Here is a 71697-nt window from a genome sequence, read left to right on the forward strand (position 1 = left end):
GGAACTAGCTCTTGTAGACCAGGCTGGTCTCGAACTCACAGAGATCCGCCTGCCTCTGCCTCCCAAGTGCTGGGATTAAAGGCGTGCGCCACCACCGCCCGGCTCATTAGTGTGTTTTTCTCAATCTGTAGAAACAAGTTTTGTTTGTTTGTTTTTGTTTTTTTTTTCCAGATAGGGTTTGTCTGTGTAACAGCCCTAACTGTCCTGGAACTCATGCCATAGACCAGGCTGCCTCCCAAGTGCTGGGATTAAGGACCTTCACCGCTATAGAAACTATCTTTACGGAAGATGACACATGTACTTTACAAAGAGTTTCAGTGTAGTGTGTCTTAAACTTTGTTGTGCACACATTTTTGAGTTAATTGTGCACCTAGGATTGACTTAATTATTACCAGGAAAGTTTTCACCAAATTGTGCTGTGCTTACACGTGCCTAAAATAAACTCCTTGGTGTCAGACTCTCAAAGTTTGAACCAGCCACTGGTTACTGAGTTGTGTTAAAGTGTACTATCTTCTTGCCTCCTGTACATCGTTACTCTGCTGGCCATGATGAACACACACACAATGCTAACTTGTATGAGACAAAAGGCAAGTCAAACAAATACATAAGATGCCATCCATATATGTGTAAACAGAAGAGATACACACTAGTGCAATCAGTCAGGGTCCTCTAGACCAACAGTGTATATAATGAACACACACACATAAGTAAAGGGGATTTATAGAATGACTTGCAGGCTTCGGTCCAGCTACTCCAACACTCCAACAACGGCTGGCTGTGAAACGAGTTCATTGGTCAGAAGCAATACTGTGCGGAATACCATGACAGTGGATAAAGCACTCTGTAAGTCCATGCATGGTGGTGTTGCAGTCCATGCATTGCGTGCAGGAAAGGCAAACCCATAACCAAGTAAGTATCTGCTCTAGTACGTGTGATCCCACGGAGTCCACCTGCCACCAGGTCACTAGCTGAACCCCTGGGGAATGGCGCCATACCTGGGGCTTACCGTCGGTCTCTGTCATTGGCAGATCTGGCACTCGGCAGGGTCTGTAGCCAGGTCAGCTTTAGTGAGCGGAAGCTTCCAGCAGAAGGTGTGGCCCAGATTAAAGGCGCGTCTTCACACATCAAGACCTGGGTTAGAAGTGGATCTTCCTACTTCAAATGTAGCAAAAATCCCTCACACGTGTGCCCTCCATTTTTGGATTTTAGTGAATTTCAGATTTATTCACACTGACATCCAAGAATAGCCACCACGGGCATGTCTTACTTTCTTTTTTTTTATTTATTCATTCATTTATTTATTTAATATATTTATAAATAATAAATGTATTTATTATTCCTTATTTCTTAAGGAATCCAGTGTTTTGTAAGTCAGTGACAGCTGAACTGTACCCCAAGGCAGATAGATGCACTTACTCTTCAGGCTCAGGATGTATGTGTGTGTCTGTCTTTCCATCTGTCTGTCTTTAGCTTGACCAGATGGACTTAGGATCCAGAGACAGACACACAAAGCAGAAACTTTAGAATTGGATCCAGTTCTGGCAGTGTCCCTGACAGCCATCGACCTCAGTGCAGTAAGGCACCGCGCTGTGTCCACTGGCTCCCCAAGTGACATGCCGAGCAAACTGGCCTTGCTGGCGTCTTGACCTTCCTGTGACTGTTTTGTCCACCCACTGTTAGTGCTGTGAGTTATACCTCTTCGGTATAATGTATGATTTTCTTTATCCCTGGATGTCATCAAGAACATGGTTAGCCCAAGTCCAAAAAGCTCTGTTGGTGACAGTTTGACAGCTTGTCTCTGAGGAGTGAATGCATAAGAACTTTTCTAGTTGGGTGGTGGTGGCACACGCCTTTAATCCTAGCACTTGGGAGGCAGAGACAGGCAGATCTCTGAATTGGAGGCCAGCCTGGTCTACAGGGGCAGTTTCAGGGTAGCCAGGGCTACACAGAGAAGCCCTGTCTTTAAAAAATAAGTGGAAAAGTTTTTTGTTTTTTTTGGTTTTTTTTTTTGGTTTCTTCGAGACAGGGTTTCTCTGTGGTTTTGGAGCTTGTCCTGGAACTAGCTCTTGTAGACCAGGCTGGTCTCGAACTCACAGAGATCCACCTGCCTCTGCCTCCTGAGTGCTGGGATTAAAGGCGTGCGCCACCACCGCCCGGCTAAGTGGAAAAGTTTTAACTCTTGAATAATATCAGAAGAAACACCAAAGATTGTCCGTTTTGAGAAATAAATCAATTCTACTTTGAGCCTTTTAGGGGTTACCTTCCTTCAAAGTTGAACCTGAACCCCAGGCATTTCTGGACCTCAGTTTTCCTGCTTATTTTGTTCTTACAAAGGCCCTATGAGCTGGACATGGTGGCGCAGGCCTTTAATCTCAGTTCTCTGGGAGCACTGGCAGGATGATCTCTGTGAGTTCCAGGACAGCTAGGGCTACATAGAGACCTACTCCCTGCCCCCATCAAAGGATCAAAGGTTTCTGACTCACACAAGACAGCCTGGTCTACAAAGCAAGGTCCAGAATAGACAGAACTAAACAATGAAACCCTATCTCAAGAGAGAGAGAGACGAAAAAAGAAGGAAAAAGGAATTAACAATCATCAGGGAATTCTAGAGGGGAAGGTTAATGTGCTATGGTACATTTTTAGGTGGTAGTAAAGAGCTAAAAAGTTTATTTTCAGTAAAATTATGAATAGGGCATGGATTGTTTAAATCAGCATACCACTTCTTTTTTCCCCAGCATACACAGAGGCTACTAGGTAACCAGGCAATCTACTTAAACAGTCAGGGAGAAGCTGATGGCTCTTGATCAGATAGCAGGTAGCCAGGTGCTGCAGTTTCTGTGGGCCTAGGTCTGGAGTTTTGCTTTAGGCGGTAGAAACAAAGATGGAACCCAGGCCTCTAATTATCAGTTTCATGGTTTGCTGTTATCAGCCATTCTTATCACAGGTGTCCTGGGGTAAAACCAGAGCAGCAGCTTGGGCAGGTAGTAATTCTGCCTCCTTGGAGATCTGTGAATATCTTAAATGAGATGCTCTATGCCTGGACCCTAAGCACTGACCAAATGCCAGCTGATAAAGATAACTGCAGGAAGGCAGATCTCTGCGCTTACCTAGGAGAGAGGAATGAAGGCCTGGCAGTGGAAAACTGTCTGAACTGGGGAATTAATCCCGAAATATGTAACAGAAAGGGAGTTAGCTACACCAAAATTGTACAGCAAAGGACGGCCACTTTATTCACAAAGCAGTTTTGGTTTAGCCCTTATCAGATCCCTTGTTTCTGATAAGTTGCTCTTGAAAAGATGGCTGAGCAATTACTGTATAATGTTGTGGTTTGAAGCAGTCTTGACTGTTTCTCTCTCCTGGAGAGATGGTTCTAGATCTTGAAGAAGAGAAGAGATTTGAGCATGCCGGTGATAACCCATCAAAATGGAGGCTGTTACAGTTGCTGCGAGCTTGCCTGAGGTTACAGACCATCAGCCATGCCTTGTTTTGCATGCTGGTAATCTCAAATCCCCATGCTTGGGTAGTAAACACTTTAGCTTCCCATTTCCCCAGTCCAGTTTGGGTTTTGGTTTTGTTTTTTGGGGAAAAAAAAGTGCTCACTCTATTCACCTAGCTGGTTATCTGTGAATTCAAGCCTGGGATTAAAAGCCAGCACCAGGGTGTATCTCCCCCCCACACCTCCTCCTTCATCCTTCCTTTTGATGTTTGGCTTTCTATGGACCAACCCTGAGCAATAATTACCTCAGGAAGTAAAAAAAAGAAAGTGTGTTCAGAGTGTCAAAAATTTGACTCAAGGATAAATTGGAGTAAATGTAAGTTTTAAAATTAGCATTATATTTCATGATTTAGAAGTTATTTTTATTCTAGAATATTCTATAATATTTCACATTTGTTTTAATATTCCATTAAAATAAAAATACAGAAATTATAATAAACAAGTATCATATTTTAAAGTCAAGGTTTCAAAGCTTAAAATCAAGTCAGAAATGGTGGCTCCCACCTGATGCTGCAGCACTGACAGGTGGAGGCAGAAGGATTGCCATGACCTACAGAGTGAGTTCTAGGCCAGGCCATCTCAACAACATAAGATCAGAATAACTTTGGTTAACATCTATGCATCTAGTCATCCAATCACTTATTTATTTTAAATTCTTTTTGTCTTGTGTGCGTATGTGTGCCCGAGTGTATGCACGTGTAGTTTCTTTGTCTATGGGACGATGCCCACCATCGTGTTGGTTAGCTCTTTGTGATTAGCTGAAGCTGAATTTTGTTTTCATCTGACATAGGAATGTACCAGAAACGGCTCAAGTTGAGTTTCACCTGTGTGCGGAGGTGATGCAAGTGTGTGGCTGTGTCTACCTTTACAGCTGATTTGCTAAAGAACTTTTAAGATCAGTATTCTTTATATAAAAACAAATTTTTTATTGATTCTTTGGAAATTTCATATCATGCACCCTAATCCCACTTACCTCCTCATCCCTCCATAGCCTTCCCCCACCCGACAACATTCCCTCAGAACCCCTCCAGACGAATTAAAAACAAAACAACACAAACAGAAAGCCTACCTGGCTCCTCCTCTTTCCAACACATCTTCATTCATCCCAGTGGGTGCTTTGGTGTGTCAGGCAGCATATACCCTTTTGTCCAGTCAGCCCCACCCACAAAATATTCATTGCCTCTGGCACACCCTCATCACTGGACCCTCACTGGAACTCCTCGTGGATATCCTGCTGTTGCCCCAAGTCATGAAGATTCCACAGGACCAGTCCCTTCACGCCATAGATAGGGTCTTAGGGTGGGTCTGGATGATAGCTGAGCAGGTTGGCCTGGGCCACTGGGACCGCCCACCTCAGGCAAAGAGCATGACCAGCTCTCCTAGGCCTACGCTATCCAGGTCAGCACATGGTGAGGGGTGGGGCAGGGCCAGCTCTCCTGCTGCAGTGTCCAGGGAGAGGCAGGTCAGCTCTTCTGCAGGGTCAGTGAGGGGCAGCGCCAGCTCAACCTGGCCCTTGGATTTTGACACGCATGGTTCCTATAACCCGCTGTGGGAACAAGGGCCATGGACAGCATCACAGACACCCCAGCTGCCCCAGTAACACGGACCCAGACATGGCCCTTGTAACATGGGCCCAGATGTTGCCATGGCCCCTGTGGCAGCACAGGCCCTTGGACACCAACATGGTCTCAGGTGGCTGTCCAGACCCTAGACATCCATACAACCCTTCGTGGTAACAGGAGTCACGGATACCAACTCAACCCCGAGTGCTGTCATTAAAGGTATATGCTGTTGAGCCGGGCTGTGGTGGCGCACACCTTTAATCCCAGCACTTGGGAGGCAGAGGCAGGTGGATCTCTGTGAGTTCAAGACCAGCCTGGTCTACAAGAGCTAGTTCCAGGACAGGCTCCAAAACCACAGAGAAACCCTGTCTCGAAAAACCAAAAAAAAAAAATCCACTTTTATTTTTACATTTATTTATGGTATGTGGGAAGGGGGTGGGTCACATGACCATGGAGGTCAGTGGACAATTATGTCAGAGTCATTTCTCCCCTTCCGCCATGTGGGTCTCAAGGAATCAAACTCAGGTTGCCGGTCTCGGCAGCAAGTACTCCACCCACTGAGCCATCCCGATGCCTCTAGCATCCCTTGATGGGGGGGTATCAATCAACACCTCCCTCACCACGAGGCTCAGATGAGTGAAGTGAGTGGTTCTCTGTGCAGGCAGGCACTTCATGCATGGGAGGGCATCCCGTGCTCATTAACCGTTAGGTCATCTCCGCTGCCCTGACCAGGGACGACCCATTTCTAATGCCTCTGAATGGAATGACTGAGCTATCCATATCTCCTCACTCCAGCTCTCTTTGCTGTCCTTATGGGCCAGTCCTACAATTTTTGTTGCCCACAGCCAATCCGTTTTGTTTATTAAATATCCGGTTCCTTGTGTCTTTAAGTGGAACACTGAAGATGGTTCTTGAAGTAGTGGAGAGCGAGCTTGAACTGGACCTGCGCGTTGGTGTTGGCCCGGTATGTGCTGTAAGACTTCTCCATGGCCGCCATCTCTGGATCCTTGTCCGGTGACCGTGACTGATGCTGTACAGTCACCTCTGGGCACGAGCCCACCAACAGGCTCCCCAGCCCATCAATGAAGAACTCTGCCAAGAGAGGAGGACCGGGAGACAAAGGGAGCTGCAGTCAGCCAGCCAGGCTTTCCCATCCACACTTGAGGAGGACACCCGGTTCCTAACCATAGGGAAGCTGGGCACCGTGTGGAGCCACACACTCGGCTCCTGGGAGTCCCGGGGTTGAAAGAAGAAACAGATAACCTGGTTTCTCAATTAGGAGTGTGGGCAGAGGTACCACTGGGTTCCATTAAATGGTCCTGTGGGCTCTGGAGTGGAAGGGGGGAAGGAAGGGTGCAGTCACCAGGTGCAGTTTTAGGTGACAAAGACTTTCTGAGAGAAGAATGGGAGGCAGGGTCGGGAAAAGTAAAGGACAGCCTTGGGGGAAAGGAAGTGGTGTGTCTCAAATGGGCAGAGGCAGCCTAGAGGAGACCCTGAGAGGTGAGGGAGGCAAGAGACCATGAGTTCCATAGTCTGGGGCGAAAGGGGAAGGAGATCCCTGGGGTAGCGAGAAGGGCTTTCCCAGGAGAACCCTGCTCTACTCCCTGCATCACCCCTTCCAAGCCTCCCACCTGAGTGAGCCACTCGTTGCAGACGGGGATCAAAACCAACTCTTCGGAGTTGTTCCGTGTGAGCCAAGAAGAAGTTTACAACGCCGCTGGTCACCACGCATTTGGGGAAGCCATCTAGAGCATGGAAATCCCCCTGCCTCTGGTGAAGACAGTCCCCATTCTCACTCTGCTCCAACAACAGCCTGAATTGGAACGCGTTTCCCTGCACGCTGCCGCCCACCTAGTCAACAAACAGATACCGGGGTCTGAGCAGGGTCAGGAAGCGTCCTTCTAGGAAGGACTCCCTCCAATAGAATAGAAGGTGTACTCTATGGATCTCACCTCCAAAGGACCTTCAGTGGCTCTGCCATGTGACCACAGCTCTTCTCACACTGCTGCTGGGTCCTTTGGATCATTGAATCCCCATCTCCACACGCAGGCATGCACACACACACACACACACACACACACACACACACACGCTTTGTAGCTGAGGCTGGCTGTCAACTCCCATCATCCTGCTTCCACCTCCCAAGAGGATCACAGGCATGCGCCATCACACACAGCTAATATTTTTATTTAGGGTTTATTGTTGTTGTCTTTGAGATAGGGTCTTACTCTGTAGATGAGGCTGGTCTCGAACTCACAGAGATCCTCCTACCTCTGCCTCCCCAGTGTTGGGATTAAAGGTGTGCACTACCATGCCCAATTGTATTTTTTTTATTTATTTATTATGTATACAATATTCTGTCTGTGTATATGCCTGAAGGCCAGAAGAGGGCGCTAGACCTCTTTACAGATGGTTGTGAGCCACCATGTGGTTGCTGGGAATTCAACTCAGGACCTTTGGAAGAGCAGGCAATGCGCCCAACCACTGAGCCATCTCTCCAGCCCCACCCAATTGTATTTTTATATTTAAAACAAGTGTTGTGGGGGGTGGAGAGAGCTTGGGGATTAAGAGCACTTGTCTTGCAGAGGACCTGAGTTCAGTTCCTATCCAGCACCCAAATGGCCACTCCCATCCATCTGTAACTCCAGTTCCAGGGGGTCCAACACCCTCTTCTGGCCTCTGTGGGTACCAGGCACGCTTATGGTGCACAGATATAGATGCAGGCAAAACGACTCTACACATAAAATAAAAATAAATAAATCTAAAAAAAAATTAAAATGTGACTGAACAAGAAGACCGTTCTCTTAAACCTCATTCAGTCCAAGAAAGGAATCAGAAATTATGCATGAACGTGTGCTTTGACAAACAGAACAGTCATGAGGGTCTTTTCTGGGGGGTACAAAATTTGCTGAGAGAAAGCCACCGAGTAGTTGCCCTTATATTTCTAGTTGTGAGCCTAGCCTTTAAGGGCTGAGCCATCCCCCAGGTCGAGCAGTCTCTCTGGAGCCTAGCTGTGAACCCCTCTCCTGCCTCATCCCTTCAGACACCGACATTTCTATCCTTCCTCCAACCCTCCTCATTACTGCTTTACGGGGATCTTACCACATCCAGTTCAGTTTTCTCCAGGACATCCACCAGTACCTCAATCTTGGTCTTGCTGTCGAAGAGAAAGTCGTCATCCACCCAGAGGACATATTTAGTGGTCACCTGTGAGATGGCCAGGTTCCTACCAGCAAACCAGCCCTGCAGGTGGCATGGGTTTGGATCAGCAGTTGTCACCTGGGGGTGGGACTTCCTGAATTCCTGCCAGCCAGGCTTGCCTCCCACCATGGGGGAAGCTGGAATCTGTGGGGATTCATAGTTCAGACAAGGCTGACACCTGCTGTGTCAGAGGGGTGCCTCGGAGAAAGAGCCCGGACAGTGACTTCCTGGATTCAGAGACTGAGACAGAGTGGAGGGGTTCCTCTTTGGTCCAGAGGCCTCTGGGAATATAAACTGGAGCCCTTTTCACCTCAGTTCCCTTCTACCTCCTGGGAGATGTTGGTACAGGGAGCATCTGCTATCAGTAATATCCTTCCCTTTTCTATCCTTGGGGGAAGATGGGAGGGAAAAGAGGAGGAGAGTAAGCAGGCAAGGTGAGGGGGAGAGCCTAGCTTGATCTCAGTCACAGGGAACAAAAGTCTGCTGTTACCCCTCAACACCACAATCAGATGTCAGCTCCTGTAAGTCACTCATAAGAACCCTGTCGATTTCACACCAAATCGGCACGAAGACGGAATAAACTAACAGTTCATTAATGTGGAAAATGAGATTGCTCCAGTTTCCCTCTGCACCTGAACAGCAGAAGCCCAGACCCCTCTTACCACAGGACTCTGCTCCCTAGAGAAGACCATGGAAGCAGGTGAATCTGGGGTCCTCCTGTTCTGGGAGCTAGGTCCAGCCAGTGTGAGGGGAACATACCTTCCCGAAGGGCATGGAGTAATACTCCATGTAGTCATCTTGAATTTTCAGGGGCTCCTTGCTGTCATCAGCCACAATCACAGTTAAGTCCGGGTAATATTTCCGGATACTCTGCAGCAGGGTCTTAAGCTTGTGGGGACGGAGGAAAGTCTTGGTGGCAATGGTCACCAGGTTCCTGAGCTTCCTCTCTGGAGAAAAATTTAAAAGTGGATGCTGGAATCTGACGCTGGATTTGCTCTGTTCAGATGAATTTTGTTTTGTTTTGTTTTGTTTTCTGCTGGGCCAGGGATTGAAGCCAGGGTCTCACGCATGCTAAGCGAGCATTCAACTACTGAGCTACCCTCCAGTCATCTGATGGCTTCGTTTCTCCTCCAACTGGTCAGAGTTGGGGACCTCAGGCATTCTGTACACGGGGCGTGCTTAATTAGAATTTGTCAGCTGCACTGGGAAATAAAGATGTTATAATATATAATGGTGATCTTTCTTTAGACCACCAGCTCCCAAATAATGACACGGAGACTTTTTATTAATTATGAAAGCTTGGCCTTAGCTTAGGCTTGTTCCCAACTAGCTAGTATAACTTAAATTAGCCTGTTCCTTTTCATCTGCATTCTGCCACATGGCTTGTTACGTCTCCTCAGGCCTGTACATCCAACTTCCCCTGCAAACAGCTGGTGAATCCCCCGCCACTCAGATTCTTACCCCAAGTTCCTTTCCCTAGAAGTCCTGCCTATCCCCTCGTGCCTAGCTGTCTGCCATTCAGCTCTTTATCAAACCAATCAGAAGGTGTCTATGCAGGTGAGGTAAAAGAGCGCCAAATAGGCCAGGCGGTGGTGGCGCACACCTTTAATTCCAGCACTCGGAGGCAGAGACAGGCAGATCTCTGTGAGTTCCAGGACAGGCTCCAAAGCTGCAGAGATACTAATGACTAGGAATTCCGACTCGCACCTGCAATCCCAGGATTCAGAGGCAGAGACTGGAGGACGGCGAGGTCCACACCAGCCTCGACTATGTAACAATACCCAATCTCACAAAACAAAGAGCAAAATCACTAAAAGAATGAATGTTTACAGATTCAACATTAAAAAAAAAAATCACTCAGGGCTGGAATGATGGTTTGGTGGACAAAGCACCTGTTGTACAAACATGAGTTTGTGAGTTCAGATCCCCAGAGTCCATGTAAAGTTAGGCTTAAGGTGGTTTGAATGTAATGGCCCCCATATGCTTATAAGGAGTGGCACTATTGAGGGGTGTGGCTTTGCTGGAGAACGTGTGTCGCTGTGGGGTGGGCTTTAAGATCTCATGTATGCTCAAGCCACGCCTAGTATCTCAGTTCACTTCCTGTTGCCTCCACAAGATGCATAACTCTCAGCTGCCTTCTCCAGCACCATGACTGCCTGCATGCCACCATGTCCCACCATGAGGTTAATGGACTGAACCTCTGAACTGTAAGCCAGCCAATTAAATGTTTTCTTTTATAAGAGTTGTTGTGGTCATGGTATCTCTACACAGCAATAGAAACCCTAAGACAATGACGGTAATAACCCAGAACGAGACAGCAAGCAGGCAGGCGTGCAGACAGCAAGCAGGCAGGCGTGGCACTCTAGAGTCGCCGAGAGCTTACATCTCATTCACAAGTGGAAGCAGAAAAAGCAAGACTGGGTCTGGTGTGGACTTTTGAAGCCTCAAGGCCGACCCTCGGGGACACACCCCTCCTAATCCTTTCTAAACAGTACCACCAACTGGGGACCAAGCATTCAAATACATGACTCTATGGGAGCCCTTGTCATTCCAAGCACCACACCCTCTGAACTTCACCCAGCCTGATGCAATCCTAGATCCCCAATGACAAGAGCCTTACCTGGTCCAGGGTCATACAACTTGGGTACAATCGGTTGGTTGATGGTCACTGGAAACCTGGCCACTGAGGACTTGGACTCCAAACTCACTGGAAGGAAAAGAGAGGTAAGAGCCTAGGCAGTGTGAAATCTGACAAGATTCTGCCGCCCTGAGGAAGCCAAGGAGGCCAGCAGCTGCAGGGGAGTCCTGGTTGGGAGGAGACTGAGGACCCATGCAGCAGGCTGGGCATCTTGGCTCCTGCCTGTGCGTTCCTGGGACAGCCTGCTGTAAGGACATGCTGCTGGAACAGGCTGGAGACTCAAGGATCTGGATTAAGTTTGACTCTGCCATGGCCTATCTGAAATAAGTTCCTCCCTCAGCTTCTCCGGTGACCAAAAAGGACAGTTACACCCACTGCCCCGAAAGGTACAGAGGCATTTTCTGAAGGGAAATGCTTTAAAATCCGGAGGTGGAGAGAATGCGCCCTGCGGCTATGGGGACTAACCTGGGACATCTAATCCTCCTGATCCCACCTCCCAAGTGCTGGGGTTTTAGGCATGGCACCCCCATGCCTGATTTTATATGGTGCTGGGGATCGAACCCAGGGCTCTGTGCATGCTGGGCAGGTCCTCTACCAACTAAGAGAAACTGTTACTTGTTCATATTGCATTTCCCCCTACTACTGTGCTATGTCCGCTACTAAAAAACTAAAACCTTTTAGCTGACGCAAATAGAAACAGAGGTTGGCTTGCAGGTGGCAAGATTTGTTCTCTTGGGAGTTCTGTAATGGCGGGATGTGGAGAGCGACAGGAAGCTGGGCACATTCTCTCTTTCTGTGAGTGCTCAGGACCAGATATCCATGCACACGCTGGTTGGGCTGGTCCCTCCTCGACAGAAGCTGAGGCAGCTTCAGAAGCTGCAGAGAGGTCACCAAAATGGGGCTGGAGAGATGGCTCAGAAGAGCACTGGCTGCTCTTCCAGAGGTCCTGAGTTCAATTCCTAGCAGGCAACTATGATGAGCTCTGCTGCCCTCTTCTGGTGTGCAAGCATGCATGCAGGCACATGTTGTATAAATAATATAAATAAATAAGTAAACAAATGCTCAGCAGGTAAAGTTGCTTGTGCCAAATCTGGTGACCTGGGCTTGCTCCCTAGGACTCTGGAAGGAGAGACCCAGCTCCTACAAGGTGTCCTCTGACTTTCTCTGACTTCCATATGGCCTCTATGGTGTGTCCATGCCCCCAATAAACAACTGAATGGAATTTAAATAAATAAATATAGAAGCTGCAGAGAATGACTAACAGAACTAGATAAGGCTAGCCAGGCATAGGGTCCTGGCATTATGCAGGCTGAGGTAGAGGAATTGATTATTTGAGACTAGCCCGGGATACGCAACAAGATCCTGCCTCATAGACAGATAAAATCAAAAATAAGCTTAGTGTGGTGGTACACACAGGGAAAGACGGTCTGGAGTTCAAGCCCAACCAGCCATAACCACATAAGAGCGTTTGGGATATCCTGGGCTACCTGAGAGCCTGTCTCAACAACAGCAGGACTAGGGCCGCAACGCAGTTGGTAGAGAACTTGTGTGCCGCACAGGCGGCCCTGGCTTCGACCCCCAGCATCACATGAACCTTATTTGGAGGTACATGCCTATCATCCCAGCATGCAGACGTTCAGAGTCTGATGTTAGCCTGAGATCTCTGAGACCATGTGTCAAACAAGACAAAACTCCATCAACAATAGAAAGAATCGGATGGTGCTAAGGTTTGGTTCACAGCATAGGTATAGGCCACTGTGGTGACACTGTGGGGAGCTGGGGTCTGATGGGAAGTCCCTGTGGCCTACTTCCCATCGCTTCTGTTCCTGTTCGCTTCCTAGCTGTGAGCCGAGAGACTCTTCTCTGCCTCACCCCTGGCTAAAGGGCTCGCCAGGGACGGAAGCCTCCAGACCTGGGGCCAGGGAACCCTTTCCTCGGCTGTGTTACCTCAGGTATCGGCTACGGCGACAGAAGGCTGGCCTGGCATCTGCCCTGTGTGAGATGAGCAGTGTCAGGGACGACTCTCAAGTCCCTCCATGGGGTCAGTGGCAACAGGGGGCACCACTGGGTGCTGTAAATAGGAAGGGGAGCGTCTAGGCTTGGAATGAGGTGCACAGGGAGAATATCTGCTGTCGGAAGACGGGCTCTCACCCATGTCCACCTTGCGGAGCTGGTACACCGTGCTGGTGTACGTCACATGCTGAAGGATGAATTTCAGGAGTGTCCGGTCACCGGTGGAAATGCTCAGCTGCTTCTGGCCTCTGCCCTGCACCACACTGTTTGGGACGTCAGCAAGGGTGTTTAGCGTCCCCAGAGAAGCTCTCAGGGTGACCTGGGGGTGGCATTAAGAGTGCTCATATTATTTTTTTTTTTTTTTTTTTTTTTTTTTTGGTTTTTCGAGACAGGGTTTCTCTGTGGCTTTGGAGCCTGTCCTGGAACTAGCTCTGTAGACCAGGCTGGTCTTGAACTCACAGAGATCCACCTGCCTCTGCCTCCCGAGTGCTGGGATTAAAGGCGTGCGCCACCATCGCCCGGCTTGAGTGCTCATATTATTGTGATTATAATAATCACAGCTGTTGGTTACCTCTATCCATCTCTTCGTCCTGTCCAGTGAAACTTTATACCCATCAGACTCTAACTCCTTAGTCTCAACCCTGAAGTGCCATGGATGGAGAAAAATCCATTCACAGGAAAGACAAGTACCCAGGACGGCCAGCAGGGGGCGAGCACCCAGAGTGAAGAAACCCATAGGGAATAGCACAGGACGCGGCTGGCTGGACAGTAGACGCTTCAGCTAAGGCCCTCTTCTTCACCCCTAACACCTAGAGACTCATGGACTTAAAGGACTCATGCCTGCAAACACCTTTATCTTTGGGTTTATGGAACACTGCTCTTCAAGAGTCTTCTTCTAGGTTATTTCTTCCTCCTCCTCCTCCTCCTCCTCCTCCTCCTCCTCCTCCTCCTCCTCCTCCTCACTCTGAGGTCTCAATATGCTGCCCGGTAGCTCCAAAGATCACTCTGCCTCCTGCCACTACCTCCCTAGCAGCTGGAACTACAGACGGGGGCCACTTTGCCACGCTCCCCTGCTGCTGTTACTGATTTCTGTTTGTCAGTCACTCTTCCTCCCCCTCCGTCTGACATCCAATAGTTTTCCAGGACTTGGTTCTGAGTCCTTTTCTCTTATTGCAGCACAGTTCCCTGCCCGAGGATTTTATCCATCATCAAACAGAAACCATCAATTTTCAAGTGGTTTCAAAATGTTTACCTCAGCACAGTTTGGTGGCATGGGTCTTCAGTCCCAAGCTCTGATGTCTGTGAGCGAATTCCAGGACAGTCAGAGTGAGGTAATGACAGACCGTGTCAAAAAAAAAAAAAAAAAAAAAAAAGCCAGGGGGTGGTGGTGCACGCCTTTAATCCCAGCACTCGGGAGGCAGAGGCAGGTGGATCTCTGGGAGTTCGAGGCCAGCCTGGTCTACACAAAAGCTAGTTCCAGGACAGGAACCAAAAAGCTACAGAGAAACCCTGTCTTGAAAATCCAAAACATCTGTAACTGACTCATCCTGCTGCCTTCTCCATTAGCCCTGTGTGGTGGTTTGAATAGGACCGGCTCAAAGGCTCATATGTTTGAACACTTGGTCCTCAGTTGGAACTGTTTGGGTCAGATTGGGAGGTATGTCACAGAATCTGACTTTGAGACTTCAAATGTCTCCTTCCATCCTCAGTGTGCTCTCTGCCTCTTGCTTTCGGTCTGAGATGAGGCTCTCATCCATTCCTGCCACCATGTTTTCTCCTCCATCACGGACTCTAACCCTCTGGAGCCGTGATCCCAATTAAAAGCTTTTAAAGCCGGGCAGTGGTGGTACACACCTTAAATCCCAGGGCTTGGGAGGCATAGGCAGGTAGCTCTCTGGTTCTGAGGCCAGCCTGGTCTACAGAGTGAGTTCCAAGATAGTCAGAGATACACAGAGAAACCCTGTCTCAAAACAAACAAACAAAAAGCTTCTGTAAGTTGCTTTGGTCGTGGTGTTTTATAACAGCAACAGAAAAGAAACTAAGACAGAAATTGGTACCAGGTTCATGGGATATTGCTGTGACAGACCTGACCATATTTTTGGACCAATGTGGGAGATTTGGGGACATCAGACTAGGAAAATGGTTAAGCGCTATAAGCAGAGTTAATGAGCCATTCTAGTAGGATCTTGAAAGACAGCAATGCTGGCAGCTATGTGGACTATGAATGCCCAGCGCAAAGGTTTCAGAGCGGAACAATATCAGCAACCGGGTTAGACATCGCCCTTGTGATAATTTGGTAAAATCTGCTTTCTCTTTCATCCTAAGAACTTGCCTGAAGCTAAGTCTATATGTCATGGACTAATTTCTTCTGCAGGGGAAATTTCAAGACAGCCTATTGTTGACTCTGCCATGTGGTTCTTAGTAACCACTGTTGAGCAGGCCTACAGTGAAGATGAGCAAGAGGGGCAAAAAGAAATACAGAGTGTGCAGTTTACAGAGAAAAAGAGCAAGGCAGCAAGCAGCGTCCTTCCATGGCTTCTGCTTCCCCAGTTCCTGCTTCCGGTCCCTGCCCTGACTGTGATGGTGCACTGTGATGTGGAACCATAAGCTCAAACAAGGCCTTTTCTCCCCAAGATGCTTTTGGTTGTGGTATTTGGCACAGCAATACAAACCCTAACCAAGACACCCTGCTGGGAAGGCTCGCATGCAGCTCAAACTTAGTATATTAAAAACTAAACCACTGGACTGGAGAGATGGGCCGGCTGTACAATCATGGAGACCAGAATATGGGGTCCAGCGCCCATATAACAAGACGGGCATTCTGCAAAAAGCCTGTAAGTCCAACTCTGAGAGATCAGACAGCTTTTCTGGCCTCTGTGCCTATGTGCACGTGTGCATGCACACTCACACACAAAATACAAGTTAGGTTCAATTCTTGGCACAAAACAAACAAGCAAACAAATAAGACCTGGCTAAATTGTTCCGTTACTAATAGAAACTGCTGTTGTAATCCCATCACCCCCTCTCACCCTGGTGTAGAAGGCACTAGCTTCCAATCCAGCTCTCAGGTGCCCAAAGAGTGGCTTGTTTGTTTTTCGAGACAGGGTTTCTCTGTGTAGCCTTGGCTGTCCTAGAACTCCAAGTGCTGGGATTAAAGGTGTGGGCTAACACACACACATACACACACACATGCACCCATGCACGCGCATGTTAAGAGCTGCCATTCCTGCTGTGCTACACTCCTTTCACCTGCAGCCCGCCTGGGAGCAAGTCCTGCCCATTATTAGCTCCACCTGAAGATGAAGGGGGGGCAGCAGGCTTCTCTCCATGCCCACAACTCCTTTCTCTGATTGCCTGCAAAAGCCAAGTATCTAGGTAGGAAACCCACTGGGTTATGTCACTCCTACTGAAAACTCCAGCCAATCAACAGATAATTCTCTAAGAAGCAAGTCAGTAGGCCACTGAAGCTAAGCATGAAGCCACGCCCACACCATAACCAGGCAAGAAGCACGTAATGGGAGTGGCTAGGGCGTGGCTCAGGGGCGGAGCATTTGCCCTGCGCCTGTAAGGGCCCAGATTCCATCCCTAGTGCACTCGTGAAGAATCAATCAGTGATGAGAAAAATGACAGGGATAGGATGGGAGGGCATGTGCGGGGGACAGAGGAGGCCTCTGGGGACACAGAGCAGCTCATTCACACACACACACACACACACACACACACACACACACACCCTCCATTCAGTCTGTGGGGTTGGAGGATGCAGATCTCACGGCTGAGCTGAGAAGGCACAGTGGGTAAGAATACTCCTTACATAAGTATCAGAACTCTGAGTGCCCAGCTTCCACATAGAAAAGTCAGGCAACCCCAGTAACAGAAGATGGGTAACGAGACAGGAGGGTCGTAGGGACGTGCTGGCTGTCAGCCTAGCGAAAAAACAGTGAGCTCCCCCGAGTCTCAAGGGAATAGGGTGGACAGCCCTAGTGGAGGACAATGTGCTTCTCTGGCCTCCATACGTTTCCCTGTGTACGTACGTCTGCACACACACTCCAAGCCTCATTTCCCAGGGCCCGTTTGCAGGTTCTGCGCCTGCATCTGTCACCCATCAGACATCCCGTCCCAAGACCTCAACCCACAGCTACACTGAGGGGAGGGAAGCAGGGCACCCCGCAATTTGTTGCCAGAGGTCACACAGGCAGCAGCTGGGAATGTGGCAGCGGCTTCCTTCTCCTAAAACAAAAACAAGCACGGTGGTGGTTCTGAGCTTTGTGTAACTTTGGAAGCCCTCCCCGCAGCCACTCCAGTGACTGCAACGCCCCTGCGCAATGACCCCATGTCCCACTTTGTATTTGTGTGGTTACGCGACAGGGGCTGGCTGAAGGCTGAGATCGGTCATCGTTGTGAGACAGTGCCAAAATTGCTGGGATGGGAATCTTACCTCATAGACCGGGGCTTCTGGCCCTTCATACTGGAGGCCTAAAAGACACAGGAGAGACAAGAAAAAAAAATCTGTGAGGATACTGACAGAGGACACTCACAGAGGACTCTGACACTCCCTCGTACACCTCTCTACCTCCGACCCCGGCACATCTAGAGAGCCCACCTAGTCATTTTCTATCCGACAGTTGGCCTACACAGTTCCCATTCCCAGGGCTATGCAATGGCTACATGGTCCCAAACCCACACGGGTCTACGGCTTCCAGTGCCCGTCCTCAGCTTTGGGTTCTGTGGACTTTCAAACAGCCCCTTCCAAACGGCCCTGCTAGCGAAGGGGAAGCAACAATGGAGACAATGAATGACCCTTGGGTGGATCTGGGAATAGTCGTCCTCTCAGAGACAGAAGCACAACAACTTGCCAGGAGGTGGGAGAGAAGATGTGATGGCTAAAGTTCATTACCAACCTGACAGAATCTCGAATCGCGTGGGAGAAGGGCATCTGGGCATGTGTGTGAGGTCAGGAGCAGACCCGCCCACTGTGGGAGGCACCATTCCCTAGGCAGGGGATTATGGATTGTGGGAATGGATAAACCCAACACTAAGTGCATGCGTCTGATGTCCTCTTCTACTGACAGCTAGCTGCTTCAAGCTCCTGATGCCTTGATTTTTCCCACCGTCTGTAAACTGGAACTATTATGTAAGATAAACTTTTCCCCACTGACTTGTTATTGTCGGGGTGTTTTATCAAAGCAACAGGGAAATAAACTAAGACTAGGGAGTTAGTGTAACTGGGTATAAGATTTCAGTGTGTGTAGAGTATGTATTGCAGGTAGGGTAAGAAGGAAGTATGTCAGCAGAATTAACAAAAAATTTGCTTTGACAGTATTTGAATAAACAGTATTTCTTTAATAGAGATGCATGAATTAAACACATTAGTGAGGGGGCTGGAGAGATGGCTCAGAGGTTAAGAGCACTGGCTGCTCTTCCAGAGGTCCTGAGTTCAATTCCTAGCAACCACATGGTGGCTCACAACCATCTGTAATGAGATCTGGTGCCTGCCTCTGGCGTGCGGGCATACATCGAGGCAGATTATTGTGTACATAATAAATAAATCTTTTAAAAAAACCACATTAGTGATTAATTTGGAGTCACTAACAATGTATTGGTGTCCCATTAGGGAAAGAAATAAAAACACTGCCTCTTGGAGTCATTTAACCAAGAGCAAGTGCAGGCTGGACGTCTCTGTTTCATGTTCCCTGTGTCCTCTTCCATCCTCTGTCCGTCCCTGTGCGTGCGTCTGTCCCTGTGTCTGTCTCTGTCCCTAACAGAGGGCTTCACTCTGCCGTTATTGAATAGCACAGAGGGAATCACATGGGGAAAGAATGACGGACACTTTACAGACATCTTTAACAGAGTTTTGTAAGGGGTCGAGTCACTGGCTCCAGCTGATGCCAACTGACCCGGACAACAAGCCGCACTACAAACATTGTTGACCAACCAAAAGCCATAGATGGGTATTCGCTGTAGAAGATTGCTTCCAATCTGTATTTGATGCTTTCAGCAAATGATACATACATGCGTGAGGAGGTGTCGGCAGTCAATGACTAGAGAAGGGGAGTTTCCTCAGTGGTGTAGCTGCTAGTAAGCTGCTGGCCCCACACTCATGCAAGCAAGCCTAATAAAACTCATTGGGTCATATGTACTTAATTTTAATTTTTTAATTAGATTTTTTTTAATTTTATATGTGTAAGTGTATTTTGTTTACATGTGTGTATAGGAAGGATTTTTGTCTGTTTGTTTTGGTGTTGTTTTTTTGAGACAAGGTTTCTCTGTGTAGCTCTGGCTGTCCTGGATCTTGCTCTGTAGACCAGGCTGACCTGAAACTCACGGAGATCCACCTGCCTCTGCCGCCCGGGTGCTGGGACTAAAGGCGTGGGCCACCACTATCCAGTTTGTCAGGATATTTTATCTGAGTAACAGGAAAAACAAATGAACAAACGAACAAACAACGAAACGACACCCTCCAGGGTTTCCAAACTCTCTGGGGCGTCACTTACTCCTTGAAACTACCAAGTGGATTAGGGCATTTAATATTATTTCATTAAATGTAAAAAAGACAGCAAACAGGCTGGAGAGATGGCTCAGCAGTTAAGAGCACTTGCGACACAATCAAAGGACTCGAGTGCAGGTCCCAGCTGAATATTAATTCTACACACACCTGTTATCCTAGATCTGAGTGGCGCAGAGACAGGAGGATTGCTGGGACTTGCTGACTTCCAGCCTAGCAGAGAATTATGAACTACAGAAAACCTGCCTCAAGAGGAAACGGCAGAAGTAACAGGGGTACCTGACATGGTCTTCTGGCCTCCATACACATCTACATGTATTCACATATGTGTATACTCACACAGACACACATAGATGCATAAATAACAGATATTTTAAAACAACACTACATGTACTGGCTTTTTGGGAACCTGTTCTCTTTGGGTGGATACCTTGATCAGCCTAGATATAATGTATAATGTACCTTACTCACTCTGAGGATTGGATGGGGTGGGGTGGGAGGGCATGTGGAGGGAATAGGAGGAGCGGAGGGAGTGGGAACTTGAATTGGTATGTATAATGAGAAAAAGATTGTTTTCTTTTAAAAAATAAATAAAAATAAATTTAAAAAAAAATCTCAAAAATAAAAATAAAATAGATATTATTATTATTAATTATTATTATTATTTTGGTTTTTCGAGACAGGGTTTCTCTGTAGCTTTGGAGCCTGTCCTGGAACTAGCTCTTGTAGACCAGGCTGGCCTCGAACTCAGAGATCTGCCTGCCTCTGTCTCCTGAATGCTGGGATTAAAGGCGTGCGCCACCACCACCCAGCTAGATGTTATTTTTTAAAATAAACAAGTTACCCAAAATGTAAAATCATTTTTAGATGGCTACTCAAAAACACTACCAGGGTTAAGTGTCTAACTCGCTGGTGCTGTGCTTGTCTGAAGCTTGGGCTCGGTCAACAGTGCTCTCCCGCCAGGCATGCTTTATTAGTTAGCTCACAGGATGTAATTAAGTGTGACTTCAGCTTGGAAGGAAGGTTGGTAAGAGCAGAAGTCAGTGGAAGAGGTTTTGCTTGGTCCAGCCTCGGCTCGGGTCAGGTCCTGAGGTGGGAAAGGGGCGTCAGCGCAAGGAAAACTGACCACCACATGGGTTACACCCAATAGCTCAGGTCATCTTTATTTATACTCAAACAGAATGTTTCTTAGCAGGGTTACTTGAACAGTTTTATTATTGGCTTCTATTTTTGACTTTAAGAAATGCATCCTAGGACTGGAGAGATGGCTTGGTGGTTAAGAGCACTGACTGCTGTTCCAGAGGACCTGGGTTCAATTCCCAGCGCCCACATGGTGGCTCATAAGTGACTGTAAAATCCAGTTCCAGGGTGATCTGATACCTTCACACCACTGCACATAAAATAAATACATCATAAAAAAATCTTTAAAAAAAAAAAAGAAATACATCACAATTAAGGAATACACTGTGATCATTATGAAAGCCCCCATTGTTCCCCTTTATGCTAACCCAAATACGTCTTTCCACCCCTGCACAACCTTATTCTAGACGTAGAGTTCAGTATTTTTGCTGGCTTGGCTAAACCTCGAGCCGGACACAGCCTGCTCTCGCAGCACTTGCGATGACAAACTTACAGAGTAATAGACATGGGCACAATGCTTTAAGGACAATATTCAAAGCCAAACAGTCCTTTCATGTCTGCAAAATACGTTTTTATACAGTTCCCTTTTCTACAAGAGGATCCCATGTCTCAATCTCTCTGTCAAAGGCAGACTCCAACAAAGCTTTTCCCGTCTCACTAGACCACACTTCTTCCACCAATACAAGTTCCTGTGTATGGTAAAGATGGGTCGTTCCATCCCAGATTGCACTGCATTTTCCCATTGGAATATACTAAATCGTATGGTTGATTCTACATGCTTGGTGTCCAGGGAACTTCCTCTCGACAGCTGGCACTATGTGTATGTCTGCGGTCTTTTCCCTATTCTGTGTGCATGCCCTACTCTCCCTTCCAGAACTGTGAGACCTGGTCAGTGTTCCAAGTATTGCTTTCTCGTATGTACCTCACTATCGCCATTGAGTCAGGAAAGTTCCAGGATTGGGAGTTGTAGTTAGTGATTCCAGAGAAAAGATTTAAGAAGTATCAATTCCCTGCTGGATCTTAAGAAAAAATAATTGAAAAGGAACAGAATTTCCAGGGGAACTACAGTGGCTGCACGTGTGACTGGCAGAACAAAACTAAAAACCACCCAAAGATCACCAACATAATGAGAGAAAAGAGCCTGCAGATTCCTACGCTGCCCCCTGGACTACTGGTCCTTGCCATGTGAGAGTCCGGTCCCACGAGTGCCTTGCCCTGGGGAAACCCGCTGGACAGATCCAAGACTAGACTGCACAGCTCCCAACGTTTAGCTGCCACTGGGCCAGGGAGGCTGCTTCTCGCTCCTCTTGTTCTGTCTGGAAGGCTGGACCACGGATTTGAGTCCTGCATGCCTTCTGTCCTGGGCACTCACTCTCATCTCACCTGTTAGCGGTGTGACTTTGAATAATTCAGGTCTTGCTCATGGAGACTTGCTGGATCCCAGGTGCCCCTGTCACCCAGCTAAACAAGGTCTTTCCCATGGCTCATGGTGGGGGCTGTTTGCCTCTAGATGCCAAGAGAGCCCATAGCCGGGGAGGAATCCACGAGATGGCCCAGCGTCCACCCACCACTTCTGTGGGGGAAATGCACGGATTGCCTGCGGTCTCCCGGCATCTCTGTACTTGGCTTTGAAACATCGAGTGATGCTGAAGCAGAGGGATGCGTAAAGACCCCGTGAAGGGCTGCTCTTGTTTCTGCTTTGTCTTTATTGCTTTATTTACATTTAATTTTGGGTGTTTGGTACTGGGATGTGGGGTTAAAACAGTCTCAATGTGTATCTGAGGCTGGCCTCAAATTTCTGGTCCTCCTGCCTCAGGTTCCTGACTTTTGTCACCACACTGAGCTTGGAAAGAAATTTGTTATTTTATTTTACCTTTTTAAATTTTTTAGCTTGTGCATAGGGAGTGGGGGGGCATGCACGCCATGGCTCACACAGGAGGAAAAGAAGAGCCCAAGGAAGCAGCTTTCTACCATGTAGATCCTAAGTACAGACCTCAGGTGGCAACCCTGGCACAAGCACCTTTACCTGCCGAGTCTGCCCTGGAAGGGATCTGAACAGACAAAACTCTTTTCAGAACACCCTCCCTGGAGATGGGTTCATCAAGACGCTCTTGATACTAGAGAACCTTTGAAAGCCAATTATCCCCTAAGATGCCCCCAAGACCCACAAGATTCCAACTTCTATATTATCTTAGAGCCACAGGGAAAATCCACAGCTACAATCCCAGGTTGTGGAACCAGGGAGTCTCACACAGAATGAAGTCCCACCAAGCCTCCTGCATTGTGCCAAGCGCACAAGGGCACACCTTTTGCTGTCTGCAGCCTCTCGGGAGGCAGATGTACCCACCTGGGATGAGAACTGTGTGCAGGGGCATCACCTCCACTCCATGCACTGGGTATCCAAAGGGGAGATTGGGTGGCGCCAGCAGAGGAGGTGGGCGGGGCAGCCCTTTTCTTCAGGAGACAGCAAGCACGAGAGTCAGTGTGCGGCAAAACACATCTTAAAAATTACCATCATAATCAACAGGATCAAGTGAAATCATCACCCGCACATACACACACATGATTCAAAGTAATAAAAAGTAAATCCTGATGAAAGAACAGCTTCATCCCTGACAGGCCGGTTCTATCTGGCTGCTTCCTGAGGTGGAATATATCTATGCCTGAAACAAGTACCACAGATAATGCAAGCAGGGACCAAGGTTCACGTTCAGCATGACGGCCCAGTAGCCCTGCATAAGAAGCCTTTCTCCAAAACCTCTAGTTACTTTTAAAGGGGCTGTCATAAGCAACGCCATCTTGTTGGTCTGAGACAGGTCTGCCATGAAGCCTAGGCTGGCCTTCGGCTAACAGTCCTCCTGCTTCAGCTTCCCACACTCTAGGATGACAATTAAGTACCGACCATGCCAGCATATACAAAATGCCTCCACTAAAAGCCTGCCAGAACTCACTTTAATGCCCTCTTCACCCAGCAATCCTGGTACCAATGCCCTGTGACTGCAAAGGAGGGACTGGAGCTGTGACTCGCTGGCAGAACATCTGCCAGCACCTGCAAGGATCTGGGTCTGATGCCCAGCACCACAGGGAAAGAACTGGGGGTGGGGCATGGAGGGCCTGCCTAGCTAACAGGAGTCCCTAGGTTCAGTCCCCAGTACTGTCAAAAGTCAAAAAGTGACACATTTTGCACAGAGCTGGCAGACAGTATACTCCCAGCATATCGAGTCACTGTCTATGCCTGGGCACCTAGTGCCACCACCATGACTGAGCAAGGTGGAGCAAGCTCTGTTCCTTTTTCTCTGTTGGTTTTATTGAAATGTTTTATGCACACAAACCCCTCCAAATCTTCCTTGGAGGACTTCACCTTCTATTGCCTTCCTCTCTTTATTCCCAACAGTTCCTCCCAGGGGCCCATCAAGAGGGCAAGGTCCAAATTTTGTTTCTTAGGGTCCCTCACTCCCTCAAGCACTCGGGATGGGTGTTTGTTCTCCCCAGTGACCGGAGGGACCCCACAGCCTGCATCACCTCCTCTGAAAGTGTTCAAATTCCGCCTGTCTCCTGGCATTCACAGCTGGGAGGTCGTTCTGGTTATAGGCACCCTGAAAATTGTATTTTCTTTTCAGCTGGCCGGAATCACAGTCACACTGATTTTTGGGGAAGAGCCTAAAACAAGCAAAAGAAGTGTATACATGGATGGCTGATGGGAGGGAGGGACCTTAGCCCTAATCCTGCATGACACTCACCCTGAAAATCTCTTCCCACACTGCTCTCCTAACTGGGTTTACACCCTGGAACCACCCAGCAGTGACCCCTTGCAGAGACAGATTGAAGGAGGTCAGAGGGAGGATGAGGAGGATTGAAGGGCCCCCCTGCCCTTTCTTTCTTCTTTTCCTTCTCCCTTTTAAGACAAGATCTTGTCTATTTGGCACAGACTGGCCTTGAACCCATGGCAAACCTCCTGCCTCAGTCTCCTGAGTGCACCACGGCCCTCTCTTGAATCACCCCCTCCACCTAGCTTCTCTCAACCCAAGAACCACAGGCTTCAGTTGGCAGTAAGTCCCACCAGGGCAGACACCAAGAGGCAGCATCTTCCCCGTGAGATTGCATGGTTTCTGGACGTCGTGGAGGACATAGCCCAGATCCCACAGACCATGCCTGGTCTCTGAGAGGCAATCAGCGCTGTTCAGAACTGCCCCTGAGACCTAGGGCTCCACGGAAACGCTGGGAAGAGACATCGAGGGAGACAACTAAAGAGGCCAGGGCACCCAGAGTCTCACCAGATGCCATCGTAGGTAAAGAGGTTCCTCAGGTGCTTCTCAGGTAGAAGCTTCAGCACCTGGCCACCCGGCGCAGGCTTCGGGATCTGTGGCTCGAATGTGCTGAACACTGCTTGCAGGGGCACACTTCGGAACATAAACAGAACAACGGCAAGTCCCAGGATCATGAGCAATAGCTTGAGGAGCCACAGAGTTCTGGAGCTGGCAAGACACACACTGAACACACAGAAAAAGCAAAATACATTTTAAAATGTTTGGTTTTAAGGAGCTGGGAAGATAGGTTAGTCAGTGAAGCCACACACGGGGACCTGAGTTCAGTCTCCGGGACCCACGTCACAAGCGGGGGACGGCCTGGTAGACAGCTTGGCAGGTAAGATGGCTGCTGAGGACTTGATTCCCAGAACCCACAGGGGAAGGACCGGAGCAGCTCCGCTGACATCCACACCAGAGTCGCAGCATTTGCTCATACACATTCACACGCACACTCAATAATATGAATGTTAATTCGTTTTATTTTGTTTGCTTTGTTTGAGACAGGATCTCACCATATAGCCCTGACTGGCCTGGAGTTCATTGTGTAGATCATTCTGGCCTTGAATACGTAGATGTCTGCCTGCGTCTGCTTCTCACGCTGGGACTAAAGGGGGGTGCCACCATTCTTGGATTAATAATTAATTTTTTTTGTTTTGTTTTGTTTTTCGAGACAGGGTTTCTCTGTGGTTTTGGAGCCTGTCCTGGAACTAGCTCTTGTAGACCAGGCTGGTCTCGAACTCACAGAGATCCGCCTGCCTCTGCCTCCCAAGTGCTGGGATTAAAGGTGTGCGCCACCACCGCCCGGCTAATAATTAATTTTTAAAAGTTGGGTATGTTGGTACATGCTTGTAACTCCAACATAATCTGGAAAACAATGGGGGATCTTGGGGGCTAACAGGCAAACCAGTCTAGCTTAATGGTGAGCTCTTCAAGAAGCTGAGAAGTGGCTGGGTGGTGGTGGCGCAAGCCTTTAATCCCAGCACTCGGGAGACAGAGGCAGGCAGATCTGTGAGTTCGAGGCCAGCCTGCTCTACAAAATGAGTTCCGGGACAGCCATGTGAAAAGTGTTTCTAAGGAAAACTCAGAATCAGAGGAGGAGGAAGCGACAACAGAAGGACCCGGGAAAATTCCAAATTCAGGGACGAGCAAAATAATCTCAAGGGGGTGGGGGGAGGCACAGAAGCTCACATCAGCCTCATGTGTGTCCAGGTGATTAACTGATTTGCATAACCATCGGAAGTGGGCTCACTCGGCCTCGAGGTTTCAGAAGTTCAGTCAGTCATGCAAAGGGGGCCCAAGGAGGCTCCTCAAGTCGCACGCAGCAAAACAGGAAGTTGGGAAGGGGGGAAGCCAGAACTCTGGTTTTCTCATTTTTTACTTTCTGTTGCCCCAAGCCCTAGGGACAGTACCACCTACATCAGAGTAGATCTTGTTTGTGTTGTGACCCTCTTCCAAGGGAGAAGGGAACCCTCCGGCCTAATCCTTCCTGGAAATACCTCCACAAACTAACTCATTTAGGGTTTTTGTTTGGTTGGGTTTTGGTTTTGTGTGTGTGTGTAGTTTTTCAAGACAGGGTTTCTCTGTGTAGCCCTGGCTGTTCAGGAACTCAGGCTACAGATAGGTTGGCCTTGAATTCAGAGATCGTGCCCTGCCTCCCAGAGTGCTGGGAGGGCTGGGATTAAGGATGTGCCTGGCTCAGGTAGGATTTTATTGCCACAAATAGACGCCGTGACCACAGAAACTCTTAAGAAAGAAAACATTTCGCTGGGCGGTGGTGGCGCACACCTCTAATCCCAGCACTCAGGAGGCAGAGGCAGGTGGACCTCTGTGAGTTCGAGGCCAGCCTGGTCTACAAGAGCTAGTTCCAGGACAGACTCCAAAGCTATAGAGAAACCCTGTCTCGAAAAACAGAAACAAAAGCATTTCATTTGTAAAAGGGCCCCTACCCCTACGTATTCACAGCTTAAACTTCCTTGTGCACCTGGAATTGGACCGTCTGCTGCCTGGAAACCTTTTCCCAAATCAGACTGTTTTCAGGATGCTGCCAATGAATCGCCTGCCAGTAGACTCCCGAAGTCTGACCTAGGCTGACAAGTCAATCTGCGCGGGGGGGGGGGTTTCATTCTCATCTCTGAGGTTTGCTTCCCCGTCTGACACCTGTAGAGACCCTTCCTTATAAGACTTCCATTTTGTTTTGGTCAGTGTTGTGTTGGTGTGAAGCGACACCATGACCAGGGTAACCCTTATCACCACGGCAGGAAGCATGGCGGCATGCAGGCAGGTACTGGAGTTGTAGCTGACAACCTGATTCACTGCCTGGGATATTCTGCCATTGGCATGGGCTTTTGAAAGCTCAACGGCCACCCCCAGTGACACACTTCCTCCAGCAAGGGCACACCTCCTAATCTTTTGAAATAGTGCCACTCTCTGGTGACCAAGTATTCAAATATATGAGCCTATGGGGGCATTCTTTTTTTGTTTGTTAGTTTTGAGACAGGGTCTCTCTATGTAGCACTGGCCATCCCAGAACTCTCTCTGTAGAACCAGGTTAACCTTGAACTCACAGAGATCTGCCTCCCTCTGCCTCCCAGGTGCTGGGAGTAAAGGTGTGCACCACCACCGCTCTGCTAAATTTTTTATTTTTATTTTATCTTCTATGTATGTGTATTTTGCCTGCATGTATGTCTGTGTACCACATGCATTATCTTACGCCCATAGAGGCCAGGAGAAGGTGAGTAGAGTTACATACAGTTGTGAATCAGTCTCTCTGAGTAACAGCGCTCACTGGCTGCCCTGGAATTCTCTTTGCAGAACAGGCTGTCCTGTAACTCACAGAGATCCGCCTGCCTCTGCCTCCCTAGTGCTGGGATTAAGGTGTGCGACACCACACCCAGCTCTTCATCGATTTCTTAGCCTCTTTATTTCACATGGGGAGATACATCAGTGTGCATGTGCCGTGGAACATATGTGGATGTCAGGAGACAACTCTGGGGAGTGGCTTCTCTTTTTCTACCATGCGGGACTCAGGGATTGAACTCAGTTTGTCTCTCTTAAGTAGCAAGAACCTTCACATGTTGAGCTGTCTTCATGGCCCACAGACTTTCCTTTAAAAATAAAGAGGCCAAGCCGGGCAGTGGTGGCGCACGCCTTTAATCCCAGCACTTGGGAGGCAGAGGCAGGCGGATCTCTGTGAGTTCGAGACCAGCCTGGTCTACAAGAGCTAGTTCCAGGACAGGCTCCAAAACCACAGAGAAACCCTGTCTCGAAAAACCAAAACCAAAAAAAAAAAAAAAAAAAAAAAAAAAAAAAAATGAAGAGGCCAACCTCAAACTTACTGTCTAGCCAGAGATGATCTTCCTTTCCTCATCCTTCTACCCCCACCCCCGCACTCAAATGCTGGAATTATGGGTGTACAATGCTGCTTTAAACTGAAATTCTGGGAAATGCACTTTGGTAATGCTATGGATTGATCCCACGGCCTTGTGTATGTCTGGCGAGCACCCTACCACTGAGTTACACTTTCAGCCCCAAGTTCTTAGACTTCTGGTTCCCCAAAACATCTTACAGTATAATCATTGGCAGAGGCTGTTCTAGTAGAAGATTATTAATAAAGATTTAATTTTTACTGGGTGAGTGCAAAGGTTTTGTCCTTCTGAGACAGACCAGCCTATGTGCATTCATGGAGGATGGTTGAAATATTAATGAGCTGCTCTTCTGGTGGGACTGTATCTAAAAAACATCCAAGAAAGGTCCAGAATGTAACTTATAAAGTCCATGCCAAAATAAGGCCCCGGGACGGCCATGTGTGTGTGTGGGGGGGTGACATTGTGTCCCTCCGCTTCCTATGCCACTGACACAGTTGGCTTTTGAAATGAGCAGAAAAACTGGCAACGGCTGAAGCCTGAGCCCTGCTTCCTCTTGTTCCTACACAGGGAGGTAATTTATCATTATTACTGTTGTTATGTTTTCCAACTTTGTTTACATTTTTCCTTTGACAAGTTCATGCGCGTATAAGGAACATTTTGGTTATTCTAGTTCCACTCCCAGCTGTCATGTCCGTGTCAACCTGTGTCTGTACACACCACAGAAATCAGCATGATTTGCCTTTTGCTTTAGAAACCCATCTTTAAGACTTATTTAATTGTGTGTGTGTATATATATATGTGTATGTGTGTATGAGTGTCTGTGAATGTGGGTGCCCACAGAGTCCGGATGAGGGTGCTGGAATCCCCTGGAGCTGGAGTTACAGGCAGTTGTGAACCACCCACCATGGGTACTTGGAACTGGACTTGTTTTCTGCCAAAGCAGCACAGCCTTTTAATCGCTGAACCAGCTCTCCAGCCCCTAACAGGATTTTTGTGCCCTTTGTCACCAACGTCCTCTCCTGAGTCATGACTGTACAGAAACACCTGTAGTGGCAGAGATGAAATGATGAAATGTATATCAGAACTTTAAAAAATACCTGCAAATAAATAAATAAATAAAAATTAAAAAAAAAAAAAGAAAAACATATAGTCATCCTCCTGGATATTAACCTTCATCAGGCGATGAAAGGAGAGAGAGACAGAGACCCACATCGGAGCACCGGACTGAAATCCCAATGTCCAAATCAGGAGCAGAAGGAGAGAGAGCATGAGCAAGGAACTCAGGACCATGAGGGGTGTACCCACATACTGAGACAATAGGGATGATCTATCGGGAACTCACCAAGGCCAGCTGGACTGGGTCTGAAAAAGCATGGGATAAAACCGAACTCGCTGAACATAGCGGACAATGAGGACTACTGAGAAGTCAAGAACAATGGCACTGGGTTTTGATCCTACTGCACGTACTGGCTTTGTGGGAGCCTAGGCAGTTTGGATGCTCACCTCACTAGACCTGGAAGGAGGTGGGAGGTCCTCGGACTTCCCACAGGGCAGGGAACCCTGCTCTTCGGGCTGACGAGGGGGGGGGGACTTAGTTAGGGGAGGGGGAGGGAAATGGGAGGCAGTGGAGGGGAGGAGGCAGAAATCTTTAATTAATTAATTAATTAATTAATTAATTAATTAAAAAATAAAGGGGCTAGAGAGATGGCTCAGCGGTTAAGAGCATTGCCTGCTCTTCCAAAGGTCCTGAGTTCAATTCCCACAACCACATGGTGGCTCACAGCCATCTGTAATGGGGTCTGGTGCCCTCTTCTGGCCTGCAGGCATACACACAGACAGAATATTGTATACATAATAAATAAATCAATATTTTAAAAAAAATAAAAAATACCTTCACAGAGAAAGACATTTCTGAAGTGAAGTGTCTTGGTTAGGGTTACTACTCCTATGATAAAACCAAAAGCAAGTTGAGGAGGGAAGGGTTTATGTTCATAGTCCCATATCTCTGTCCATCTTCAAAGAAAGTCAGGATAGGAATGCAAACAGAACAGGAACCTGGAGGCAGGATCTGATGCAGAGGCCATGGAGAGGTATTGCTTACTGGCTTGGTCCACAAGGCTTGCTCAGCCTGCTTTCTTATAGAACCCAGAACTACTGGCCCAGGGATGGCCCAACCCACAATAGACTCGGCCCACTAACATCATCATTAATTATGTAAACGCCTTACAGGTTTTCCTACAGCCTGATTATTTATTTATTTACAAATGTTGTTTGTTTTTTGAGACAGGGTTTCTCTGAGTAGCCCTGGCTGTCCTGGAACTCACTCTGTAGACCAAGCTGGCCTCCAAGTTGGAGATCCTCCTGCTTCTGCTTCCTGAGTGCTGGGCTAGACCACACAGTGCACACCGTCATATCACTGATGGTGGTTTAAAAAGTGGACCCTCCCCTCTTCCACTCACACATAAAATCTAAGACAACGGGGAAAATAGCAAACAATAGTAATAATTAAAGCGACTCTCCCAGGAAGCAGTCTGAGGTAACCTGAGAAACTTTATCATTCTCCGTCCAGGTGTGATGGCGAATTTAATCCCAGCGCTCCCAAAGCAGAGGGAGAAAGATCTCTGAGTTTCTGGCCAGCAGAGCAGAATTAGTGAGACACACACACACGCCTCAAAAATTAAAAAAAAGAGGGGGGGGGAAGAAAGGGGAAAAGAAAGAGAAAGAAAGTCACTACTTCTTTTCTGTCTTGAGACAATGCTTTCCTATATAGCCCTAGCTGGCCTGGAACGCTCTATGTGTATCATGGCTAGCTCAGATTCACAGAGAATGGCCTGCTTTTATCTCCCAGAGTGCCAGTATAAAAGGTGTCTGTCCGTACTCCACTTGGAGTGCCTGCCTGTAAAACTGGTTCCACCGTCAAGGACACTGTCAGGACACTCTTCCTCTGGACATATTCTGGAACAGAGGTTCTTTGGCTGGCAGTGTTACTGTTGATAGTTCTAAGTAGAAGGGGCCCAAGGAGGGTCACAGGCCCATCTGCTGGGAGGACAGCCATTAGGTCCTGCTCTCGCTCAGCGGCAAGTGTGATCCTGGAAGATTCTAGAGCATATAGGATAGCTGGCTGAATGGAAATGGGGCTCCATGGGGCTCCACAGTGTGGCTCCCATCTGGGCATCATCTACAATAGGGTGCAACCTTGTACTGATGCAGTTGCGATCCCCCGTGCACCTCAAGTAACCCCTCATTCCTGCTCTGTCTGTAAGTGCCCCACACTCATTGGTCTGTCTGGTTGGGCTTTGGAGGCATCACACTTCCATCTGTCATTGGTGTATATAGGTGTGCTACGTGGGGTGAAGAGACATTTGCTCACAAAGTCCCAGAAGGAAACACGTATGCACAACCACAAAACCACCAAGAGTCTGACACAGAAAATGACAGCCACTCCAGCATTAAAATGGAAACGTGGGTAGTGCACGTGACAGCCCGAATGGCTGCGGAAGACATGGGGTCCAAAAGGAGTGATGATTTCTGCCGCAGTGTTGGGGGTTGGACAAGCATTGGCAGGCTTGGGGGCCAATGAAGATGAACCCTTCTCTCATAATCAGCTTTGGCTCCACCTCCTGTTTCTCTGGCAACCCTAGAATAGGAAGATTCAGATTCAGCTTTGCCCCTCCTTAGGATTTTTTGTTTGTTTGTTTTTTGTTTTGTTTTTCGAGACAGGGTTTCTTTGTAGCTTTGGAGTCTGTCCTAGAACTAGCTCTTGTAGACCAGGCTGGCCTCGAACTCACAGAGGTCCACCTGCCTCTGCCTCCCGAGTGCTGGGATTAAAGGTGTGTGCCACCACTGCCTGGCTCCTCTTTAGGATTTAAACAGCCAAATTAAAGGGGTTGGGTATCAAGGCTCCACTGAGCCCCATTAACTTACTTTCTCCCAGTCAAAAGAATGAAACCTGAATTCTATCTTGGGCCGTGGCTGGAGATCTGGTATTCTGATCTACCCCAAAGATCAGAACATTGGGCACCATTGTTCCTTTCCCTAATTGTTAATACCACCAGGCCTGTCAACCACCTGGCTAGGAGACTCCCCTGATGGAGGAAGGTCATTGGTTAAAAAATAAAGAAACTGCTTGGCCCTCATAGGTTAGAACACAGGTGGGTGGAGTAAACAGAACAGAATGCTGGGAGGAAGAGGAAGTGAGCTCAGACTTGATAGCTCTCCTCTCTGGGGCAGATGCGATGGAGCTCCGACCCAGGATGGATGTAGGCTAGAATCTTCCCGGTAAGCGCACCTTGGGGTGCTACACACATTATTAGAAATGGGCTAGTCCAGGTGCGAGAGTTAGCCGAGAAGAGACTAGATATAATGGGCCAAGCAGTGTTTAAAAGAATACAGTTTGTGTGTTGTTATTTCGGGGCATAAGCTAGCCAGGCAACCAGGAGCTGGGGCAGCAGGTACACAGCCTGCAGCTCCCTACTACACTCCCCTCCTCCCAAAAGTTGATTCCCTTAAAGATGCGTTAAGGAAATGTCCAGAAGTTCTTCCGCCAATGCCTGGACTTCCTCTAAACATCCCTCCACCCCACAGCAGCTGTTCACCAACCTCTACTGCTGAACATGCCTGTTCTCCTGGATCCTACATCCCAAAACACAAGCTTCTCTCTTTCTGCCCACTGTTCTTCTCCTGGAAGCTGCTAAGATCTATAGCTTTCCTGCTCTGTTGACTTTCTCTCAAACGCTAATAAAACAGCCTTTCGTTTCCTTCTGAGTCGATTTTAAAATGCATTTATCAGAAAGACCAAGAACCCAAAAAAGTTCCCTGGTTTCAGCAGATGCTTAAGAACAGATAGGCTAGACGGTGGGTAGCACATGCCTTTAATCCCAGCACTGGGAGGCAGAGGCAGGTGGATCTCTGTGAGCTGGAGGCCATCCTGGTCTAGAGAGCGAGTTCTAGGACAGCCAGGACTACACAGAGAAACCCTGTCTTGAAAAGCAAACAAGCAAACAAAAGAACACAGATTGGGTGGGAGGAGCTGGTTCAGAGGTCAAGAGCTCAGACTGCTCTTGCAGAGGACCTGAATTTATATCCCTGCATCAATCGCCTGTAACTCCAGCTCCAAAAGATCTAGTGTCTCCTCTGGGCTCCACTTGTCAGGAGCCATTTTCCCAGAAAGTATAGTAGGGACTACTGTCCTAAGGATGTTTGTGGAGAGCCCCACACCCCAACTGTACTGAGAACTGTTTGTTGGCAGAGTCCACCCCACACCCAACTATCTTCAGAGCTATCTGTTAGCGGAACCTGCCCCGCATTCCAACTATCTAGAGAACTGTTTGTGGTTGGAATCACAAAAGGAACGATTCTGCTTGCATAGAGAACACGAGGTGTGTCGACTCGTGACCGACTCGTGACCAAGTGTCAACCATTGCTGCAAGATCCCTTCCTGCCCTTGCCATGCCCCTGCCCCCATCCCAAGTCAAATTCCTCATTCAAGGGCTATATAAGCCACAACCATTTCGCTAATAAAGAGAATTTTGCTTGGCCTCGTTCTTCTTTCCCGCCCATGTCTTTTTCAGATAGCGCCTCTTCGGGACCCTGGAATAACTGACCCGCTGGGCGGGTTTACATCCACTGGTGCCTGCACTCACATGCACACACAGATACATACAGACACACACACACACACAGATACATACAGACACACACATACACACACACACACAGAGACACACAGATACATACAGACACACATACACACACACACAGAGACATACAGACACACATACACAGATACATACAGACACACACACACACAGATACATACAGACACACACATACACACACACACAGAGACACACAGATACATACAGACACACATACACACACACACAGAGACACACAGATACATACAGACACACATACACACACACACACAGAGACACACAGATACATACAGACATGCACAGAAAGAGACACACATACACAGACACACACACACACACACACACACTGTGGGAGACTTACTGCTCCCTAGATCAGTTTCACCCACTCTGTTGCACTTGGCTTCTGCTGTTCTGATCTGTCAAATACTAACTCTGCAAGGAGTTATTGTTCCATTGTTCCTGTGTTCTGAACATTCTGTGTTTTCTGCATGATATAGTTATGGACTTTCCACCTGTCCCTTAGACCATGGTTAGGTTGCTGAGTAAGTTGTTTAGTTACCCATGTACACAAGAAGAACTTCCTCCTTTCTCTTACCCTCTATTTACCTGGATTATTCCCTTGAATAAACAAGACTTGGTCAGAATCCTGCCTTGTCTCCATCTCTTGTGTGTCTTGTCCCATCCCATTCTCACTCCCCCTCTAGGGTCTCCGTTGACTTACCTGCAGGCCGGGGCAACACACAAATTTTAAAATAAATTTTAAAAATTAAAAAAAAAGAACCTAACGGCTGTTAAGATGACCTCATGGTTGGAGGGTTGGAGCACCTGTCCTCATGGTTGGAGGGTTGGAGCACGTGTCCTCATGGTTGGAGGGTTGGAGCACGTGTCCTCATGGTTGGAGGGTTGGAGCACGTGTCCTCATGGTTGGAGGGTTGGAGCACCTGTCCTCATGGTTGGAGGGTTGGAGCACCTGTTCTCATGGCTGGAGCACCTGTCCTCATGGTTGGAGCACCTGTCCTCATGGTTGGAGGGTTGGAGCACCTGTTCTCATGGCTGGAGCACCTGTTCTCATGGTTGGAACACCTGTTCTCATGGTTGGAGGGTTGGAGCACCTGTTCTCATGGCTGGAGCACCTGTCCTCATGGTTAGAGGGTTGGAGCACCTGTCCTCATGGTTGGAGGGTTGGAGCACCTGTTCTCATGGTTGGAGGGTGGAGCACCTGTCCTCATGGTTGGAGGGTTGGAGGACCTGTCCTCATGGTTGGAGGGATGGAGCACCTGTCCTCATGGATGGAGCACCTGTTCTCATGGTTGAAGCACCTGTTCTCATGGTTGAAGGGTTGGAGCACCTGTTCTCATGGTTGGAGGGTTGGAGCACCTGTTCTCATAGAGGACCCATGTTAATTTCCCAGTACCTATCTGATGGCCCAGAACTGTCTATAACTACATTTCCAGGGGAGTCTTCTGGCCTCCACTGCCACCAGGTGTACATGGGGCACACATACATGCATGCAGGAGGCATGTATACACATAAGCATAAAGTAATCTTTAAGAAAACAGACAACACAGCTGAAGTTCAAGGCCAGGTACAGATGCCTAAGACAGCGAACGCACCCATCCAGGCTGTGTTGTCTTCCCTACTGACAGAACTCAGGGGCAAACTGACCCATACGGGAGCTCCCTGCTCCGTGAAGCTGAACCTCACTGCCCTAAGCCGGAAGGCGGTGCTGCACAGGAGGAAAGGCCAATTTCCACCTGGACCAAAGGTCAGAGAGTTTGGAACTTTCCACTAATTCCTTCAAGATTATTGTCAACAAGTGTGGCTAATGGCCAGCCTTTGTGCTCCAGGAACAGAGCTGTTCCTATCTCAGACAAAAATGTAAGGATCCAACTAAGTTTCAGGTCCCTTTATGAAAATGAGTTAGGGTTCCACCCAGGGAGTGGTTTCCATACAGAGTGACTCGTTTTGTTCTAGCAACAGAGTGTTTAACCATGAATGAAGCCAGTGACCTTCAATTGGTCTGTTCATGGTAATGTAGTCTTTTGTCTTACTCCTACGGTTTGGGGTCAGGGGTATTTTAAGCAGTTGGAAATTAAACGCGGGAGAATATTCAGTACTCACTGGAACTCCCTCCCAATACTATCCTATGTTTCTCAGTTTTATTATTTTCACTTGTGTCTTAATATTCTTTACTATATAAATCCCCATGCCCTTACCCTGGAAAAGGGTATTTTTGTCAAGGCTAGTCCCCAACAGGAGGAAAAGAAGCCCTCAAAGAATGAGAACTTACAATGTGGGATTAGATGCAGCATAGAATAAACTGTAAAAACAAACAAACAAGCCCCCATTTTCACTGTGTGCTTAAATCTGTGTTAGGATGTTTCCCTAATAAGTTCCATCTCTACTTTGAAAACAAATTCTATGGGGTCCCAAGTAGGAATGTTTGCTCTGCAAGCCGGACGACTTGTGTTCAACCCTGTAACCCACGTAAAAAGTCACGTGTCACAGCTCACATCTCTAACTCCAGGGCTTTTAAAGCAAGATGGGAAGTGGAGACAGGGGATTCAGTAGAAGGTACATGGGTCAACTTGTAACGGTCTGTGCTGTCCCTTTAAGAGACAAGACAAGCCCACTCCCTCCCCCACTGAGGCAAGCTAATCAGCTTCCAGTGGTATCCCTTTCTCTTTCTCTCTCTCTCTCTCTCTCTCTCTCTCTCTCTCTCTCTCTCTCTCTCTCAGAGGCAGTTTCTGTCTCTCCCTTCTCCCCACGTCACCCATTCCCCCTTCTGTTTCTCTCTGTGTGTTCTTCCCCCTTCTCCTCTTCCCTTCTATAACCCACTAAATAAATATCCAACTTCACTCTCATGGCATGCCTATCACCTGCCACACGGCTTCCTGCCTGGGATCTGGCTGCCTTCGTGGCCTGCCATGGTCTCGGGACCCGCTGCCCACTACCTGCCACCACTCAGGGACCTGCAGCGTTTTACTAAACCATTACACAACTGACCTGGAGTATTCTGTGCAGCAACAGAAACAAGAGATGCTCGCCTCAAAAAACCAGGTGGAAAGCTGTCCCGAGATGGTGTGTGCATCCCTGGAGCTTGCAGGTCTGTGTACACATGCACACACACTCAAACACACAACTAATAGATAAAAAAAATTACATCCTGGACTAGAGAGATGGCTCAGTGGTTAAGAGCACTGCCTACTGTTCCAGACAGAGGTCCTGAGTTCAATTCCCAGCAACTACATGGTGGCTCACAACCATCTGTAGTAAGATCTGGTGTCCTCTTCTGGCCTGCAGAACACTGTATACATAATGAATAAATAAATCTTTTTTAAAAATTTGTCTTGTAGGGGGAAAAATCTTTAAAAAAAATTATGTCATATGGAGAAGGGTGCGTTTACCTGGAGCTCAAGGGAGTCTGGTTAGTAGACTCAGGTGGGCTTTCAAGTCACCAGTGCTCCTAACGCCAGAGGTCAGCACTGGGTCATGTCTCACACTAGTTCACAGACAACATGTGAGTGTGGAAGTGAAAGAAGCCTATTGCACAGCAAGGGAAAGAGACAGAAACAGACGTGAGAGGATCCTGACCTGCATGCAAAGGATCTGGGACTTGGGTCAGGAACAGAGCTGCTTGGGATGAAGATTCCCAAGACTTAGTTGCCCTTGTCCAGTTCTTTGGGGCTCAGAAGAGGGTTTTATTTATTTTTTTTTAAATATTTATTTATTTATTATGTGTACAGCATTCCTTCCATGTGTGACCGCAAGCCAGAAGGGGGCTCCAGGTCTCATTATAAATGGCTGTGAGCCACCATGTGGTTGCTGGGAATTGAACTCAGGACCTCTGGAAGAGCAGTCAGTGCTCTTAACCACTGAGCCATCTCTCCAGCCCCAGAAGAGGGTTTTAAAGGCAGGAACAGACAGACAGTCATCAAGGTCAGCAGTCTGCTTATGGTTTTTCCAGGAACCAGGATGGTTTTTTTAGTAACCAGGATGTGGTTATCAAGTGGTTGCATCAAAGACAAGCTAACTCCTCAGCTCACTGTGGTAACGGGTCTTCAATGTAGCTCCTGCTGGTCTGCGCCTCGAGTTAGCCACAGTTTTGTGTAGTCCTTTCTCACTTTGGCTTTTCTGATCAGCAAACACGCACATAACCTTTGTAATTTCTGCAATTAGGTAGTAAAAGTCACAGTAGTTTTGGTCTTGGTGGCAGTCTCGGATGATTTGCTCTGAGGAGGAAGTCCTTAGATCTCAAACCTGAGACTGAGGTGCCTGCTTAACATATCAAAGCAGACGCTGGAATCCAGGTCTCCCAGCATCCCTTAGTCCCTACCTGTTGCATGGCCCTCCAGGAGGGCATACTCCACTTCCTACCATAAATTTCTACAGTCCAGGGACTGGGATGCCTTTCCCTATGTAATCCAACCATTTTGGTTACTCTTTCCCTTCTGGTCTCTTGGTCTGGCTCCTTTCTTCCCTCCCCTCCTCTCTCCGCTCTGCTATGCTATGGAATAATCCTTCCGTATACAGTGTCAATATATATATATATCGCTGTGATTGGTTTAATAAACAAGTTGACTGGCCAATAGCTGAACAGGATAAAGTTAAGCGGGAAAGTCAAACTGAGAACAAGTTGGACATACAAAATGGGATAGAGGTAAAAGCCACAAGCCTCGGGGCAGCACATAGATTAATAGTAATGAGTTAAGTTGTAAGAGCTAGTTAATAACAAGCCTGAGCCATTGGCCGAGCATCTATCATTTATATTAAGTCTCCGAGTCAGTTATTTGGGAAGCAGTGGTTGGGACAGGAAAACTCCACTTACAAATGGCACCCACCATCTGCCATAGATCCACATAAGACCTGAAGAGGCTTTTAAAAAGGTTCTAAATACATAAAAACGGAGTTAAACTCAGCTTCCTAGTCTCATGTCTCTCATGCTGGCCATGGTACAGAGACACATCTCCTGGCAGCTGCCAATACACCATGAGCTAAGCTGCATAGTGGGTTGCTGCAGTCTCTCACATAAGCAGCAGTACAGAGAGGCATCCCCCAGATGCTGCCTTCAGGCTTAAGCTACCAATGCAAGCTTTGACAGCATGCTACATGACAAGTTTTGAGTTTTTGCTCATACAGACAGAAAAGGTTACAGATATGTGTGAATATATGTTGCTATGGTTGGTTTAATAAACAAGCTGACTGGCCAATAGTTGAACAGGATAAAGTTAAGTGGGAAAGGCAAACTGGGGATGATGGGATGAGGAAGGGCAGAGTTAGAGGAGTTGCCAGCCAGGCAGAGGACAAGTTGAGCACACAAAATGGGATAGAGGTAAAAAGCCACAAGCCTCAGGGCATCACATAGATAAATAGAAATGGGTTAAGCTGTAAGAGCTAGTTAGTAACAAGCCTGAGCTATTGGCAGTGTTTTTATAATTTATATTAAGTCTCTGAGTCAGTTATTTGGGAGCAGGTGGCTGGGACAGGAAAACCACCTACACCCCTTCCCTCACATGGCTTACTTAGTCTGGTCATGGTCACTCTGGATTCTCCCAAATGTCTCTGCCTCTGGCCATGCTCTCCCTTTTATCTGCAATTAACTTCACTCTTCCATATGGGGAGCTGGCAGAGTCCCACCCAAAGAGGATCTACAACCTCTAGCCAAAGGGCACAGGAATCAGCTAGGAAGTGGATACTGGAGCCTTACTCAAGCCTTAGACTAATTACAGTGAATGTTTTCATTAAAATGTGTTTAAACCGAGTGTGTCAGGGCATACCTGTAATCCCAGAACTCAAGAGGCCGAGGAAGGAGAGTTTGAGGCTAGCCAAGGATAGGAAGCAAATTCCGGGCCAGCCTAGGCTACATAGAAAAATAAATAAATGTTCTGAGAACATCTAGGTTTATGATTGATTGGTTGATTGATTATATTGATTGTGACACTGGAATTCAACCCGCCCCCCAGCTCTGACAAGTTTGGTGAATTTGTTAAGTATCTTTAAATGGTCTTGGCTTTAGTTCACAATTTGTCAAACAACAGTTTATACCCCAAATAAACAACAGCTTTTGGGGGTTTGTCGTTGCTGCTTTGTATGTTCTGTCATTTTTTGTTTGAGACAGGGTCCCCTATGTTGCTGACTGTCCTAAAACACGCTATGTAGCCCAGGCTAACCTGAGACTCACAGAGATCTTCTTGTCTCTGCCTTCTGAGTGTTGGGATTAAAGAAGCATGCTACCACGCCTGGCTTGGTGTGTGTATGTGCACGCGTGTGCTTATGGGTGTGTGTATGCACAGGCGCAGTGGCATGATGGGGTGGGGCATACACACCAGGCAAATGCATAGATCAGAGGACAGCTTTATGCAGTTGGTTCTCTCTCTACACCTTTCTGCCGTTCCTGAGGTCAAACCTAGGTCTGCCAGGCTTACAGTGCAAGCGCCTTAGGCCACAGAGCCGTCCCTCAGGTCCTTTTATTGCATTTAATTTGGGGAATTTTTTTTTTTTTTTTTTTTTTTTTTTTTTGGTTTTTCAAGACAGGGTTTCTCTGTGGCTTTGGAGCCTGTCCTGGAACTAGCTCTGTAGACCAGGCTGGTCTCGAACTCACAGAGATCCGCCGGCCTCTGCCTCCCGAGTGCTGGGATTAAAGGCGTGCGCCACCATCGCCCGGCTATTTGGGGAATTTTAAATTTTCGCACAAAGAGGCTTTTATTCCAGAAAGGTATGATTTTCTGTGCCGTTGCTTACTGCTGTATTTTAATGACATTCAGGAGCTTCGGGTGAGCACTATAACTTTGAAAACTTCCCTTGATGTGGAATTTCATCTGAAGAACTCACAGCTGGGTAAATGGGTCCCAGCACCTACCTGGGATGTTCAGTGTTAGGTCTCAGGCTGTCTATCTATCCAGAGATGAGCTCAGCCTGGACTATAGGATTCTGGTTATTAGGTAAAAGCCAGCGTTGCTCAGGAACTTGTGAAACCTCTTCCCTGGTGTGACTACTTCCCTACAAGCAGATGTGAAACAGCAATGATTTCTGAAGATGAAACCTAAGGTTTTAACCGATGCTTAAGACTGAAAATACCATGAGGCAGAAGGACCAGGCCAGCCTGGGCTACAAAGCGAGTTTGAACTCCCAGAGTTACATAAACCGTGTCTCAAAGAACAAACTAAAGGTGCTACTGCCGCACACCTTTAACCCTAGGAAGACACAGACAGATCTCAGAGTTCAAGGCCAGCCTGGTCTACAGAAGGAGTTCCAGGACAGCCAGGGCTGCACAGAGAAACCCTGTCTCGAAAAAGCAAAAATAGCAAAGACAAACAAACAAAAACTTAAAATGTCAAAACAGAGCCAACTGCCAAGTATAATATGGTGTGTGTGTTTCTTGGGTTTTGGGTTTGGGCTTTGTTTTAGGTGTGGGGTGAAGCTCAATCGTAGAGCATACACTGAATATTCCAAAAGGGCTGGGGGCCAATACCCAGCACCACCCAAAACTTCCTGGGAAGTGTAATATTAAGTCTGAATTAAACATCTTAGCTCACCAAGTCCCCCCACCCTTAGTACTATAAAGCATGAACTCAGGCCCTTGTGCAAACTGGACACGGACTCTACCACTGAGCTACATCCCTGGCCTTCGTTAATCCTTTACTGCATACACATCTCACACACTCTGAAAATCTTCAGAATGTCTAACCCTTGGGCTGCTCTAAAATGAAAAAAAAAAAAAAAAAAAAAAAAAAAAAACTAGTAAGAAGGCACATCTGGTAAAACCTGGTGACCTGAGTTTAACCCCAGAACCCATGTAAAAAGCTGAATGCAGCCAGGGTAGTGGAGGAAGTGCATGCCTTTAATCCCAGCACTCGGGTGACAGAGGCAGGCAAATCTCTGAGTTTGATTGAGGCCAGCCTGGTCTACAGAGTGATGAGTTCCAGGACAGCCAGGGACGCACAGAGAAACCCTGTCTTGATAAACAAATAATAATCAGCCAGCATAAACTAGCCACAGTGGTACATGCTTTCAATCCTAGTACTACAGAGGTGGGAGGATCCAGCAGTCAGGTCATCTTTCGCTACACAGTGAGTTCAAAGCCTACCTGGGTTACATGAAACTGTAACTGAGAATTAGAAAGGAAGGAAGGCAGCAAAGTGGGGGAGAAGGAGCTGGCAGGATGGCTAAGCAGGTCCACGTTTAAAGGTGCTTGCTACCGTGATGACATGAATTTGACCCCACTCAACCAACAAGGTAGAAGAAAGATGCCCCCTTTGTGCATGCCCTGCAGACAAAAGGCATCCTCAGAAATGCATAAGTTCGAGACCAGTCTGGTCTACAAGAGCGAGTCCCAGGACAGGTTCCAAAGCTACAGAGAAACCCTGTCTTGAAAAACAAAAACAAAAAAGAAAGAGAGAGAAGTTGGGACTTTTGTTTTCCAGGACCTAGTAGGACACCCAGCACATAGTAGGAACCATGCAACGTCTGGATAAGTTTTAAGTTGTTTTTTTTTTTTAAGTAAGTGTGCGTGTGTGTGCATGTGCGATTGTGTAGGTTTCATACCTTTTAGAGCTAAAGTCACAAATGCTTAGTGTAGGGTAAAAGGGCCAGTCAAAGAAACCCACCCTGGCCCTGAAACCAGACCCAGTGAAAGAAACCCACCCTGGCTCTGAAATCCAAGCCAGTGAAAGAAATATTTTAGCCCTGAACCCAGAACCAAAGAAGCACAGCCTGACCCTGCCTGAAACCATGCCAAAGAAACACATGTTGACCATAGAAGTGGAAGAAATATGCCCTGGCCCCGAAATTAGGGTCAAACGGTTTAAAAGGGCCAGTGAAAGAAACATACTTTGGCTCTGTGAGTTCGAGACCAGCCTGGTCTACAAGAGCTAGTTCCAGGACAGGCTCCAAAACCACAGAGAAACCCTGTCTCGAAAAACCAAAAAAAAAAAAGAAAGAAAAAAAAAAAAAAGAAACATACTTTGGCCCTAAAACCAGAGCCAAATCTGCCTCTGATCAACTAAGCAGAAAACCAACCAGTCCCTGAGCAGGGAGACAAACCAACGCCTGAGCAGAAAACCAACCTATCCCTGAGCGTGAGATCTAGCCAATCTGAGCTTACGAGACTAAAATATGACCAATTCCCACCCTCAAAACCTTTTCCCTGGAAAAACTCCGCCCCTGAGAAGCCCTATATAAGCCCTGCACCTGTTCCACTGGCTGCTGCCTTCCCCACCCTGGCAGAGGCAGCCACCCTCCTGGATTCTTCCCTCCCAATAAGCCTCTTGAATGAGGATTAGGTGAGACCTTCTTACTTCGCTGGGGGGCCAGAGCAGAACTGTAAAAACTTCGCTGACGGAACCCTCCCCTGCCAGAGCAGAGCTGTTACATTGGGAAGCCTCTCCCTGGAGCAGGGCAGTGAGTTTCTACGCGGTATTCCTTGGCTCCAGACTGCCAGAATACTTTCCCATCCAAGCTGCAAGGCTTACCCTTAGGGCCTGCTAGACATTAGTGCTGGGAATCAACACAGGGCCTCCCTCCAAGAGCATTGTGTGTTTTTAACACTGAATCAACTCTCCAGCTTCCGACAACTGTCAAATGAATAAATGTCCCAAATACTCAAAAATCCATTGGATTGAGCTAAACTCCAGTCAGCTCCTGCCAGCATGGCCCTTGGGCAGCTTTCTCCCTCGTTTCCCCAGTTGTAAAGTGGAGATGTCGGTAGTTCACTCTTCCCAGACCTTGTTAGGAACACTGCTGGGAGATTGGAGGACACAGTTGATGTGCCCCAAATGTATGCTGCATAGGGAGAACAGTGACGCACCACGTTGGTCTCCTTTATCCTCCCCTGGGCATCAGGCTTTTCTGTCCACTTACAGAGAAATATAACCCTGGAGCCCACTCCTAAATGCTCCTTAGGGTATAGAATGAACTGGACTTTTAACCCCCTTTGGAGACAGGGTCTCATGTAGCCCAGGATGGCCTCAAACGCATAATGTAGCAAAAAAGAAAAATGCCCGTGAGCTGCTGGAATTGCTACAGACGGGCATAATCACACTGGCTTTGGAAATGAATGCAAAAGTTAACACACATTCAGTGTGGTTTATGGGACAGTAATCACTCCCTGAGTTGGTAGGTGTGTTGAGGGGAACTATCCCATTTTCAGAGGCTAGAAGAGATGCTGTTTTCCCCAGGACCACGCTGGCCAGCATCAAGCAGTAGAAACAGAGAAACAGCAAACAGCATGGATTAATATTGTAGAGCTAAGAGGCAAAATTCTAGCTTTTCATAAGTGAAAGAAAAACGAAGTTTGCCAAAATGTGCCAACCTCAAATCCACTGGCATGGTTCCTGTTGACTGATCATGTGGAAGGAGCCTCGGCATCTCTCTCTGCTTCTCCCCTCAGGCAGGAAGTTAGGGAGAATGTTGAAGGACCCTGGAATTCCTGAAGTCCTTAGTTAGCAGTGTGCAAGGATACACGAAAGCTCTGCCTTCCTCCCCTCACTCCCTGCATCCTTTGTGGAACAAGTGTGTGCTTTAAAAAGAATGGCTCAGAGGTTAAGAGCACTGGCTGCTTTTTCAGAGATCCTGAGTTCAATTCCCAGCAACCACACGGTGGCTCACAAACAACAGTAATGAGATCTGGTGCCCTCTTAGGACAGAACACATAATAATTTACATAATAATAAATAAATCTTAAAAAGAAAGAAAGAAAGAAAGAAAAAGAAAGAAAGAAAGAAAGAAAGAAAGAAAGAAAGAAAGAAAGAAAGAAAGAAAGGGGCTGGAGAGATGGCTCAGAGGTTAAGAGCACTGGTTGCTCTTCCAGAGATCCTGAGTTCAATTCCCAGCAACCACATGGTGGCTCACAACCATCTGTAATGAGGTGGGCATACAACGGAGGCAGAATGTTGTGTACATAATAAATAAATCTTAAAAAAAAAATAAAGCAAAAGAAATGATCCCGAGTACTGGAGCATAGCAGGCAAGCACCATACCACTGCACAGACCCTCCATCTAGCCTCTGCCTTTCAAGTAATTGGGATTGCGCCCACGGCTTCTGGAGTGTCAGGCAAGCACTCCGTCAACTGAGCTACATCTCCCTTAACTGACTTTGTGTTTGGAAAAAAAAATACAGAGAAAATAGCCTTTGGGGTGTGTGTGAGAAAACAACGCACAACATTCAGTTCTAAGTCACATTTGTTGTTGTTTTCTTTTTCTTGAGACGGGGTTTCTCTGCGCATTCCTGGCTGTCCTGAAACTCATTCTGGAAATCAGTCTAAGCTCGAATTTACAAACACCCGCTTCCTTCTATCTCCCAAGTGCTGGAATTAAAAGCCTGCGCTACCACCACCAGGACACAACCTAATCCTGCTATGTACACGTCGTCCAAGTACATTTTTCCCCGCCTTCACTATTAAGTCAACCTTTCAGCCTCTTTGGCGGCCTGCGCTGCAGTGGTGCAGACTCTTTAAGGTACAGCTCAACACCTCATTCCAGACCCAACGTTCTGAAACCGTTGGGTCTGCGAGGCGGCTATGGAACTTTCTGTACAGGACTCGGGGACCAAGGCTCCCGAGCTTGACTTTATAAACGTTCATCCTACCGCTGGATCCCGGAACTCAATCAGGTAGGCACCTAGTCGCTGCTTAGCGCTTCAGGGCTTCTAGATGTGCGGCTGGCACCCCCAAGGCACGACCCCACGCTCAGACGTGCCCGCGGCGTGTTCTTGCGGAACAACCTCCAGGTCAGATTTTCCCACGGGAAAACTGGTTCAGCGTTTGCGCGGGAGCAGCCGCCGAGACAGGGGGCTGGTGGGGGGAGGGGGGTCTCCATCCGAGGGTGCACGCGCACGGCTCGAGGGATGCTGCCGCCCACGCGAGGACTCCCAGGGCTCCACCCGCACCTGTTCCTCCCCAGCCTTGCGCGCCCGTGTTCCTCGGGCCGGGGACACTCACCAGCTGGAAGTCATCGCCGATTTCTCCGGCCACCTCTCTGCCGACTGCCCAGGGCGGGTCCCGACCGAAGCTGGAGGAAAAAGCTGCGGGACCGTACCCGCCCACATCCCACAGTCCCCGCCCAGGTGCTAGACCTTGTCTTGTGTCCCAGCTGCTCTCCAATAGTTTTGTCATTACTTGTATTGGTCCATTGTGACTATGAGGCGACTGGGTCTCATGCTCCGGGAACTAGATGGTCCTTGCAGCGACCACCACCCCAGCCTTTCCTAGTAGAAGAGTTGCGAGCTCAGTTCTTTATAAACTACCATTATCTCCCAAGGACAGTTCTGAGGCTTGCTGTGGATGAAGAAATTGAGGCAAGGTGAGGGTAACCAAACTGTAAGCAGAGTAACCCGACCTCAACTCACTTTGGGTGTATTTTATGTCCCTTAGGTTCAGGGCTAAAAATGCAAGCAAGCCACCTCTGCTTACCCCCAAGCCAGACCACTACAACTCCTTGGTGGGCATGTCTTTCTTCGGGAAATTGCGTGGATTCAGCATTTCCCCCAAACTCCAGGGGACAGACTAGAGCTAGGTGAAGTTGGGCAAAGTCCCAGTGTTTTTCCCCCTATCAGAAGCTCCAGGGTATCCTCCCCGCTGCGGGGCGAATCCTTGCACTGCTTGGTTAACCTGCGTGCGAGGTGCTGGAGAGTTCCAACGCGCTTCCCCCTCCCCCGCGTTTCTCCCTAAATTAGTCCTCTTTCGTTGCCTCCTCAGCTCATCAAGCATTTCTGTCCACCCTACGGAGAAAGTCTCGTAGCCCACTCCTAGATCTCCTGGTCACCTCTGCCCCTACCTGCCTTTCCACAGTTCAAATTTCAGCCCGCCCTAATTCGGCCTTTGCCCTACATCCACCTTTCCCCGCAACACTCAACCGCAAATTGTCCTAAGACCCAGGAAAGTAAGGAAAGCAAAGTGGCAGCGGTAGTCCAGTTCCTCGTGCAAGGACCTATCCGATCACATGATGCCTTTGTGCTTGGTTGTTTTTTTTTTTTAAGTGAATTTCTCACGAAATTGTTCCGCATTTGCATTTGTGAAACCCTTTTCGAAGACGTTGGGGGTGGTTTTCCTTGGGCCTTCTCTAATGGGATTGTACTGTTTTCGCTCTGACCCAGCCAAATTGCATGCCTACGAATAGTTTAGCTGAGACAGGATAGACAGGATCGCATGGGCCCTCTGTGAACGGGCGGTATGCATTTCATACCGTGCCGCATCGCAAAAAGGAAGTAAGGTTAAAAGCAATACAGTACTAAGTATGCAAAACTTGAGGAAACCTGGTCAGTCGTCCTCGTCAACTTAGACCACAAAAGCCGGAACTGCCAAATACGGGCTGCCCATGCACGCTTCTGTATTGCTAGTGCATGAATTTCATTCAAATTTCAAGTAAGCAAAACCAGGTGCCCACGGTGGAGTACACCCTCGCACTTGGATGGTAGAGGCAGGAGAACCAGAATTCAAGCTCTTAGTTACTGGTCAAAATACAGCCTACAGAATGGGGGCAGTTTTTGCCAGCGGTACACCTGACAGGATTACTGTAGAATATACAAATAACTCAAAAAACGAACAAAAATTTTTTTTTCTTCATTTCAAGTCCACCGTAGGTTTTAGGTTTTTTTTGTTTGTTTGCTTGTTTGTTTGTTTTGGTTTGGTTTTTGCTTGTTTATTTCCCTCTTTTCATGGTGAGTACTTATTTCTGGGTATTGACAGGTGTCAGGTCAGGACAAATGACTCTCTGCAGTGCCTATTAGCACGCCAAAGTGCGTGCTGGTCCCCAGGCTTCCTCCGTTTCACAACTACCTGTGGTTCTTCTCAGCTTTTCTCACCCCACCCCCTGTCCTAAACTTCTCCAGTCATGGATTCCGTCCCTCACTTTCTCAATCCCTTATAACCCTGCCATTTTGGCTCTACACGCACTTAGCTCTTGGTTTCTCTTTTGTCTTTCTCTCTTAGTCCCCTCTCTTGCTCCTTTTCTCTCGGTTGCCCCCACCCACCCACAAGTCCAGTCTGCCGGCTACGTTTAACTTACTAATCTGTCGTGCGCTCTGGACTCTTCCAAGTGCCTCTGGCTGTACTCTCCCTCGAAGCTACAATAAAAATCTTCCTCTCAACCATACCTTGGAATGGTCTCGTCCTCACTTTATATATCTGATGCTGAAACCTCCCGGTGGGACATAAATAAAGCCCTTGTCAAGAGGCCCCTGCCTCTTAGCTGAACCTGCTGCTGATTCGTCTCTCCAAAGGTATATATGTGGATCATTTGTTTCTGCTGGCTTCTGTCATCCTCCATATTTGACTCCAAATTCTAGAGTTTGCCTCTTCAGCGGCTTCTTGCCTTGACCTGCTATGCTTCTCCATGGTGATGCCAGGCTCTGGGAGCCTGCTACAACCTTCTGGAACCCGGGATGTGGACAGGTACCGTCACTGCCTCCACCAGCTCTCTCCTCATCTCCTGGGTGAGTGTCAGCCTCCAGCTGCCTGCTTTGTCTCTCTGTGGGCTTGTTGGCTGCAGGAGCCTGCAATCTCATGAAAGCCACACAGGTGTGTTAGGGTTGGTCCTTTCCCCTCCAGGTTCTGCACTGTGTAGAAAAGGACACCTCTCCTCTGTGATTTGGGACATTTCTCTCTGACAAGTTTCTCAACCTGCTTGAGGATTGAAATTCTTTTTTTTTTTTTTTTTTTTTTTTTTTTTGGTTTTTCGAGACAGGGTTTCTCTGTGGTTTTGGAGCCTGTCCTGGAACTAGCTCTCATAGACCAGGCTGGTCTCGAACTCACAGAGATCCGCCTGCCTCTGCCTCCCAAGTGCTGGGATTAAAGGCGTGCGCCACCACTGCCCGGCGAGGATTGAAATTCTTGTCACCAGGACATTTGCCCTTTGTAAGGCCCCGGGGTCTACCCCTGCTCCTGGGGTTCATCTTGAGGACAGTTTCTGGTCAGCCAGCTAAAACATTCTGTTTGTTCCTGTGCTCCCTCTGCCCTGCCTGGTGATTAGCTGTAGGGCATCCTTTACTCCATCTTGGGTGTGGCAATTTCCCACCTGCCTGGGGGGAATTCCTTGTGCAGCAGCTAGGCATATAAGGATTTCCCCAAGGTTGAATAAACGGCATTCGGCTGATCTCCTTTTGAATGACCCAGGTCTCTTGTGTGTTCTTTCAATCTCCAGGCCCTTGCCCTGCTCGCTCAAGGTACAGTGGCGTGAACTGTACCAAGAGGGTAACACAGAATCTGGTGTTACAACCCTTCTCTCTCCATACCACCCCCACACCACCCCAAGACCTGTTGTACTTCCCACAGGTTCTCAGCTCCTCCTTGGAGCTAACTCCCCTCCTTCTAGGAGCTGCCAGCTCTGTCTCTTCCTTGCGCCCTCCTGGACCTCTTCGGTATTGGAATCCTCCCTCTGGTGAAATTCCTGCTTGTGACCCTTGTCCCCACTCTCTCTCAGCTCTCTTCTGGAGTTGGAGCCTTCCCTCTGGATGAGTTCTGTGTGCAAACCTTTTTCTTTTCATTCCCGGACTCAGCGATTACAATAAAGACATGATGTCTTCACCACAGATGGTTTGACTCCATACAGACCCAGGGCCACAAAATGACACACCCAATTTTCAGATTCTTAGACTAACAGCTTCTGCCACTGCACAAGTAAATGATCCACAAAGTCTCTTATTTCTTAGCTTTTTTTCTTTCCACTTTTTATTTATTTATTTATTTTGGCTTTTCAAGACAGAATTTTTCTGTAAAGTCTAGGCTATCCTGGAACTCACTCTGTTGATACAGCTAGCCTCAAACTCACAGAGATTCGACTGCCTCTCCCTCCCAAGTGCTGGGATTAAAGAAAGGCATGGGTCATCACCACCTGGCTACTTTCCACTTTTATCTCTTTTTTATTTCTTTCTATCTTTTATTTCTTTTGTCTCTGCTCTCATAAAGAAATTCCTTAAGACTATTGTGTAAACTCTTTATCTCAGGCTTTGTAAATTTCCTTGATAAGATTTAAAAATCTGTAAATATGTGTAACAAAAGTTAGTTTAAAAGTTGTAACAAACAGTTGGTGGTGTACAGTTTTAGTCCCAGCACTCAGGGGGCAGAGGCAGGCAGATCTCTGAGTTTGAGACCAGCCTGGTCTACAGAGCAAGTTCCAGAACAGTCAGGACTACAAAGAGGAACCCTGCCTCAAAAAAGAAAGAAAGAAGAAAGAAAGAAAGAAAGAAAGAAAGAAAGAAAGAAAGAAAGAAAGAAAGAAAGAAAGAAAGAAAGAAAGAAAGGAAGGAAAGAGAAAGAAAGAAAGAAAGAAAGAAAGAAAGAAAGAAAGAAAGAAAGAAGAAAGAGAAAGTTAACAAAAGGTTGATACTTGAAAAATCTCTATCTAAGATAGTCTAAATTTACTACTGCATCTGCAGCTTGGATTCAACCCCATTTCAGGGAACAGCTGTTTTTAAATAGCAGTCATGTGGCTTGCCTCTGTCCTGGCTGATGGCCACATCAGAGTGGAAGCAGCCTCAGGGCTGGCAGCCACTTTTACTAACATGAAAAGAGTGCAGGCCAGGTAATTCACCACCATCTTGATACCAACTAAGGCAGCACTCATAACACTCTGTAGTCCCGCTGAGCCCTCTGCTTATCATTGTGCCTCCTTTCTAGGCTAAGGAGGCCACAACAGGTCTCCGAGATGTTTTGGATTAGGATGGATTTTGCATGATGATTTTTGTCCTAAGAGTAAAACTTTTAGATAAAGAACAACATGTTTGACGAATAAGGTATTTTTGATAAATAGCGTTTATAAATTCCCAAGATTATAAGATTATTTAGATTAACAAAAGCTGACTGTCTTAGTCATTGTTCTATTGTTGTGAAGAGACACCATGGCAACTCTTATAAAGAAAAATATTTCATTGGGGCTGGCTTACAGGTTCAGAGGTTTAGTCCATTATTAGGATGGTGAATACCAGGGCAACATGCAGGCAGATAAGGTGCAGGACAGGTAGCTGAGAATTCCATATCTGGATCCACAGGCAGCAGGAGAGAGAGAGCCACTGGGCCTGGCTTGGGCTTCCAAAACCTCAAAGCCCACCTACAGTGACAACTTCCTCCAACAAGGCCATACCTCCTAACAGTGCCACTCCCTTTAGGGCCGTTTTCTTTCAAACCACCACCACCAAGTTGCTTTGGTCACAGCAGTCATCATAGCGATAGTAACCCTAACTAGGACAGGAGGGTAATACATATGTGATATGGAAGTGGAAGGGGTAATAGAAATACTGGAGTGGAAAGGTTTAAGTGGGGATGGGAGCTGGGGAGATGGGAGAGAGGAAGGGGTACAGTGGAGAGTCAACTAAAACTAAGTTGTTGAAGGGGAAGTCGTTAGTTACTTCCCGGCTGCTTAGCCCCAAAATAATCACACAGAAACTGTATTAATTAAATCACAGCTTGGCCCATTAGCTCTAGCTTCTTATTGGCTAACTCTTACATATTAATTTAACCCATTTCTATTAATCTGTGTATTGCCACGAGGCTGTGGCTTACCGGGAAAAGTTCTGGCATCTATCTCTGGCGGGGCAACATGGCTTCTCTCCAACTCTGCCTCCTTTCTCCCAGCATTCAGTTTAATCATCCCACATAGCTCCATTCCCCTATAGCTCTGCTATAGGCCCAAAGCAGTTCCTTTATTAACCAGTGATATTCACAACATACAGAGGGGAATCCCACATTACAAAGTATTATGGAAATGCCATCAGGAAACAGACTATTTCGTAAGCTAATTAAAATAGAAAAAAAAATTAAACAAACAAGAATTTTCAAAGTGATCTACAACCTTGGTTCCTGTGAATTCCAAGCTCCTCAGCCAGCAAAATGCCAGAGAGGTCTCAAGTAACATATAATTTTTCTACTGCAAATGGGAAGATGGGTGTTACGTGGATTTTGACAAGACCAACGAGTAAAGTAGCACTGACCGTGAAGGAGTAGAAAGTAAAGAAGTACTGGAACTTTCTCGGGAGTGGATACGCCCTCTTCCATCCCTTTGAGTCAGGCTGGAAAAGACTGAGTCTGAGGACTGGAGAAATGGCTCAGAGTGAAGTAGCACTTGCTGTTCCTGGTGAGGGCCAGAGTTTGGGCCCACATGGTGGCTCACAACCCGTTACTCCAGTTGCAGGAGATCTGGTGCCCTTTTATGATGACTGCAGGTACTCGATATGCACCTAATACATAGGTATACAGGCATGCTACACATACACACATATGTTATATATGTATAAAATTAGTATATCTATATTTATTCAGAACCTGTAACTGGTTATATGGCTGTAACCAAGCTGCCAGGTATGAGGATATTTTACAAGAAACTTGTGTCCTCTGCTTTGGCTATCAGAGTGTTGAAACAATAGACCCAAGACATTGGGATTCGCTCAGCAACCTTAAGCTGTGAGAAGAGGAGTCACTTGATCTCTTTGTCCCTCTCCTCAAGGTGACCACATTGAGTAAATCGCCTTCAGCTTTTCACTATGAGTTTTGCTCTTTGAACTGGCTTATTGAGGATGTGCCACCGTGCCTGACTTGTTAGGGCACAGACTTGGATCTTAACTCCCGTAGCATGGCTGGGTCAGACTACTGTGGTAGCAATGAGCCAGGACTTGCTTGCGTACACAAATTCTGCCTCTAGAGCAAATGCTGGCTCTCCTGCCTTCCACACATCCCCCACACCCTAGCTAAATAGGAAAGGTCTTCGCCTTCGCAGCCCTTCTTGAGACTGGGAGTAGGAAAGGGGTTCACTCAGTCATGTCTCCTGCGGCACTGCAGTGCTGTGATTTGTGGTTGGTCCTCGGGGGGCACAGTAATGCTCATCTTCCTTTACTTGTCTGAACATGGATGGCAAAGGGCTGTGTGTTGGGGTGAATCTTCCTTTACTTGTCTGAACATGGATGGCAAAGGGATGTGTGTTGGGGTGAACCGTGTAGTGTGTAGCGTGGGTTGGTTGAAGAAAGAAGACACTGCAAGATGAAATTTTAAGGCCCAGCCTCTTCTGATGGACTGAACCCCAAACAGCTGTACAAAGGCGTTTTTATTGCAAGTTACACAAAGCATTTCCTCATACCAAGGTCCCTGGTCTAATTTCCATGTCTTACTGAAGGAGAGCCTCACATGCCCCCATGACTCTAGTCCTTTTGCAACACACAAAATACAAGAGCCTCAGGTGTGCCTGACACATCTTGTGACCCAAGCTGCGGGCTGGCTGCAAAGCCCCTTCAGCAAAACAACAGCTGTTTTCCACAAGGATTCTTAAAGGTCAAAGGACGTCTAAACACCAGCCGTGCGTTCCAATACCTACCCATGCAGTGACATCTGCTAAGGTCCTGCAGTTCCTGCTCTGGCTTAAGCTAATTTCACTGCGTTGAGGTTTATGCAGCTGCACACTGAAGACAGCCTTTTCTCTTTCGTGTTGTCTCATGCACGTACGTCAGAATACACCCGAAAGCCAGCAAAATTATTAGCACAGAGATAACCATAACAATCCCTGGGATAAGAAACGTATCAAAATGATTGCTAGGATTAAATGAAGCTATGGTATCTGTAAGACTTTCCATAACATCTATCCCAGACACTTTAGGTAACTTAATTGAGGTTTTCTTAATTTTTTGTAAATAACAAATCATTTGAGAAGCATTAGGGAGACTCAACAAATGTATTTTAACCTTTCCCCAATCATACTTGCTTTCCTTAAACGTTAAAGGTGCAATATTATAAGTGTAACATCCCAGTCACATTTTAACGTAATTTATTCCTTTAAAGTCTCTAACTGGTCTCTCAAAAGTACCAGCTTGCCTAAGTCAGCCATTTCATTAACCATCTCGCTATCTACTTGACTCAGCTAAGTTCAGAGCTTTGTAGATGCTGACGCCAGTCTTGAACAAATTCACTGGTCTGACTTTCTTTAGAAAGGGCCATTTTGGCTGTTGCAGCAGTAGCAGTCAATGCAATAATTCCCATAACTACAGCAAGAATCAGTGCAATCATCTGATGTGCTTTTTTGTTGTTGTTGTTTTGTTGTTGTTGTTGTTGTTGTTTTTTAATATTCTCTCAGTGAGCTACTGGACTAGAATCAGCACAGGTGATCTTGTCACAGCCTCGTCAATTTCACTGGTATCCAGCTGCCTGATGATGGCTTTGCTCTAAGACTATATAAACTTTCAGAAGTGAGGGGCTGGAGAGATGGCTCAGAGGTTAAGAACATTGCCTGCTCTTCCAAAGGTCCTGAGTTCAATTCCCAGCAACCACATGGTGGCTCACAACCATCTGTAACGAGGTCTGGTGCCCTCTTCTGGCATGCAGGCATACACACAGACAGAATATTGTATACATAATAAATAAATAAATAAATATTAAAAAAAAACTTTCAGAAGTGACATCCAATAACATACTAGCAATAAAACAGGTATGAAGAATACAGTGCTCACAAATGATACTACGGTTATTGGGGTGCCATTGGATAGGCCCTTTACTAATACGTATGCTAATGGTACACATGCTACAAATGTGTGGCTTTGATTCAGTCTAAAGGACAAAGCATACTTACCATCATCAACATTTAACTTTCCAAAGCTTAAGAGGGTATAAGGCACTCGTCAGTTTCCACGAATTAGTCAGAACTGAACTGCCAACTCTGTGCCAGCGGATAGGTTCATCAACAGTAGAGCTAATTTCTACAGTTCCGTTCAAACTCTACCACGGCCATCTTAACATTTTCCTCACGAGAAGCCGTAAGGGCACGAGTCATTGACCTCTCCACGGGCACGGAGATACAATCAGCACGCGAGGTTTCTCACCTTTCACTGCTGCCAGTGTAGCCCATCTGACTCGCTGTTGGCAGCCCACATCTCAAAAGATGGTAGGTTTATGAAATTAATTTATGAGTAGCATTAATTTCCTGTCCTCTAAAACCAGACGCATGAAGCATATAAAATTTATTACGAAAATTCTGGGCAGTACTACGATTAACTAAAGAGAGACAAAATTGAAAAGTTAGGTTTAGACAGTGAGTTCTAGTACCCAATCAAATATTAATACAGGACACCCCCGCATTGTAGTTTGTAAGCTCCTTACCCTCTTCCTCAGGTTTAGAAGGTCCTCTGTGGTCATAAGAACCAGGCAGTCAAGAGAATTCATTGTTCATTGACCACAACAGGAATATCCATATCTCCCCAACTTAGTCCTTTGTTAACTGGAGGATTGGGAATGTATCCCGGTCAGTAGGATTAGTCCCGATTACCTGTATAGTTATCACAAACAGCATAGCCAGGAACAAGGTCGTAGCATTCAGAGGTTTCTTGGTCAGCTGAACTATTGCTTCTTCTCTAGTCCATTTCTTAAGCTGCCCCCGTGTGGGAGGATTAGCTGTTGACTTTAAAGACCTTTGTATCATTTTCTCCCCAGAGCTGTGCTATCCATAGCAGGAGTCAAGGCATCTGAGAGATCTCTCTTGTTCATGTCTAACTTTTATTAATTTTGATGGTATCCACAACATCTCAACTCCTATAGAAGCGTAAGCATAACCTCAACCCCATCGTAACACCGTCCCCATTTCCCATATTGATGTCAAAGCATCCTTGCAGTACACAGGCTGACTTAATCCAGCAGTTTTTTCTATGGTCCAGTGTCTTTCAGCAGCTCTTGTTCCTGTTTCATTAGCATTTAAAATATTTAAAGTTAGTACAGCATTATATAACCTATCTCTGGGAGTCATCATATCCCGGTGAACTCAAGTCTTTTATTTCTGGGGTGTTTTTATTTATTTATTTATTTTGGTTTTTTCGAGACAGGGTTTCTCTGTGGTTTTGGAGCCTGTCCTGGAACTAGCTCTTGTAGACCAGGCTGGTCTCAAACTCACAGAGATCCACCTGCCTCTGCCTCCCGAGTGCTGGGACTAAAGGCGTGCACCACCACCGCCCGGCTATCTGGGGTGTTTATTATTGAGGAATCAAATACTCCTGGATCTTTGTCAGCCTCATTAAATTACCCATAATTAAGCCGGGCGGTGGTGGCACACACCTTTAATCCCAGCACTTGGGAGGCAGAGGCAGGCGGATCTCTGTGAGTTCGAGGCCAGCCTGGTCTTCAAGAGCTAGTTCCAGGACAGGCACCAAAGCTACAGAGAAACCTTGTCTCAAAAAAACAAAACCAAAAAAAACCTCATAATTGCATAATTTTAGCATTCATATAAGGTATTACAATCTCAGCTGGATCTATTCCTGACAATTGACGAAGTCTTATTATTCCTTTTAGAGTTTAGAAACCTTCTCTATATACGTTCTTAACTTTTACTCTGATTATGAGCTAAAAATATCTGCTTTAAAATATTATCTTCCCTTTGTATAAGTCTAGTAGGGGACAGAGTAGAAGGTAAAATTACCAAAATAAACTCAGCTGTGAGATCTAATTGAGCTATAAAGGCATTCTGTAATTTTTGTTCTATTTGGGTCAGCTCCCTTTTAGTTTCGGCTGTTAAATGCCTTGGACTGTTTACATCTGAGCCACCTCGCAAAATCTGAAACAAATTATTTAATTCTTGAGTAGAAAATCCAATGGTAGGCAATAACTAATTAATATCTCCCCATAATGTTTGAGAATCATTAAGAGTGTGTAATTGATCCCTTTTAATATGTACCTTTTACAGCTGAATTCTTTGTTAGTTTAAATCCTAAATAACTAAGAGTATCTCCTCTTTAAAATTTTTAGGACCAATTTGTAATCCCATCAAGATAAAATATGTTGTACCTCAGCAAACATCTTTTTCAAAATATCAATTGTTTTTTTTTTTTTTTTCTTTTTTTTTTTTTTTGGTTTTTCGAGACAGGGTTTCTCTGTGGTTTTGGAGCCTGTCCTGGAACTAGCTCTTGTAGACCAGGCTGGTCTCGAACTCACAGAGATCCGCCTGCCTCTGCCTCCCGAGTGCTGGGATTAAAGGCGTGCGCCACCACCGCCCGGCTCAAAATATCAATTGTTTATGTGTTATTTCTGTTATTAGTGAAAAGCAAAAAAAAACATTTCCCATATAAGAACCTTTAATATTTGGGGGCTGGAGAGATGGCTCAGAGGTTAAGAGCATTGCCTGCTCTTCCGAAGGTCCTGAGTTCAGTTCCCAGCAATCACATGGTGGCTCACAACCATCTGTAATGGGGTCTTTTGCCCTCTTCTGGCCTGAAGGCATACACACAGACAGAATATTGTATACATAATAAATAAATAAAATGTTTTTTAAAAAAAAGAACCTTTAATATTGAGTTATTGTTCTTAGGGAAAAAAACATTTAAACAAACAAACAAAAATTTTAAGCTGAGCACTGGTGGCCCAGGCCTCTAATTTCTGTGAATCTCTTATCTCTGTGAATTCGAGGCCAGCCTGGTCTACAGAACAAGTTCCAGGACTGGTTCAAAAGCTACAGAGAAACCCTGTCTCAAAAAAACAAACAGAGCCGGGCGGTGGTGGCGCACGCCTTTAATCCCAGCACTTGGGAGGCAGAGGCAGGCGGATCTCTGTGAGTTCGAGACCAGCCTGGTCTACAAGAGCTAGTTCCAGGGCAGGCTCCAAAAAAAACCACAGAGAAACCCTGTCTCTAAAAACCAAAAAAAAAACCTATCTAAGCTCTGGGCAGGCTGTGCTTGGCAGGCTACAGCAGTGAGGCCCCGCCCACCCATCAAACTTTGGAATTTAGTGTTCCTGCTCTGTGCAGGCAGAAGGATCTCTGTAAGAGCTGCGTGCAGCTCTGAGTTTCAGAAATCCTTAATTTCTTTCTTTTTCCTTCCTCTGTTTCTACTGGGAAGAGGCTCTTTTTATTTTTCCATTTATGAGGCCTTTTTATTTCTAGGCCTTGATTTAACATTTTCCCTTCTACCAGGAAAATCCTTTTTTCTTGATTAAATGTTCTTCCTTTTTCCATGAAGAAATTTTCTTTTTTTTCTTTTCCTTCACCTTTTTTTATCATGAAAAATACCTTTTTTAACTTTCTCTTTTTCCCCTGTTTTCTCTTGATTTATTTTTTTGTCCCAGGAGCCATTTTACTTGTTGTTATTCCTGAGACAGGGAATTTAAATTCCCCATGTTCCTGCGCTATCCTGAACTCTCACCTACTACTATGGGCATACATCACCTCCCAGTCTTGGGGTGTCCAGACCCTTCTTGCCTCACATCCCACGTTGGGTGCCAAATGTCAGGGTGCTCCGTGTAACATGGGTCGGGTCAGTTGAAGAAAGACTCTCCAAGATGAAATTTTAAAGCGTATGTGGCAGCAGGAAGGTCCAGCCTCTTCTGATGGACTGAGCCTCTTCTGATGGACTGAACCCCAAACAGCCATACAGTGGTGCTTTTATTGCAAGTTATTTCCTCATACCAAGGTCCCTGGTCTAATTTCCATGTCTTACTGAAGGAGAGCCTCACATGCCCCCATGACTCTAGTCCTTAGGATGTTTCTTTCGCAACACACAAAATACAAGAGCCTCAGGTGTGCCTGACACATCTTGTGACCCAAGCTGCGGGCTGGCTGCAAAGCCCCTTCAGCAAAACACCAGCTGTTTTCCACAAGGATTCTTAAAGGTCAAAGGGCTTCTAAAACACCAGCCGTGCATTCCGATACCTACCCATGCAGTGACATCTGCTAAGGTCCTGCAACAATGTGGACCAGAGACACAGTTCCAGGCTACCACCTGGGGAGTTCTTTTCTTTGGAGACCTCTAATCAGGGAAAGCCAAGATTCTTATCTTCCTTAATTATTACCCACCTTATGTTTGGAGACTGAGTCTCTCCTGAATCTGGAGCTCAGCAATCAGTCTAGAGTGGCTGCCTAGTGAGCTTCAGGGACCTGCCTGTTTCTGCCCCTCCAGCCTTGGGGCTACAGACACATCCCTCCTGCCGAAGTGCTGAGGAGTCAAACTCAAGCCCTTATGCTTATGTGGAAAGCACTTTGCCGACTATCCATCTCCCCTGCCCCAAGGGTCAATTTTTTAAAATTTTTTCTTTTCTTTCTTCCTTTCTTCTTCCTTTCTTCCTCCCTCCCTTCCTTCTTCTCTCATTCTCTCCCTCCCTCCCTCCCTCTCTTCCTTCCTTATAGGAAGGATCTCACTGTGCAATTCTGGTTGGTCTGTAACTTGCTATGTAGGACCCAGCTGGTTCCAAAATCACAGAGATCTAATTGCCTCTGCCCTCCCAAGTGTTAGAATTAAAGGGCAGGGTCTCCTTACTTAGCTCTGGTGTTCTAGAACTAGGCTATATAAACCGGGCTGGCCTTGAACTCACAGAGGTCCACCGGCCTCTGCCTCCTGAGTGCCATTGCTATTTTCATATTCTTTTTTGAATACTTACTTGAGAGGAGATTCCAGGCAGAGGATTGTGTGGTCCACTGTGCATGCGGTAGCTCCTATGATTTCCCCAAATATGAGAAACTCAGCTGCAGAATTTGTGGTAGTGAGGGACTTATTCATGCTCTTGCCTGCGGAACTACACACATACACTTATACATACACATATATACATATATTCTTACTTGAAATCCCTGTGACAAAGGTAAGTAAATAAATTGTTGGATATGGTAGTGCACACCTTTAATCCCAGCACTTGGGAGGTCAAGGTAGGTGGGTCTCTGAGTTTGAGGCTAGCCTGGTTTACAGAATTGGTCTAGGACAGCCAAGGCTACACAAAGAAACCCTGCCTCGAAAAACAAACAAAAAAAATCCTTGTGGTAATGCAGTATTATGAAACTATCTCTTATATTCTAAGCTACTGGAATTTTGCCGAGCCTCACAGCCAAAGTTAATAATATACTTTGGTGTCACTTAAGACTAGTATCCTACTGTGTACTTAGTCTGTTTGTTTAATCTTCCTTTAAGAGAACAATGCCAGTTATTCTTACTTGCCTTGGGTTTATCACACTCTGACATTTTACAATCTAAATTTATGCATATCTTAGGTTATGTTGTTAGAAAAATTCTTTTTTTTTTTTTTTTTTTGGTTTTTTGAGACAGGGTTTCTCTGTAGCTTTGGAGCCTGTCCTGGAACTAGCTCTTGTAGACCAGGCTGGCCTCAAACTCACAGAGATCCACCTGCCTCTGTCTCAAAGCGAGTGCTGGGATTAAAGGCGTGCGCCACGGCGTGTTAGGAATAATTCTTTTTTATTTTAATATTTTTATGGTTTATTTTACTTTATTTTATGTACATTGGTGTGAATGTGTCAGATCCCCTGCAACTGGATCTTCAGACAGTTGTGAGCTGTCATGTGGGTGCTGGCAATTGAACCCGGGTCCTCTGGAAGAGCAGTCAGTGCTCTTAACCACTGAGCCATCTCTCCAGCCCCATAGGAAAGGAGTCTCTCCGCCAACGCAAATAATTCCAATCAGACCATATTAGACCAAATAAAAGATGCCCACGTTTACTGCAGCTCTCCCAGCTGGCCCAGAGAAAGCATGGCAAGGGGAAGAGAGAGAAAAGGGAAAACCATGCAAAAGCCAGAGACCACTTGTTTCTTTTCTGGGCGGCAGCCTAAATAGCTTGTGGGAGTGGTCAACCGCTTGGCAGGCTTTCTCAGAGGTGGAGTTGGGACCAAGGTGACTCCCAAGGGAGGGAGCTTGAAATGGAGCTTCCTGCTTCCTGCTCCATTGGCGCCAAAAGGATGAATGCCAGGGGTTGGGGTGACGCTTCCAACCCAAACATATGCATTAGTTAAATTATGTAACTCTTCCATGCCCCAATCCAGACTATATGTACGTATCATTTGCTGAAAGCATCAAATACAGATTGGAAGCAATCTTCTACAGCGAATACCCGTCTATGGCTTTTGGTTGGTCAACAATGATGTTTGTAGTGCGGGTCAGTTGGCATCAGCTGGAGCCAGTGACTCGACCCCTTACAAAACTCTGTTAAAGATGTCTGTAAAGTGTCCGTCATTCTTTCCCCATGTGATTCCCTCTGTGTTGTTCAATAACGGCAGAGTGAAGCCCTCTGTTAGGGACAGAGACAGACACAGGGACAGACGCACGCACAGGGACGGACAGAGGATGGAAGAGGACACAGGGAACATGAAACAGAGACGTCCAGCCTGCACTTGCTCTTGGTTAAATGACTCCAAGAGGCAGTGTTTTTATTTCTTTCCCTAATGGGACATCAATACATTGTTAGTGACTCCAAACTAATCACTAATGTGTTTAATTCATGAATCTCTATTAAAGAAATACTGTGTTTCTTCAAATACGTCAAAGCAAATTTTTTGTTAATTCTGCTGACATACTTCCTTCTCAGCTGCAGAGACTTATAAACCAGACTCTGGAGTGGCTCCTTCTGCTCCCTGCCCAAGTCCTAATGCTCCTTTTTTCCTTCCCACTGAAGAGAGGTCCTATTTCAGACACAGTAAGAAGGAATGTTGTACAGAAACGCCAAGAAGAATCTGGACCTAGTCTATTCTTATCTATTATTATCATGTATATAATAAAGCCTCCATCACAACCACCAAAAGAGCCAGGTGGTGATGGCACACACCTTTAATCCCAACACTTGGGAGGTAGAGGTCTACAGAGTGAGTTCCAGGATAGCAAGTTATTAAATAGACCCTGTCCCAAAAACAAAACAAAGTACCAAAGGGAAATCTGCATCCCACACATAATCTCAGCATTTAGGATGCTGGGGCAAGAGGGTCGTGAGCTCCAGTTCATCCCAGCTGGGCAATACAGTGAGTTCCAGGCCATCCCACGTGAGACCCTCTCTCAGCACATTCTTATAATCCCAGTTTAGGAAGCTGAGGTAAAAAGATTACAAATTCCCCTGGGGGGTTGAGGGTGTAGAAGAACTTTGCAGTAGCTGAATCAGTAGAGGCTCTTGAAGGGTGGGTGCAGGAAGAAGGCAATAAGAGCTGTTTCCTCCTGGCATACGTGACCATCCCCTTCCGTCAGGGAGCCTCACACTGCAAAGCAATAAGCAAAGCTTTCTGGCTATACTTATGTTTACACTAACAACAATGCAGCTATCACCACTCCCTGGCAGAAGGCAGGGAGGACAGATAGAACCATATCCTGACCTGCTGCCCACTGCCCCTCCCTGCATTCCAACTGCAAGTGGCCTTAGGAAGTGCTGCAGTAGTTTGAGGCAGGAAGTTAGCTGAAGCAGGGCTCCTTGATGCAGGCCCCGTGAGGTAACCAGTCACGATGGAGAGAGTTTACGGTCATTCAGTTAAGTAGCTCCCCTCACCCTTTGCTCTTACAAACAGGTCTAGTGAACTCATTAGCTCACCACACTGGACTTGTGCGGAAGAGTTCCTCTGTTCTGTCATTGACTCTACCTGGGGTCACTAGGTAAGGTAACTAGTCAAATATTAGCTAGTCATGGAGGATGGAGCCTCCTTTACTCCCATCATCCGTTTTCCCACCGCCTATGTCTCTGATACATATATGTGTAGCTTTGAGATGGTCTTGCTATGTAGCCCTGACTTTCTGGAACTCTCTGCATAGCTGATAATAACCCTGAACTCCTGATCCTCACACTTCAACCCCACAAGTGCTGGGATTATAGACAAGGTTCTTCACTGTCAGGAGCCATTTTCCCAAAAAGTATAGCAGGGACCATTGTCCTAAGGATGTTTGCGGAGAGCCCCATACCCCAACTGTATTGAGAACTGTTTGTTGGCGGAGCCAACCCCACACCCAACTATCTTGAGAGATATCTGTTAGTGGAACCCGCCCCACATTCCAACTATCTAGAGAATTGTTTGTGGTTGGAATCACAAAAGGAACGATTCCGCTTGCATAGAGAACACTAGGTGTGTCGACTCGTGACCAACTCGTGACGAAGTGTCAACTTGTGACCATGGCTGCAAGATCCCTTCCTGCCTTTGCCATGCCCCTGCCCCCATCCCAAGCCAAATTCCTCATTCAAGGGCTATATAAGCCACAACCATTTCACTAATAAAGGGAGGCTTTGACAAGAGAATTTTGCTTGGCCTCGTTCCTCTTTCCCGCCCAAGTCTTTTTCAGATAGCACCTCTTCGGGGACCCTGGAATAATAACCCTGTAACACTGGGCGGGTTACACTTCACAGGTAGTTTCTGTATATATGTCCACCAAATACATGCCTGGTACCCCCAGAGGCCAGAAGAGGACATTTGGATCCCCTGGAACGGAAGTTACAGGCAGTCAGCATCCATCCATCCAACATGGATGCTGGGCACATTCTTCAAGAGCAGCACATGCCTTCTCAAGTCCCCAACTCACCCATTTATTAATTGAAGCTTTTTTGTGGCATTGAATTCTTTTTGAGTCCTTTATGTGCCCTAATTCTCAATCCTTATCAGGTGGACGGATAGCAGAGAGATTCTCTGGCCAGTCAGTTGTCTGTCTCTTCATTCTGTTTGCTTTTGTTTTTGTTTTTGTTTTTTTTTGTTTTGTTTTTTTTTTTTTTTTGGTTTTTCGAGACAGGGTTTCTCTGTGGCTTTGGAGCCTGTCCTGGAACTAGCTCTGTAGACCAGGCTGGTCTCGAACTCACAGAGATCCGCCGCCTCTGCCTCCCGAGTGCTGGGATTAAAGGCGTGCGCCACCATCGCCCGGCTCTGTTTGCTTTTGTTATGCAGAATCTTTTAATCTTATAAATTTCCATTTATTCACTCATGTGATTATTTCCTGGGCTATTGTAGTACTTTCTGGAAAGTACACCCCTACCTACATCCTCTAGTATTTTTTTTTTTTTTGCTTTTCCTCAAGCAGCTTCCGAGTTTCAGATCTTCCATTAAAGTCTTTGATATGTTTTGCATTGATTTTTTTATTGATATTTATTGAGCTCTACATTTTTCTCTGCCCCCCTCCCGGCCTCTCCCCTACCCCCTTCAATCCTCCCCCAAGGTCCCCTGAGTCCCAATTTACTCAGGAGATCTGTCTTTTTATACTTTCTACTTCCCATGTAGATTATATCTATGTAAGTCTCTCTTAGTGTCCGCATTGTTGTCTAAATTCTCTGGGATTGTGGTTTGTAGGCTGGTTCTCTTTGCTTTATGTTTAAAAACCAAATGTGAGTGAGTACATGTGATAATTGTCTTTCTGTATCTGGGTTACCTCACTCAAAATAATGTTTTCTAGCTCCATCCATTTTCCTGCAAAATTCAAGATGCCGTTATTTTTTTCTGCTCTGTAGTACTCCATTGTGTAAATGCACCACATTTTTCTTATCCATTCTTCAATCGAGGGGCATTTAGGTTGCTTCCAGGTTCTGGCTATAACAAACAAAGCTGTTATGAACATGGTTGAGCACATGTCCTTGTGGAACGATTGAGCCTCCTTTGGATATATACCCAAAAGTGGTATTACTGGGTCTTGAGGAAAGTTGTTTTCTAATTTTCTGAGAAATCACCACACTGACACCCAAAGGGGTTGTACCAGCTTGCATTCCCACCAGCAATGCAAAAGTTTTCCTTTTTCCCCACAACCTCTCCAGCATAAGTTGTCATCAGTGTTTGTTTGTTTTTTAAAAATATTTATTTATTATTTATTATGTATACAATGGTCTATCTGTGTGTATGCCGAAGGCCAGAAGAGGGCACCAGACCTTATTACAGATGGTTGTGAGCCACCATGTGGTTGCTGGGAATTGAACTCAGGACCTTTGGAAGAGCAGGCAATGCTCTTAACCACTGAGCCATCTCTCCAGCCCCGTCATCAGTGTTTTTGATCTTGGCCATTTTTACAGGTGTAAGATGGAATCTCAGAGTTGTTTTGATTTGCATTTCTCTGATGACCAAGGATGTTGAACATTTCCTTAAGTGTCTTTCAGCCATTTTAGATTCCTCTGTTGAGAGTTTACTGTTTAGGTCTGTACTCCATTTTTTTATTGGATTATGTGATCTTTTAGTGCACAATTTCTTGAGTTCTTTGTATATTTTGGAGATCAGACCTCTGTCTGATGTGGGGTTAGTGAAGATCTTTTCCCATTCTGGGTTTTTTTGTTTTGTTTTTGTTTTCATTTTTTTTTGGGGGGGGGACAGGATTTCTCTGTGGCTTTTTTTTTTTTTTTTTTTTTTTTTTTTTGGTTTTTCGAGACAGGGTTTCTCTGTGGCTTTGGAACCTGTCCTGGAACTAGCTCTTGTAGACCAGGCTGGCCTCGAACTCACAGAGATCCACCTGCCTCTGTCTCAAAGCGAGTGCTGGGATTAAAGGTGTGCGCCACCACCACCCAGCTCAAGGACTTGTTTTCAATGTAGGCAACCTGGAAAAGGAATTGCTCTGCGGGTAAAAGAGCAGGTTGTCAGCCCAGGGGAAATTTGCTTTCAATGTACTTGGAGATCTCAATTGGGTCCGGCCCAGTTTAAAAATTCCTGCTTTCTAGTCTTTTGGAGGGCATCCCTCAAAGTATCTCTGGGGATCAAAGATAAACACACATTACCTTCCCCAATACACTCCTTGATTTAGCCAGCAGACCAAGTGACCCTGTTCACGAATCCCCACTTTCCAGATCTCAGTGAGACCTCCACTTTGCCACGCTGTTGGCACAGCCTAGATAGCCAAGACTGGTGAGGGGTGCTGGGATTGAGACATGGAGGCTTCTTTTCAGGTGGAAGAACAGCAACCTTTATTTTTCCCAGAGACAAAGCCTTTTCTATCTCTACTGCTTTTGTGGAAAACCACCCGGACGGAAAGAACACAAACATCCTTGTCAATTACAGACCACAAGGAAGTTCTGCTGTTGGTCAAGGGAAGTGAGGCAGCTAGATCACAACAAATATAGTTTCTGTGTGATTATTTCAGGTGTAAGCAAGCCATGTGGCCGGAAAGAACAACTGACCCCTTCTCCTACAAGGGGGAAAATGGTTCCAGTTCCAGAGACCATTCATCTTTTATTTTATACATTTTAAATTTTTTGACTGTTGATGCTCAATCTCGTACCACTGCCGACCAGCATTGGCGGCCAGATTCTTCCGGGATTCCTCATGTCAAATGAAAGAATCTGGCAGGTGGCACTTGATGTGGTCCAGATCCTGTACTGGTGTGGGGGTGAGGGGCTGTTTGTGTTTTCCTGCAGGATGCTGACAGTCCAGTATGGCTACCTGAGCACCTGGTGCGTGCTGCGGATTTTCCTGTCCAGGAGCCTGAGGACAGGACAGGGCCAAGAGATCAAATAGACACCGGCTTATCAACTGAAGAGTTGCTGGGGCCCTGAGGAGCTGACTGTGATGGTCCGAGTGCCAAGGATTGTTCCTCTACCTGTCAACCCATCCCATGATGAGCAACTCATCCTGCATCCAACAAGAAGAGATTTTGGCATTATAGCAGTCATGTTGGTGGCCATTGCTGTGGCTGCCAGAGTGGCTATGGCTGCTGGATTTACTGTTAGACAGTCAGTTGCTTCTGCTCGCACAATGGACACCTTTATGGGGCAGGTTGCAAATGTCTTGGCCACTCAAAATGAGCTAAATTCACAAATGAATGCTGCAGTTAAATTTGCAATTGGTTTTGGTTCAAGACCACTGCTAGGTTACAACTTAACAGATACAGTGAAAATGTTTAATGCTGTTATTCACGGACCATGGAGTGCACAATTTACAAATTGGCTCTTGAGATTTTTCTAGTTAACAATACCAGGGTTGCACAATTTACAAATTGGCTCTTGAGATTTTTCTAGTTAACAATACCAGGGTTCTTCCCACCAGCACTGAGACCTTACTTAAAGGGCTCCAATTTATGGGCAGAGTCATTAAAGATTGAGCAGGCTCAGCCTCTTTGGAGTGCTTATATGTGCTGGAGCATCATCTTCATGTTTTCATGGTGCCAGAGCCAGAGGCAAGCTCAGATCAATGTCACTACTTGGCAAGTCCTCTTAGTTATTGCCCCAGAGGATCTTTTAGCACGAATCTGGCTGAACATGGTGATGGGTGACTAGTGAGCCAATGACAGGAAAGGTTTTGGGGGGATTGCCCTAACCTAAAACAGGAAATGTGTTTTGACCTGGATGCTTTCCCATGATGGGTAAGGGGTGTTGCCTGACATCCAATGCCACCTAGGACAGGCATAGTCATTATTTTATATAAAAGGGGGACCTGTAGGGCCCATGGGTTTACCCCTGCTCCCAGGATTCATCTTGAGGACAGTTTCTGGGCAGACATTTTGTTGCATTTTCTGGCTAAACATCCTGTTTGTTCCTGTGCTCCCTCTGCCCTGCCTGGTGGTTAGCTATAGGGTTGTTGTTTACTCCATCTTGGGCATGGTAATTTTCCACCTGCAGCAGGGGGAGGGGAGTTCCGTTGTGCAGCGGCTAGGTATATAAGGTTTTTCCTAAGCTTGAATAAATGGCATTCAGCATTATGTCATCATCAATGACCCATGTCTCTTGTGTGTTTTTTTAATCTCCAGGCCCTTGCCCGGATCACGAACGGTGCAGTGGTGCATGAACACAGGCATTACAAATATTGTTGGAATGCTCATGGAGATTGCATTGACTGTAGTGATTTGAATTTACACAATATTAATTCTGCTGATACATGAGCTTAGAGGTTCTTTCCATCCTCTAATGTGTTCAAGTTCAAATTCTTTCTTTAGTCAGGTGTGGCGATTCACATGTGTTCTCTCAGTATTTGGGAAATGGAGGCAGGGAAGTCAGGAACTGAACACCATCCTCGGCTTCATACTGAGTTCCAGGCCAGGCCAGCTTGGTATATGTGAGACCCTGTCTCAAAAAAGTAACCAAAGAATTCTTTCCTCAGTGTTTTTTTTTTTTTCTTTTCTTTTTTTTTTTTTTTGGATTTTCGAGACAGGGTTTCTCTGTAGCTTTTTGGTTCCTGTCCTGGAACTTGCTCTGTAGACCAGGCTGGCCTCGAACTCACAGAGATCCGCCTGCCTCTGCCTCCGGGAGTGCTGGGATTAAAGGCATGTGCCACCACAGCCCGGCTCCTCAGTGTTTTGAGGTTTTTGCTTTGAAGGCTTTTCACTCCATTGCTTAGCTTGGGGCTACTGTGAGGTATTTTTTAGCTTCTTGTGAATGGAAGTGTTTTTTGTTCTGGTTTCTTTCTCAAGCATGTTTGACAATGGGAATAATCCTTATTCTTCCTTTCCTATTTCTATCCCATTGCCCTTGGTCCCCCACCCCATGCCCCAGAGGACCCTTGAACTCACATAATCCTCCTACCTCAGCCTCCCAAGTGCTGGGATTCCAGATAGGAACCACCAGGTGGGCTCCTCTCATTCCTTTGTCCTATTACTCTTGCTGAGGATTCAAGCAAGAGTGGGGAAAATGGAGACCCTTCCCTCTTTCCTGGTTTTAGAGGAGATGGTTGTTCGGTATTTTGTCTTAGATGAGCCTCTCTGTCAATGCAAATAATTTCAATCAAATCAAATTAAATTGAATTAAAACACACCCATGTTTTTACCTTACTTCTGGGTGGCCCCGGGGAAAGATGGAGAGGAGACCACACAAAACCCGGAGACCACGTGTTCATTCTCTTGACCTTTCCTGGGAAGGGGTTACTGTTTGGCCGGCTTTCTTGACCCTCCCTGGGGAGGGGTCACTGTTTGGCGGGCTTTCTCAGAGGTGGAATTTGGACTAAGGCAACTCCCAGGGGAGGCTTATACCAGGAGCTGGGGAGAAACCCCCACAGCCAAACAATCCAGACTTTGTATAAAGAGGTCTTAGGGAGCTGAGGTGATGCTTTTGACCAAACATATAGATGTTCCTTCTTTTTTTTCCCCCTCTTGCAGTGTCTGCTAATCTGGTCCTTAATGGGACTACCTCTATGCTTTCCCTGGCTTCTGCCACTTACCTAAAAGTGTTTTTTATTATGTATACAATATTCTGTCTGTGTGTCTGCCTACAGGCCAGAAGAGGGCATCAGATCTCATTTCAGACGGTTGTGAGCCACCATGTGGTTTCTGGGAATTGAACTCGGACCTTTGGAAGAGCAGGCAATTTTCTTAACCTCTGAGCCATCTCTCCAGCCCCCTAAACGTGTTTTATTTGTCTGTCTGTTAGAATAATGTGGCCACAGTATGATTGTTTCATGCAACTGTGTTTCCACAGTATGATTGTTTTATGTCTATGAGTGTGTGGGTGCATTTTCACAGTATGCTTGCTTTATGTCTCTGTGAGTATGTGTGTTTAAGTTTACGGCGTGCTTGTTTTATTTCTCTGTGTGTATGTGTGCATGTTTTAAGATCTGTAAAACTTATAACTCCAAATTACAACAGCTCTGGAAAAATACAAACAAGTGGGTAACCCCCATTTTGACCCCACCACCATCTTGGGTAAGAGTACCCACATGTGCTAGTTATTCTTTGACTTATTGAAATATTCCTTTTAATCTTCTTACATTTACTAGCATTGGTAAGCTGTAACTATTGGGTAAAATAGATGTCTAACAGGTAATGGTACCCAATTCTCAAGTGCCTTTACAGATCTGAGAGTATAGCATTTAACAAAAGAGCTTCTAACACAGGGACATGCCAGTCCCAGCAGCATCCTGTTGGGAAGCTCCTCCAAGAAGATAAGTGGTTGCAAAAGACCTTCTGCCTCGAGGCTTGCCTTTGGGTTTTTTTGTTTTGTTTTGGTTTTGGTTTTGGTTTTTCGAGACAGGGTTTCTCTGTGGTTTTGGAGCCTGTCCTGGAACTAGCTCTTGTAGACCAGGCTGGTCTCGAACTCACAGAGATCCGCCTGCCTCTGCCTCCCAAGTGCTGGGATTAAAGGCGTGCGCCACCACCGCCCAGCTTTGCCTTTGGGTTTTGCAAAGCCACCTGCACAGCAAAAAGCAGCCTTCCACCTCTTCAGCTTCCTGGATGCCACCCAGGAAATCGATCTTCTCATCCTGCCAAGACAGGTAGACTAAATCCTCCCCGCACAAGAAAATCTTCGGGCCTCTTGTACTCAGCAGCTAATGGCAAGCACTGCCTCTAAGGCTGGTGCTCTCTAAGGACTAAGGAGAGACATGGGATTGCCTGCATAGCTAAAAAGCTGTCTCATTTCTGCTCATTTATCCCCTTAGATCTGTTTAATGGCATTTGATGACTTAAGGTACTGGTAGTTTATTACTTCATTTGTTAAGTTTCCTGCTAAAATACAGAGAGGTGTGCCTGTTTACCAGGCTTCATAGTCCAGGACTAACAGGTTTCAGGCGTATCTTCAGAGTTTCCAATTCCCTTTAATTGTCTTATGACACCAAGATGTAAATCTGTTCCAGCTGCCTTACAGAAACCTACAGGTTCCTGGAAAAAAGTTCTGCTGCTGTATCAAAAATCAAGTTTGGTTAAAAACTAACAGTCTCCAAAGCCTATTTTAACCCCATCCATTTTCAAGCATATTTTACAGGTCACCCCTGCTGTCTGGGCCAAGACCAATTTACAAAGCATTCTCCAAACAATGCCAACACCTGAATCAGTTCCTGGGACTTCACCACTGGTACCAACTCTCCTGGATCAAGGACACCTACCAACTAAAATCTGGTTCTATCTGCTATTGTGTCCCACTTATACACTCGAGCCTCCCCTGTACAACCAGGGCACTGTTCTGTCCCATTCTTTAGGGCAGTTAATTTCTTCCCATAGCTAGCCCCATTCATAGGGTCAATAATAACAATACATTTTTTCTCATAGCCACCTACCTTCTCATCTCCCTTAAGAAACAGCTGCCTGAGTGTTGTAGGAGCTGCGGGCTGCATTCCTGCCACCCAGCTCCCAGCTGCCTGGCTAGCTTATGCCCCAAAATAACAACACACAAACTCTATTTATTTAAACACTGCTTGGCCCATTTCTATTAATGTGTGTAGCACCACGAGGTGCACTTACCAAGAAGATTCTAGCCTACGTCCATCCTGGGTTGGAGCTTCATCACGTCTGGCTCTGAGAGGAGCTGCATGATTTCTGAGCTCACTTCCTCTTCCTCCCAGCATTCTGTTCTGTTTACTCCGCCTATCTAAATTCTGCCCTATCAGATGGGCCAAGGCAGTTTCTTTATTAGCCAATGACCTTCCTCCATCACCTGAGGTCTCCAGGATGACAGTACCAGTCACACCTCTCACTGAGCGTGAGCCCACCAACTCCCAGATCTCCCCTCTCCCATGTCGCCCCATGCCCGCAGGAAGCATCCAGACTTGAGCCAACACCCCTTTATCCAAGGAGTCTAAAATGTTTTGTTGAGGGGCTTCACCTCAGCTCACTGGCACCCCTTTACCCAAAAAGCCTGGAATGCTTGGTCAAAAGCATCACCTCACTTCCCTAACACCCCTTTGTACAAAAAGTCTGGATTGTTTGGCTAGGAACTTCACCCCAGCTCCTGGAATAAGCTCCCTCCCCTGGAAGTTACCTCAGTCTAAAGCCCACCAAACAGCGACCCTTCCCCAGGGAGGGTCAAGAAAGCCTGCCAAGGGCTGGAGAGATGGCTCAGTGGTTAAGAGCATTGCCTGATCTTCCAAAGGTCCTGAGTTCAGTTCCCGGCAACCACATGGTGGCTCACAACCATCTGTAATGAGGTCTGATGCCCTCTTCTGGCCTGCACACAGACAGAATATTGTATACATAATAAATATTTAAAAAAAAAAAAGAAAGAAAGCCTGCCAAATGGTAACCCCTCTCCAGGAAAAGTCGGGACCACTCCCACAGGCTATTTAAACTGCCCGCCAGAGAATGAACACACATGGTCTCTGGGTTTTGCGTGGTCTCCCCTTTTCTCTCTTTCCCTCTCCATGTTTTCCTGGGGCCACCCAGGAGTATTGCATTAAACATGGGTGTCTTTAATTTGGTTTAATTGGAATTATTTGTGTTGACAGAGATTTGGCTTAACAAAATACGTAAGAATGGTTTTCTGGGGGCTGGAGAGATGGCTCAGTGGTTAAGAGCACTGACTGCTTTTCCAGA

At 46.7% G+C, this 71697-nt stretch overlaps 1 protein-coding gene across 1 annotated transcript; it reads right to left on the reverse strand.

Annotated features, from left to right (window-relative positions):
* Positions 1–5657: 5657 nt before the first annotated feature.
* B4galnt2 (beta-1,4-N-acetyl-galactosaminyltransferase 2) lies at positions 5658–45874 on the reverse strand. The gene is made up of 11 exons (XM_057775752.1): positions 45821–45874; positions 24830–25045; positions 24078–24215; positions 22903–23009; positions 17349–17386; positions 13049–13229; positions 10880–10966; positions 9019–9206; positions 8161–8301; positions 6690–6909; positions 5658–6150 (listed from the first exon to the last, which is right to left on the reverse strand). Exons 1-11 carry the CDS (start codon positions 45832–45834, stop codon positions 5945–5947), a joined length of 1536 nt encoding a protein of 511 aa, XP_057631735.1. The 5' UTR covers positions 45835–45874; the 3' UTR covers positions 5658–5944.
* Between the last annotated feature and the right edge of the window lie 25823 nt (positions 45875–71697).

The sequence above is a fragment of the Chionomys nivalis genome, chromosome 7 (genome assembly GCF_950005125.1).
Source record: "Chionomys nivalis chromosome 7, mChiNiv1.1, whole genome shotgun sequence".
NCBI lineage: Eukaryota > Metazoa > Chordata > Mammalia > Rodentia > Cricetidae > Chionomys > Chionomys nivalis.

Excerpts from the sequence above, each read along its gene's own strand:
- B4galnt2 (XM_057775752.1), bottom strand. Across the intron at positions 10,967-13,048 it reads GCTCCGCAAGGTGGACATGG|TGAGTTTGGAGTCCAAGTCC; the intron begins GTGAGAGCCCGT and ends TTTTCCTTCCAG. Across the intron at positions 8,302-9,018 it reads ACTCCATGCCCTTCGGGAAG|GGCTGGTTTGCTGGTAGGAA; the intron begins GTATGTTCCCCT and ends TGCCACCTGCAG.